The sequence below is a fragment of the Lissotriton vulgaris genome, chromosome 4_1 (genome assembly GCF_964263255.1).
Source record: "Lissotriton vulgaris chromosome 4_1, aLisVul1.2, whole genome shotgun sequence".
NCBI classification, from domain to species: Eukaryota; Metazoa; Chordata; class Amphibia; order Caudata; family Salamandridae; genus Lissotriton; species Lissotriton vulgaris.
The window spans coordinates 1,623,908,488-1,623,980,576 of NC_141691.1; the positions used below are offsets into that span (position 1 = coordinate 1,623,908,488).

At 45.3% G+C, this 72,089-nt stretch overlaps 1 protein-coding gene across 1 annotated transcript; it reads right to left on the reverse strand.

The window, feature by feature from the left end:
• Positions 1-3,078: 3,078 nt before the first annotated feature.
• Positions 3,079-45,015, reverse strand: LOC147724331 (uncharacterized). Its single transcript, XM_086918022.1, has 5 exons — positions 44,979-45,015; positions 19,258-19,359; positions 18,021-18,152; positions 16,564-16,690; positions 3,079-3,082 (listed from the first exon to the last, which is right to left on the reverse strand). Exons 1-5 carry the CDS (start codon positions 45,013-45,015, stop codon positions 3,079-3,081), a joined length of 402 nt encoding a protein of 133 aa, XP_086774148.1.
• Between the last annotated feature and the right edge of the window lie 27,074 nt (positions 45,016-72,089).

The window sequence follows — 72,089 nt, forward strand, 5'->3', positions numbered from 1 at the left end:
ATCACTATCTCAAAGTAGTACACAATCAACGCAGGAGTAAACACAGCAGATAAGTGGTCAACAACAACAGCCACAACCACCGCCCGCAATAGTAGTTGTTGTTCCTCCCGAAGTAGGGGCAGTTCAGGAAATTGAGCCTCATGCAGAGGAAGAAGAAGAGTAAGCCACTCATTCAGGAGATCCATTCTCTTCCAAATCCCCAGCAAGGAAAAGGAGGGTTAGTCCATCGATTTCTTCACCAAGCATCCCTTCTGATAATCTAGATGTCACTTGAGAGCCACAACAACCTGAGCATGAGAGGGAGACACATCCCAAGACCAGGCTAGGGAAAAGGAAAGTTCCAGAAAGCCTTACACTTATGGAGATCTATGTAGAACAGCAGTATAATGATAATGAGCCAGTCATCACGAACATCAATTCTGGCCCGAGGAGATGGAGACCAACATTATTACCCTATCCAAAATGACTGCCAGGGATGTAGCACGCATACCTCCAACACAGGTAACACCAACACAAACACCAGCTTCCATATTTACATTAGCAAAGGCCCGGCAGTGCCCTACATCCAGCACAAGCAACGCCTCAGTAGAAGTAGTAATGGTACTGCACAGTGTCAAATTCAACACACACCCTCCAGTTCATCCGGCATTGGAAGTGGCACCTCCAGCAGGAGACACAAGTTGACCTCCCCAGTGGGCGACTTTACGGTTAGCGAAAAAGAGGAGAACATTGCTATATGCTCCATTTGTAATACCTCTGTTAGTCGGGGTAAGCTTGGTGCGAACTATGGTACCAGAGGTCAAATGACCCTTCTGAAAAACACCACTTGATCAACCGGGAGGACCACCTTCGCTGCATAAAAACTGGAACCATTGTTGTTGGTGGCGCTAAACGAGTAGAATGTCAGATCTCACAGCGGAGGTTAGGCGCGAACCCTGCCTTGAGACGCGATCTAATACCAAAAACAAACTACATTTCCCATGATTCCAGGTACTGCGCGCGCGACGCCCGTGTGATGACGTCACACGCGCAGAGAACATTACCGGCGAGGAAACAGAAGGCGCCGCCGTTGATTCTGGTTCCGATCCTGAACTTGGTGAGATCGTGAGTTTCCAGCGTATCCTTTACGAGTGTACTATACCGGCTGGTGAGTACAATAGAAGCATTCCGCTTCTGTCTAGGGGTAGCGTCTGCTGGCGCTTCCCATTTCAGAAGAGTTCCTGCGTATCCTTTACGAGTGCACTGTACCGGCTGGTGAGTGCAATAGAAGCCTTCCGCTTCTTTCGAAGGGTGGCGTCGGCTGGCGCTTCCTTTTTTCAGTGGAGTTCTCGGCTGAGGCTCTAGCGTTTCACTGGCTAGTGAGACGCCGGTTTCCAGGCAGTGTGTACAGTGTTAGAGGGTTCAAGGATATTCTTGGGAACACTGTTTTCTGTGAACTGCCATTCCGTGCTCTGGGTTCAACCGGAATTCAGACTTACAGGGCCATTGATCTTTCATACATCCCCCATGCATTTGCTTTGTGCTTAAAGGGCACAACGGACTTACCTGCATAAGAGACATTGTATTCCAAAGGTGCATATTCTGTGGTTCACCAGCCAAACGGATGACATTATTGGTTTAGCTTTGTTGGTGTATCTCTATCACTTCAGGACCCAGGACTTTGGTATTACTCCTTGTGTACTACAGAGTGTATTGTCAGGTGAATTAACCGGGCAATGCAACTTAGAGAGTGTAGACAATAACTGTTGTCTCCTTTTTTCTTCTTTCTGACAACAGGGGCTTATGAGCTTCGCCTGGCAGGCTAACTTACATACTGACCCCTGTTGAAGCCCCATTTCACATTTTCGTTGGTATGTAGTACTGTGTAATGTGTAATGTATTATGAATCTTGCTGAGTTAAGATACTAACCATAGGTTCTTGTATTCTAGACCTATTATCTATTCAACCTTTTATGATTGCCAGGCAAAGCCTCCCACTTATTCCTACCAGGTATAACTCAGTCAATTCACACAAGGGAGGGGTAACAGGTTTTTGCAAATTGCATTGCATATTTAGTCTGTGCTTGTCTCATGGTGCCTTGTTCTCGTTTCAGCTTCCCTTCCCCGCTGTTCCCACCCTTACCTTCCTGTTAATCCCTCGCTCGATCATTCCTGTGCGTCTGTTCCCATTCGGACCCAGGGGCTGTCGAGAGGTGGACCCTATATAGCATCGTGAGATCCTGAGGACCGTTGGACCTGACAGAATCAACGGCCCAAGACATATTGTCCTCCCGATTTCACGATACCATGTCCACAAACGAGGATATTTTAGCAGCCCTAGCGCTGGTCCAAACAGAGTTACAGGCATCAAGGGCTGAGACTGCTGCTTTGCAGGCTCAAGTGGATAGGTTGAGTCGTAACCCATTTAGTGCGGGTACTCAGCAGGCCTCCTCTGTCGTAGTGGAAGTTCCCACTCCGATCCCCCTAGCCCCTCCAGAACGTTTCCATGGGGACAGCGGCAAAGTGCAGGTGTTTCTTACACAGGTGCTATTGCACTTTTCCTGCAAACCCAAAGTATTCAACACCAATCACGCCAGAGTAGCTTATCTACTCTCATATTTAGCAGGGGATGCTGCACAATGGGCTGTGCCGCTGGTGAAAAAGGATGATCCTTTGTTAAGGGACTGGGAGGCTTTTAAGGCGGAGTTTGAAAAAACTTTCAATCGCAGGTCAGCCACACTAACAGCAGATAGGGAGTTGTTAGGACTTAAACAAGGTAATAGAGATCTGATAACCTATCTCAACGATTTTAGAAGGCTTATTGCGGAAACGGATTGGCCGGAAGAAAAAAGACATGCAATATTTTATAATGGTCTCACTGACGAAATGAAGGATGTACTTGCCCAGATTGATCCTCAGCCTACCACATGTGAAGACATGATCAGCCTAGTCCTGAGATTAGATCATCGTCTGAGTGACCGTAAGGGTGACAATCGTAGAAAGGATCGGTTAACCCCAAGATACGAAAGTCCCAGGGGGTCAGAAGGGGCAAGCCAGTCTACACCTGAACCCATGGAAATAGGAGCAGTGAGGTCACCGTTAACTACGGAAGAAAGAGAATACAGAAGAAAGAAAGGCTTATGCCTGTATTGCGGTAGAAAGGGACACTTCATTAGGGAATGCCCTAACAGAAACAAGACAAGAACCACTTACAAAAAGGTGTCGGTGGTGGCAGCTGAAAAGGAGTCGGGAAACGAGAATGCTTGAAGGTGGAGGAAGGGAGACCTTCAAGTACATTCATCATCCCTTCATTGGACGGAACGGAGAGACAGGATGGTCTGCAATTTTTTGTGGATGTGAGGCTGGAAGTACAAAAGAAGACACTAAACATAAAAGCCATGTTGGATTCGGGAGCCACCGGGTGCTTCATGGATCATGCCAAGGCCATAGGGTTAGGCTTAGCCTAAGCGTGGGCGGAAAATCCGTTCCGCTCGCGGATTTTGCAGATTTTCGGGAAATCCGCAATCCGCGAGATTTGCGGATTTCCCGCAAAATCCGCAAATTCGCACGCAGCGGATTTTTTTGGCGGCGCGCGGCGTTGGTGATACAATTTTTGCGGCGCGCGGCGTTTATCATCGTTTGCCGAGTTGTTTTTTTCGATAGTTTGCGAGTGCTGCGCCATTTTGGATCTTGCTGTGTGATCCCGCGGGAATTGGCGAGCGCGATTACGTCATCGCGGCTTGCCAGCGATAGCTTGTCAACGCGAGTACGGCGAGATCACGTCTCGCGGTACTTCGCAATTGCGAGATTTGAGATGCGGCGAGCGAAAATATAAATTTGCAATTCTGCGCAAGAAATCCACCAGCAAGCAGCATAAACCTTCTAGAAATGATGATTTTTATGTGAATAACTCCTTAGTTTGACATTTGCCTGCACTTTTTTAGCGAGGAGTCCATTTTGGGGAGGGGGGCAGGGGGGTGGGAGGAAGGAAGTGCCCCATAGTCTTCAACTTCCTGTTCCTGTTCAGCAGGCTCCTCCCAGTGCTTTGTCCATCTCCTGGTCACTTTTCATTTGGATGTGGACCTGGAAGGATTACTTTTTGTGGATGCTGCTGGATCTTTGGATTTGAGGCCTTTTTGACTTTCTTTGGATCACTGTTGGATTAGAAATTTTACAAGTAAGTTTGTTTGGGGCATTACAGTTGCTGCAACTAAAATTTTGGGATTTTCGATTTTTGGGCTGTTTTGGGGCCTTTTGCCCAGTGGTGGGTGGACTGATTCTTTCTGTGGGTTGTCTTGAACTTAAACATCATGGAGGCCATAGATGAATTGGGATTGTGCTGATTTTTCTGTGTTTTTCGATTTTTTTTGTTGTTGTAAAATTTTGTGTTTTTCGATTTTTGACCTGTTGTTGGGGCCTTGACCAGGGGTAGTGAGTGGTGCATGGGCCTAGTCTTTCTGTGGGCTGTCTTGAATTTAAACATCATGGAGGCCATGGATGGAATGGGATTGTGCTGATTTTGCAGTGTTTTTCGATTTTTGGGCCTGTACTTGTGGCCTTTTCACCAGGGGTATTTGAGTCTAGCATGGGCCTAGTCTTTCTGTGGGCTGTCTTGAATTTAAACATCATGGAGGCCATGGATGGAATGGGATTGTGCTGATTTTGCAGTGTTTTTCGATTTTTGGGGGTGTTCATGGGGAGGGACATGCCATGTGGCTGGTGGCCATTTTGAGTGCAGCTACAGGCACTGGCCATGTGCTGGCAGGCAAGTGGCCATTTTGAATGCAGGCTTTGTTGTTAGGCCTCCAACCATTTTGCCTACTTTTCAACCTTTATTTATGCCCAGGGGTAGTGAGTCTTGCATGGGCCTAGTATTTCTGTGGGTTGTCTTGAATTTAAACATCATGGAGGCCATGGATTGAATGGGATTGTGCTGATTTTGCAGTGTTTTTCGATTTTTGGGCCTGTACTTGTGGCCTTTTCACCAGGGGTATTTGAGTCTAGCATGGGCCTAGTCTTTCTGTGGGCTGTCTTGAATTTAAACATCATGGAGGCCATGGATGGAATGGGATTGTGCTGATTTTGCAGTGTTTTTCGATTTTTGGGGGTGTTCATGGGGAGGGACATGCCATGTGGCTGGTGGCCATTTTGAGTGCAGCTACAGGCACTGGCCATGTGCTGGCAGGCAAGTGGCCATTTTGAATGCAGGCTTTGTTGTTAGGCCTCCAACCATTTTGCCTACTTTTCAACCTTTATTTATGCCCAGGGGTAGTGAGTCTTGCATGGGCCTAGTATTTCTGTGGGTTGTCTTGAATTTAAACATCATGGAGGCCATGGATTGAATGGGATTGTGCTGATTTTGCAGTGTTTTTCGATTTTTGGGCCTGTACTTGTGGCCTTTTCACCAGGGGTATTTGAGTCTAGCATGGGCCTAGTCTTTCTGTGGGCTGTCTTGAATTTAAACATCATGGAGGCCATGGATGGAATGGGATTGTGCTGATTTTGCAGTGTTTTTCGATTTTTGGGCCTGTACTTGTGGCCTTTTCACCAGGGGTATTTGAGTCTAGCATGGGCCTAGTCTTTCTGTGGGCTGTCTTGAATTTAAACATCATGGAGGCCATGGATGGAATGGGATTGTGCTGATTTTGCAGTGTTTTTCGATTTTTGGGCCTGTACTTGTGGCCTTTTCACCAGGGGTATTTGAGTCTAGCATGGGCCTAGTCTTTCTGTGGGCTGTCTTGAATTTAAACATCATGGAGGCCATGGATTGAATGGGATTGTGCTGATTTTGCAGTGTTTTTCGATTTTTAGGTGTGTTCATGGGGAGGGACATGCCATGTGGCTGGTGGCCATTTTGAGTGCAGCTACAGGCACTGGCCATGTGCTGGCAGGCAAGTGGCCATTTTGAATGCAGGCTTTGTTGTTAGGCCTCCAACCATTTTGCCTACTTTTCAACCTTTATTTATGCCCAGGGGTAGTGAGTCTTGCATGGGCCTAGTATTTCTGTGGGTTGTCTTGAATTTAAACATCATGGAGGCCATGGATTGAATGGGATTGTGCTGATTTTGCAGTGTTTTTCGATTTTTGGGCCTGTACTTGTGGCCTTTTCACCAGGGGTATTTGAGTCTAGCATGGGCCTAGTCTTTCTGTGGGCTGTCTTGAATTTAAACATCATGGAGGCCATGGATGGAATGGGATTGTGCTGATTTTGCAGTGTTTTTCGATTTTTGGGCCTGTACTTGTGGCCTTTTCACCAGGGGTATTTGAGTCTAGCATGGGCCTAGTCTTTCTGTGGGCTGTCTTGAATTTAAACATCATGGAGGCCATTGATGGAATGGGATTGTGCTGATTTTGCAGTGTTTTTCGATTTTTGGGGGTGTTCATGGGGAGGGACATGCCATGTGGCTGGTGGCCATTTTGAGTGCAGCTACAGGCACTGGCCATGTGCTGGCAGGCAAGTGGCCATTTTGAATGCAGGCTTTGTTGTTAGGCCTCCAACCATTTTGCCTACTTTTCAACCTTTATTTATGCCCAGGGGTACTAGTGAGTCTTGCATGGGCCTAGTCTTTCTGTGGGTTGTCTTGAATTTAAACATTATGGAGGGCATGGATGGATTGGGATTGTGCTGATTTTGCAGTGTTTTTCGATTTTTTTTTTGTGCTCTATAACTGAACTGATGTTCCTCTGTCTTCCATTTTTTTTAGGTGCACAAGACTCAAGAGAACCACCAGTGCCAGGAAGAAGTCCTGCAGCGGTGTGTGTGTGCAGCATAACGTCACGCGACGTCACGTCTGGCCTCAGACAACTCTACAATTCGTGCAACTGCGGCCTGCTCTCTGACCTGCTCTGAAGAAGATGGCCCCGCCCCCAAAGAAAGTTCTCCGTAGCTCCTCTAGCAAGAAAGTTGCTAGTAAGGAGCAGAAGAAGCAAGGTACCAAGGAGGCTGGTGTGCCACCCGCCACGTTTTTTGGGAGCAAAAAAAAAAGTACGCCTGCTGCAGCAGGTTCTGCTGGGGACCAAGCTGGGAGCAGCACCCCTGCTCCATTGGGTTCAGTGCCTCCACCACCACGCCAACTTAAGTCAAAGCCCTTGAGTGCTTCAGAGGCAGTCAGTGTACTTCTCCAATCACCATCGACCAGTGATGTTGGCTCATCGCAAGAAAGTAGCAGCAATGTCCCTGAATCAACACAGCCGCAACAACAACACCATGTGCAAGTACACGCCCAAGTACATGTGGAAGGAGAGGCAGCAAAAGGAGATGCGCAAGCAAAGGTGCATGGAGGTTCACAAGTGCCCACAATAGTTGTTCCTCCCGAAGTAGGGGCACATCAGGAAATCGACAATGAAGCCGAGGTATCATTGGAAGCCACTCCTCCTGATGATCATTCATTGTCTTCCACATCCCTAGCAAGGAAAAGATCAAGGGGGGTGTCTACATCTTCTTCAAGCCCACCTCCTTCTGATGATACAGATCCAGCTTGGGAACCACAACTGCGGTCTGACAGTGAGGCACACCATGATCTGACACCGGAACCTAAGCGTAAAAGGAAGGTCGTCCAAAAACTCAAACCTATGGAGTGTGATGAGGCTCAACAAGAAGTGACAGATACTGCTGGTGATGAAGCCTCTCACGATGACGACGAGCCAGTCATCACAAAGGTCACTGCAGCCCCACCGGGCATGCAGCAAAGAGACATTTTGACCCTATCCCGAGAAGCTGCTGAGCGTGATGATGATGTCGGCGAGGAGGCAATGGAAATGGAATCATTAGATTTGGAGTTAAGTAGTACACCAAAACCTACCGCTTCCATATTTCTTCGCAAGAAGGTACCCACCTCGTCCTCGACCTCAATTCGTGGTGGTGAAAGTGCAAAACGTACTGAAGTTCGGCAATCCACATCCTCCACTTCATCTGTCATTAGCAGCAGGACCACCACCACCACCAGTATCGCCGCCTCCTCCGGCCCCCGAAGACATTTCAAGTCTCCAGTTTGGGACTTCTTTAGTGTTTGCCCAAAAAAGGAAAACGTAGCCATTTGTAGCCTTTGTAAGCTTCGATTTAGTCGTGGTAAGCTTGGTTCTAACTATGGTACCGGAGGCCAGAGAGGTCATCTTGAGAGAAGGCACGCTGTCGAATGGTTTCCGCACCTAGAGGCGGTCAAGAAAGCCGGAATTGCACGTAATGAAAACGTTGATTTGTCATCTGCTGATGACGAGGAGGTAGAAGAAGACGATTCAAACACTTCACTTACACCCAGTTCCCATGTCAGCAGCACACCCCATGGGAGCCACACTAAGAGTGTGGGAGAGAGTGAGACATCAATGCGGAAAAGTTCATCAGCGAGCGTAACTGGGTCGAAGAGATCATCATCATCCCGTAAATCATTGGTCCAGGGCAACATTAAAAAGATGTTGTTTACAGAAGCGCAATATGAACGCAACCACCCAATGACCCGTCTGTATAACACTAAGCTGGCTAAAATGCTAGCTCTGGACCTTCTCCCTTTTTCTTTTGTAGAAGGGGTTGGTTTTCTAGAATTAGTGACAGCGCTCTGCCCTAAATGGAAGGTTCCTAGCCGGTTCTATTTTGCCCGAGTTGCGGTTCCAGCACTACATGAAGATGTTCTGAAGGTGATTGGGGCAGCTTTGCAGAAGAGTGCTGTTCACACTATACATCTGACAACAGACATGTGGACCAGTGGCGCAGGCGCTGATTACATGTGCATCACTGCACACTGGGTCTCTTTTTCAGGGGCTAAAGCAAAGCTAAACTCAGGTGTTGACACTAACATTGTTTTTAAAGGTGCTCGGAAACATGCAACACTAGCCATGTTTGGTTTGGAGAAACGTCACACAGCAGAAAACATTTTGGATGTCTTTAACACAAAGGTCCTTAACTGTCTGTCCCCACTAAAACGCAAGGTTGGTTATGTTTCCACGGACAATGGCTCCAATATAGTTAAGGCCATGAGGGACGGTTACTATTTCAGAGTGCCGTGTTTGGCGCACTGTATAAACCTGGTTGTCCAAAAATTCTTGGGTAATAAACGCAGTGCAGCGTACAGTGTATTGGAGAACTGCCGAAAAATTTGCAAGCATTTCAGGCATTCTTTTAAGGCCCGCAAGCAGCTGAGGAGCATGCTATATCAATGTCAAATGCCAGTGAAAGCACTCATCCAGGAGGTGGTAACACGTTGGAACTCAACCTTCTACATGCTTGAGCGTCTGTATGAGCAGTATACGCAACTCGATCAATATTTCTTGAAAGAGGGTATAGAGGAGCTGAGGATGGGTGGGCCGCAATGGAACATAGTTGAAAGCCTAACACGCATGCTTCGTCCTTTTGAGGTCTTCACGCGTGCAGTCAGCAAGGAGGACTCTAATTTGGGAAAAGCTATCCCATTGTTGTACATGCTGGAGGACCAACTGAAGGAGGTGTGTTCTGTGTTTGGAAAAGATGACAAAAAGAAAGACTCTTTGCTTCTGGCTGAGCAATTATTAGAGCTCCTACAAGGTGATGAACGTCTTAAAAAGATCCACTCAGAACAGCATTACATTTGTGCTACTATTCTGGATCCACGCTACAAAAAGGCGCTGGCAGGCAGAGCATTCTTTCCTTTTGGTGATGAAGATGTTACAAAGTACAAACGTTGGCTAGCCTTGTCAGCCAAGAAGTTTGAAACAGAACGGCTGGAAATTGAAGGAAATGGCAGTACATCAGCAGGCCATCCCCAGTCAAAACAATCCACTTCTGCACCTGTGGCTGTGGCACAAGTGACCTCTCAGCCGTTAAAGACACCGGTAACCGGATCATCTGCACGAAAGACAACAGAAACATTGGAGGCTGAAGAGGATTGGCTAGCTCTGCGTGGGTTTGGTTCTCAAAAGGTCAGAGGCACAGCAAGAGCTACGCAAAGTGGAGGAACCTTGGAGGAGGACCTTGAGTCGATGGTGAAGGACTATCTGAATGACTCCACAGAGGTCTATGTTAATTCTGACCCATTGGCGTATTGGCATGGGAAAAAAGAATTGTGGCCACAGCTCACCAACCTGGCTTTAAACTACTTGTCTTGCCCACTCGCAAGTGTGTCTTCTGAACGGGTTTTCAGTGCGGCTGGTGGGATTGTAACTCCCAAACGGAGCCGCCTCTCGCCCAAAAATGTGGAGAGGTTAACAATGATCAAGATGAATCAGCACCTCATACCACCAGATATAAGAGTACGAGAGAGCGTGCCGGATGAAGAGGAGGTGGCCAGCACCATAGATGAGGGAATTTCTACTCTGTCAGGTGGCACTGACCTCACCCAGGCTGAATTCGCAGAGTATGATGACGAAGCCTTATTCTTATTCCTGGACCGTGATACCGACTTCGAGCCCTGAAAATTAGACAACGAATCAATAACTTTCTTTTTCATCCTTATTCACTTTTATTCCTGTGTGTCTGTCTTTCTTTGTTGTGCACAGTTAATATAATTCAAACTTTAATCAGATAATCACAAAAACAAGCCCATCAGCAGAACTGTCTTCACTTGTTTGCTAATTTATTTGAAGGTGCCGCAGTCTGCATTCCTCAGGTTCACAAGTTCAGAAGAACATGCTCCTCTATCCTCCTCCTCCAGACTCCTATTTCCATCAAAGCAGAGGGCTGGTTTACGCCCAATGAAGAAAGACTCAGCACTTGTGGGGGTGTTGTTCTACCTCTTTGCAGGTGAGTTGACGGGTCTGGGGCCATTGCTGGGAAGCACTAAAAGTGGTTTGTGCCAAATCCGAGACGGAAATTTTTTTGTGTTTTTGATGACTTGCTTGCCTTTGAGGTGCTCTTAGGGGGGGTTCCGTCTGTTTGTGGGTACGTTTCGTGGTCTGAGAGCATTGCTGGGACACTCTAATCTTGATTGCATTTGCTTTTCAGGAAATCCGTCGTGCCAACCCCGACTTATGGCCTAGCTACGCAGCGCGTTTGGACCGAAGGCCCAGAAATATTGCAAGTATGAGATTTTGCTTTTGGCCTGTTTGGGGGTGTTATGCTTCTTGGCGGGTGGGTTGGCGGGTCTTGGGGCATTCCTGGGAAGGTCTAATACCGGGTAGAAGTGGTTGGGACAGAATCCAGGCCGATTTTTTTTTGGGCTATTTCTGACATTTTGCTCTATGTAGCGTTTTCGGGGGCCTGTTTGGGGGGCTTCCTGGTGTTTGTGGGTGAGTTTCGTGGTCTGGGAGCACTGCTGGGACACTCTAATCTTGATTGCATTTGCTTTTCAGGAAATCCGTCGTGCCAACCCCGACTTATGGCCTAGCTACGCAGCGCGTTTGGACCGAAGGCCCAGAAATGTTGCAAGTATGAGATTTTGCTTTTGGCCTGTTTGGGGGTGTTATGCTTCTTGGCGGGTGGGTTGGCGGGTCTTGGGGCATTCCTGGGAAGGTCTAATACCGGGTAGAAGTGGTTGGGACAGAATCCAGGCCGATTTTTTTTTGGGCTATTTCTGACATTTTGCTCTATGTAGCGTTTTCGGGGGCCTGTTTGGGGGGCTTCCTGGTGTTTGTGGGTGAGTTTCGTGGTCTGGGAGCACTGCTGGGACACTCTAATCTTGATTGCATTTGCTTTTCAGGAAATCCGTCGTGCCAACCCCGACTTATGGCCTAGCTACGCAGCGCGTTTGGACCGAAGGCCCAGAAATGTTGCAAGTATGAGATTTTGCTTTTGGCCTGTTTGGGGGTGTTATGCTTCTTGGCGGGTGGGTTGACGGGTCTTGGGGCATTCCTGGGAAGGTCTAATACCGGGTAGAAGTGGTTGGGACAAAATCCAGGCCGATTTTTTTTTTGGCTATTTCTGACATTTTGCTCTATGTAGCGTTTTCGGGGGCCTGTTTGGGGGGCTTCCTGGTGTTTGTGGGTGAGTTTCGTGCTCTGGGAGCACTGCTGGCTATATATACTTTACTTTGCAAGAGGTTTGAAGCAAATCCATGGTGGCAGAGGGGACTTAGGGCCTAGCTGCAGAGCGCGCGCGGAGTGATTTGGGAAATTTGTGAAAAATTGACTAAGTCCCCATTTTTGTACTTTTGCTCTTTGGCTGTTTGGGGGTCTTCTACTCGTCTTCTCCTGGGTTGACGGCTCTGGGGCCATTGCTGGGAAGCTCTAATACCGGATAAAAGTGTTTTGGACCAAATCCCAGGCGGAATTTTTGTGTGTTTTTGATGACTTGCTTGCCTTTGAGGTGCTCTTAGGGGGGCTTCCTGGTGTTTGCGGGTGAGTTTCGTGGTCTGGGAGCACTGCTGGGACACTCTAATCTTGATTGCATTTGCTTTTCAGGAAATCCGTCGTGCCAACCCCGACTTATGGCCTAGCTACGCAGCGCGTTTGGACCGAAGGCCCAGAAATGTTGCAAGTATGAGATTTTGCTTTTGGCCTGTTTGGGGGTGTTATGCTTCTTGGCGGGTGGGTTGACGGGTCTTGGGGCATTCCTGGGAAGGTCTAATACCGGGTAGAAGTGGTTGGGACAAAATCCAGGCCGATTTTTTTTTTGGCTATTTCTGACATTTTGCTCTATGTAGCGTTTTCGGGGGCCTGTTTGGGGGGCTTCCTGGTGTTTGTGGGTGAGTTTCGTGCTCTGGGAGCACTGCTGGCTATATATACTTTACTTTGCAAGAGGTTTGAAGCAAATCCATGGTGGCAGAGGGGACTTAGGGCCTAGCTGCAGAGCGCGCGCGGAGTGATTTGGGAAATTTGTGAAAAATTGACTAAGTCCCCATTTTTGTACTTTTGCTCTTTGGCTGTTTGGGGGTCTTCTACTCGTCTTCTCCTGGGTTGACGGCTCTGGGGCCATTGCTGGGAAGCTCTAATACCGGATAAAAGTGTTTTGGACCAAATCCCAGGCGGAATTTTTTGTGTGTTTTTGATGACTTGCTTGCCTTTGAGGTGCTCTTAGGGGGGCTTCCTGGTGTTTGCGGGTGAGTTTCGTGGTCTGGGAGCACTGCTGGGACACTCTAATCTTGATTGCATTTGCTTTTCAGGAAATCCGTCGTGCCAACCCCGACTTATGGCCTAGCTACGCAGCGCGTTTGGACCGAAGGCCCAGAAATATTGCAAGTATGAGATTTTGCTTTTGGCCTGTTTGGGGGTGTTATGCTTCTTGGCGGGTGGGTTGACGGGTCTTGGGGCATTCCTGGGAAGGTCTAATACCGGGTAGAAGTGGTTGGGACAAAATCCAGGCCGATTTTTTTTTTGGCTATTTCTGACATTTTGCTCTATGTAGCGTTTTCGGGGGCCTGTTTGGGGGGCTTCCTGGTGTTTGCGGGTGAGTTTTGTGGTCTGGGAGCACTGCTGGGACACTCTAATCATGATTGCATTTGCTTTTCAGGAAATCCGTCGTGCCAACCCCGACTTATGGCCTAGCTACGCAGCGCGTTTGGACCGAAGGCCCAGAAATATTGCAAGTATGAGATTTTGCTTTTGGCCTGTTTGGGGGTGTTACGCTTCTTGGCGGGTGGGTTGCCGGGTCTTGGGGCATTCCTGGGAAGGTCTAATACCGGGTAGAAGTGGTTGGGACAAAATCCGCGCGGAAAAGCCTTTAGTTTTGGCACTTTTTGTAACTTAGGGTTCGTTAGGGTTAGCCCTAGCAGCAGGATTGCATGTGTTTCGGGGTGTTCTAGATTTTTCAAACTGAGTTCTGGGGTCTTAGAGCACTCGTGAGAATGTGTAATTTTGGTTGCAAGTCATTTGAAGAAAATCCATGGTGGGAAAGGGGGGATTTGGCATAGTTAAAGAAAGCCTTTGCCACTATTCTTAACTTAGGGTTCGTTAGGGTTAGCAGTATTTCTATTGCATGTGTTTGAGTGGGGGGGATTTCGAGTCTTGGAGCGATGCTGGCTATGGCTACTTTTGCTTGGTTGCTTGCAAGTGGTTTGAATGCAATCCACGGTGGGTAATGGGTAATTAGGGTACTTCGGCCTACTTTTACTTTCAAAGTAAGTTTTGTCACCAGTTTTCTGCTAGGCCTCGTTTTTTGAGATTTGATTGGGGGTCTTCTACATTTTTGCGACTGGCTTTAGTAAGGGTCTGGGTGGGAGCACTGCTAGGAAGATCTAATTTTGTTCTAAAACACAGTTTACAGTACACCTAGCTTGAGGGGCAAGATCCGCTACATTAATTTGCCCATACTTATTTATCCTTCAAAAGGTGACTCAGAGTACGCACTTTCAAAAACATTGTACTGTCTACTAGGAAAAACAAATTGTGACTTTTTGCACTCCACAGCCTACATACCTTATATTTATTTATCAGTGGTGTTGTAATATTATATCACTTCCTGTTTTTCGTTGAATAATTACAGGCCGGGTTTCAGTCTCTGCAATGGGGAAAAAAGGATGGAGTCAGGCTTCACAGTAGCGAGCCACAATTCAGCATCAGGCAGGCAGTGGACAGGGTGTCTTCTGGTGACCAACATCGATGGACGAAGCGTCGGCTGCAATGGAGGAGTGCCGCTAATAGGAGGATTTTTTTTCTGCGGGCAACTTACTTACCACTTCCAACAGGACCACTACAACCACATAGATACAGTATCCCTTGCCTTTTTCTCTGACTGTGACTGCATTTCTTGCCTCTCTCTCGGCTTCTACATTGATCCCTTAACACATCACTTAGTCCACTCCACTATCACATCTGCACCACACATAGTCATTTGTAAGTGCTCCTACGTAATTCGCAAGTCGCAGCACGCCCCAGCCCGTAGAGGACTGGGATGGCCCCAATGATGAAGCATGTCACCAAGGGGCAACCCTGGTGAGTGAGGGGACACCTAGAAAAAAAGCAATTTCTCCTTTTCTATCTACTATACCTTCTGTCAGGTTACGCAGCCCCTAAGCGCCTACCGTACTATGAAACTACATTTCCCATGAGTAGGCGGGAGACTTGCAGACTATTTAGTGAGACTATATGAGAGTACCCTTGTATGTTAGGACAGCACTTCACTGATGCCTGTCTTGTCTTCTGTTACAGGTATCCTTTCCCTGCTGACCCTACCTTTACCCATCCCACATTTTTTATTTTAGTTTGTTATTTTTCTCCCCCGCCTAATGCCTCGAACACCCTGTGTTTACACTTCTGGGTGTTGGTGACATTTGGAGGTGGAACCATATTTGCATCGACTGGATCACGGGGAGTAAACCTGACACCTTCCAGACCAACCCCATTGAGTGTTGTTGTGAATGGATTTATAGTGACCAGCAAGGCTCTCGGGTATCTGGCTACAGAGACCTTATGTTGAATATAGTTATCAATATTTCCACCCACGCCCTGTACTGTCGCAGTCTTTCTTCCACAGTTGTCGAAAGTACTACTTACTTTTAACTGACATGCATGCAGTAGTGTATGCACTTTCAAAGATTGATGGATAGGTTTGTACCCAAAGATTTGTTTATGTTCACAATTGTTCGTCCATGCTGTGCTACTTTTTCTTGTCTCCCAAAACCTTTCCCAAAAACCCCCGTACCCATCCATTTTTCAAACCCTAACCCTCTTCCCCCGGGCTGTGTGGTTTTGATTGATGTGTGACTAAATTACAGCAATAAATCCACACACTTGCTGGGGAGGATAAGGTGATAGCAACAGGCTGGTGAAGAAATCCGAGGATATATTCTTACTCTGCTTGACAAAGACCCATGGCTAATGTCAAAGAACTTCAACCGAATTAGTTATACTTTAACATTTGTTAGGCTACAACGTGGCACTGTTCTAGTGTACTTCTGTCACCTGCTATATTCTGTATTGTACCTTTGTATTGCTCAGGAGGACAAACCAGATTTCATTTTCTTTTTTTTCATAGGCAAGCAACTGCCACTGTGTCACACCACTAGTACCACCGCTATGAGGAAATTTTATCCGCCCAGGATTGCCAACCTTATTTGCTGTTTCCCGTGGAGCCAGCCCTGGGCCTAGCCCTACTTGCAAACAGAAATTACAGGTAAGATAGGCGTTTGGTTGGAGGTAGTATAATGGAGTATTAGGAGAGACGAGAGATTTGATTGACGGTAGTACTACTAAAGTCCTAGGACTATTCAGGAAAACAAACTTACTGTTATGTTAAACCCCCACCCACCAGACTCAAAAGCAGTAAAAAACAGGTATGGTCAGATAAAGTTTCAAAAAGTATATTTTTATAGCCCTAACAAAAGAATCTCCTGCAAGACCCTCCCTAACCCCAACGATTGTCCTTCAAAAGTCCCCAAAAATCACAACTCCCAATTCCCACCCCCCAAAAGTCTCTAAAAAAGGGGCAAGGGACACTATGGCAGGGTGCTGTTGGAATTAGCAGCCAGGGCATCATGCTCCTTGCGGAGGGTGGCAAGTTCGAAGCGGAGGCCCTCCACCACGTTCTTATAATTATGGACCTCCTGCTCCAGGTAGGACAGTCTGAGGGATAAGCGGCGCCGGTGTGCCTTGCAAATCCTGTGAGGGGCAGCTGCTTTCTTTGCTGCTGGGCGGTGGTGTTTGGCTTTGGTAGCCCGGCTCCGTACCGCTGGAGCACTGCGCTGGCTGGCAGCCCGCACGGAGGAGGATGCAGCTGTCCCAGTGGACGTTGTTGTTGTTCCAGACTGTGTCTCCTCCTCCTCCAGGGTCACCAGCCGCCGATATTCAGCAACAGTGGCATCCAGCCTCCGTTGCCGGGCCATTCGAGCCAGCTCCTTCCTCCTTGATGGTGTCTTGGATTTGGAAGGAGCAACTACATGAAAAAAGAAAGACATAGTCTGTAACCAATGCTCCTTAAGATTAACACAAAATGATTGAGCAGAAAGTTGTCACAGTACAAGTAGCAAATTGAAAGCACAGTGCATAACTATTGAGGACAGTATCTATGTAACCTCCGACTTCTTCATCCTTGCTCTAACATTAGTGGGAGTTTAAGGAACAAATTCTACGAGCACTATGGACTTCTATTACAGTCGACTATGACAGTACACCACTCTTATTCTTCTTCTTCTCTCTTGTTTAGGAAAATTGGTACGTTATCTTATGCAAGCCGGCATAATGCCAGCGCAGTGAACTTGCACCCGAGAAAAACAGACGCACACCATGGTGAGTGAGACAGACTTGCGTTACTGTACCGGTCCAGTACATGCAGGTGGTGAAGCTCTTACTTTTCTATTACGGGTGGCACTGAGAATACTCTGTTAAAAGGGCTACTGCTTAATTAATTTAGCTTTCACCCTACAGTGCAAATGAGTATTAGAAAAGGAAAATGAAGAAGCTAAATTATCTGATTATCTATCACTTCACATGGGATGTATTTGATGACATATGGGATGACTTTAGGTGCTTTGCTTATTATTGAGTGAACAGTGATACCCCCACACATGAATGACGTACTACTACTAAACTAAAGTTATTAAGGGAGGTAGGGAGTGTCCACCGTAATAACTGGATATATGCTGTGCTTGCAGTTGCAATACAAACTACTGCTACTATTCATGGTAGTCTTTGGACAACGTTACAACTTCTTTTCCTTGCCTTTCCTACACTGGAACGGACGTGCGGGTGCGGTGTTACATGCTCTTCAAAGTAACACTTAGTTCATCCAGTGACCGTCTACTCTCTCTAGATTCACATATGCTATCTAAGAGTCAGATAGTACCATGAATGATCCAGGCATCCATCCATTCAAAGTATATTGCACACATACAGTTTCTGTCTCACCCACCCAGGCTGTTCTCCTTCCACCCATCCTTGCTTCATCATTCACCCAGCCATGCACCATACCATTTTCTTACCTTCCCAGCCACCTCGGGGACCAAGCAAACACATATCATTCTTCTTTGCCAGTCATCATTACATTTCTCGTGCTTCCACACTTACTTACACCCTTCTTTCGCTTTTCGTTCATCCCATCCATCAAGTTCACCTCAGATCTGATTGGGATTCTTCTCGCCAAAAACTTCACAGCTAAGTCGAAGTACATTTAGAGGAGGCTACTACCTGCTTTTTTTATAATACACCCGTGCAGAAAGCACACTCTGCAGTCTTCAATCTCAATGACTAAGGAATGTATAGCTTACCTCTGCCCGCCACCACCGTTTGAACCCTCACAGGCATGTCCTTTTCCGGCACTTGCACCGCCTCCTCCCCAGAGTTGTCCTCCTCGTCCAATGCCACCACCTCCGCGCTGGCCCCGTCTCCAGATGTTCCACCTACAAAGTACATTTAATAATGTTAGAATACACCACTCACTACTATATAATATTTGGTCTAGGAGGAAGAAAGAAATGTGAAAAAAAGTGTACAATTTAATAATTTTTGACTGTGTACTCTAGAGTAAAAATGTCCCTTTTTCCAGGGAAGGCTGTTGTCTTGCTGCACTTTTTGGCACAACTGATGAATGTTTGCTTTTTACTTTTTAACACGCACCACTTTTTCTCCTAACAGACAGAACCTTGACTTCTAAGAACACGAGCAGGATCAAGTTCAAACCAGGTGAGAGCTCGGCTCGACCACAAGAAATGTGTCCAATTAATCGTCAGCACTAAGCACTTTTCCATTTTCAGTTACACGTTCACTTTTATGACAAACTTGAATTTAATAAATGTGTTTACTTTTAATAAAGCTTTTAAACTTAAATAGACTCTGTGGTTTTTGGTCCTCCAGACTAGAGTGGATGAGCTAAAGGTTTTCGAATTTTTGCAAGCATGAGTCCGTGCCTCTGCCATCGGTGACTTTGGGAGCTAAATGACTCTGCCACACTATCTAGTCAGTAAGGAGATTGGGGGTTCAACTACAAAGTCTGTTATCACTGAGGTATGTGGAAAGTCTAACAGTTACAGCACCTATTTTAATTGATAAGCTAAGCGATGCATTATTTAGTGTCCATAGTTCTGTTTGTGCAGATTTGTCCCTGCAACAGAAGTCGAATGGATTGTCCTCCTATCCAAACCAAAAGTAAAGTAGTATCTTATTATTTCTTGGTGGTGGTCATTCACCTTTTTATTGTTGGCAATGGTCAAAGCATAAACATTTAGAATACTTGAAAAGACATTATGGACAATCCCAGAGGACTACACTCAGTGCATAGAGCTATTGCTGACTAGAATGGGAGTCCAATGGAAATGCCAAATGTGCAATCTTAGTTAGCTACACAGACAGACTAATAAGAATAATCTAGTAATACCACACGGAGTCATAGTCGAGGCAGGATAAGAATTTAGATCCTGTCTACAAGAAGATCAAAGACGATTTAGAAAAAATCGAATGAGGAACGCTAGGAAAAAATAAGTACTCTATATTAAAATTAAAACTTACTGGGGCCAGCAAAGGAGCCCTCGACTGCCCGGTCCTGGCCTGCATCGACAACAGCACCCTCCTCCTCCTCCTCCTGTGTCCTCCTCTTGCCCCTGGGGGAAGCTGATGTACAACATGAAAGAAAGAAAAACAGAAAACATGGATGATATTTCTCAACCAAATCAAACATTTAAAAAAGAACTAACAAAGTAACAAAATATTTTTGCGAAATAGCAAATAGGGAACGACTCCACGGGATATATTATTGACCAATCTCATGTGGTCGACTACGTCATTACTTTAGTATTGCTTGATTTGCGGACCGTCGAATTGGAAACTACCCTATGTAACTCACTAAACAAAGTACTAAAAAGGTTTGCCTAGGATTGGCAGGCAGCAGTCCGCAGCACGCAAAGTGACAGCCAAAGTCCATCGTGATTGAAGATCAGCGACAACACTAAAGTTTCCTACTACATTCACCAGTCATTAAAATACTCAAACTATTAATCCACCACCACTATTTCTTCTTATCGCCATGTGTACAAAGGAAGGACTGGACTTGAGTCTGTAGGGGCTGATTTATAAGGCCCTTGCGGCTCTTTTGCTCCATTGTTGCGTGACTTTTGTGACGCAGCGACAGCACAAAAGAGGCGCAATGGTGCGGCGTATATTAACAACGTGACGCATCTGGGAGATGCATCACGTTGTAAAGCCCTGCGCCAATAGGGGTGTTCCGGCGCAAGGGAGGGCGTTCCTGCGCAGGAACGCATCCTAAAAGTGGCTGAGGGAAATCTACAAGATTTCAATCAGTCACTTTGAGGACAATGATGCGTGACTCAAACCCTGCGCCTGCTTGAAGCAGACGTACGGCTTGACGCAGCATTGGGGAGATAGGGCACCCCAGAGAATTGATGGAGCTGCACCATCGTTGCGACGCAACTCCAGCAATGCGCCACCTTTACGGCACAGATGCGTAACGCTTTGGTGACGTTTTGGGCCCATGGCGCGCCGCATTGTAAATACGGCGCACCATGGGTGATGGTGGCGTGACGCACAATTACTGGCGCATCCCTGCAACTTTGCAGGGATGCGCCGGTAATTAAAAATCTGAACCTTAGTGTGTAGCATTGCGCAGTTCTTTCAACTACACTCATACATAATTTCACAGGCCAATGAAATGAACACAAAATCTAAAACAAATAAGCATAGTAGCAACACTACTGAGAAGGAGAGCAGTGTACCTGAAATGCACAGAAGATTTTGAAATAAAATGTACCTACAATGTAATGAGCAGCATTATTGCTCTTGGTAAAAAACAAAAATTTGCAATATAATAACACAGCAGGAGAAAACATAGTAGTAAAGACATAGCTACTACTACTCACCAAGCCCGGGGATCTCAAGGCCAAGGAGGTCGAGCAGATCTCGCTCACGGGTCAGGACATCCGTCCAGCGGTGGGTGGCCTGGTTGTAGGTGCGCCAGACCCGAGAGTGGTGGTAAATGGCCTGGCACACCTTCTCCCACCGCTTCCGGCGCTCCCGGGCCCCGTACCCGGCACTGATCTTGCCGCCTCCCATGATGGTCCTGGGGAGGCGGCGCTGAACATAAAAAATGAGTTGGGCCACCTCCTCCGGGGTAAAGATCTCCCGTGGCATCACTAGCTCCCCCCTCAAACGCCCGCACGGGAGCCGGACACGGGGTGCGGGACCCTTCCCCTTCTCGGGATGCTTCCCGGCTCCCTTCACCATGGTCTGGGCGGAAAGGAATAAAGAAAATAGAATAGGGAAGAGAAGAAAAGAAAAGAGTTTACAAAAGTAGTTTAAAATTAACCAAAAGTAGCAGTAAACACAAAAATATAGGGCTAGAAAAATAGAGGGATAGATAATAAGTAAAATAGATAAAAAAAAACTTCAAACAAGCAAAGGATGGCAGAGATTGACAGAGGATACAAAGACCATGCCCAGAACCATAGCAATGAATGAGAAACAAGATGGCCGCGCCCGTTCACGACCGCGCGGGTAAGTTCGCGCGAGATTTTCCTTGCGAACACGCGCGAGACTGTACTGGCAAGCCGCAAACTTTGCGAGATTACACTTCGCGCCCGGAAACGGAAATACGTCAGGCAAACAAGATGGCTGCGCCCTTGAACGACCGCGAGGGTAACTTCGCGTCTTGCGCTACGAGCGGCTCGCAAAAACGCACAAAACCTTGCCAACTAACACGCCGCAAAAAAAACAAATAGCATATTCGCACGAATTTGCGGCTTCCGAATCCGATCTTGCGAGTGTTCGCACCCCGCGAACCCCGCGAAATTGCAGAAAAACGAGTTTTTCAAAAGTGAAAGCACTCGGCAGGGGCAAGAGTTCAAACTCATCATTAGTAACAATTCCCGGTAGTGCTTCCTGACTGGGGCCCCTCCAGAATTCAGTTGCTAGTTGCAACAATTGTATGACCCTGCTCTGACCCTCACAGCAGGCTCATACAATAGCTACAAGTAGGCCACAAAGAAGGTCCTGGGGAAAAAAAATGCACTGCAACAGAAAGCAAAATTACAGATAAGGAAGCAGGTGCCAGACAGTGACACATTAATAAACTAACCCCAAATTAATTCATCTCAGTTGAAGCAGGGCTGGTGTGCTTGCTTTTCCCCCCCATAATCTACAGTAATGATGAACCAGAGGGTGGCATTGATGTAACAGAGGGTTGCAGTGGTGAAACAGAGGGTGCTGGGAACCTGTGATGATGAACCAGACGTAGAAACAACATAATTCGCGACCGTTGCGCGACGAAATGTAAGTTCGCAATTGCGAACTGGTACGAAACCCTCGCGAACTGGCAGAAATCCTTGCGAACACAAAAAAAAAAATCCGCAAATTCGCAAGAATTCGCGGATTTTGCGGATTGCGAGTTCGCAAATCCGCAAATTCGCGAACGCGAGATTCGCAAAATTCGCCCATGCTTAGCTTAGCCCTTGTAGACAAAGAGATTCCTGAAGCAGTGTATGCAGTGGATGGCAGAAAGTTGGATTCAGGTCCTATTCGACTGCAAACCCGAGAGCTTAGCATGACAATGGGTGCTGAGCATCAGGAAGAATTATGCTTTAACATCATTCATGCACCTCAGTATGGAATGATTCTGGGTCTTCCATGGTTGCGTAAACACAACCCCACCATAGACTGGGAAAACCAAACCATACATTTCACGTCAGAGTATTGTCATCAAAACTGTTTCTCTGTGAAATCAGGACCTGCTTATGGTTTAGCTGGTATACATCACATCGCTACCGCGGCTGAACAAAATGTAGAGTTACCATTCGAGTATCGCGAATTGGCGGAGGTATTCAGCGAAAGGAAGGCGGAATCATTGCCACCACATCGGTCGTACGACTGCCAAATAGAACTGATTCCAGGCGCTAAGATCCCAGCAGGGCGTGTGTATGCACTTACTGAGCCGGAAACCCTACATCTCCGTGACTACTTAGATAAGCTCCTGAAGATCGGTTTTATCCGAGAATCCAAATCCCCAGCAGCCTCCCCGTTGTTCTTCATCCCGAAGGCTAATGGAGAACTTCGCGCTTGTGCGGACTATAGGGCTCTAAATGCCATTACAGTCAAAAATAAATATCCCCTGCCGCTCATCAATGTATTATTAGAACAAGTTAAAAATGCGGTGATTTTCACGAGACTGGATCTCAAGGGGGCTTATCACCTGGTTCGGATGCGTTCAGGCGATGAGTGGAAGACGGCCATCAAGACCCGCTTTGGCCTTTACGAGTATCTGGTGATGCCCTTCGGGCTCTGCAATGCGCCAGCCGCCTTCCAATTTTTCCTAGACGATGTACTCAAAAGATATATAGATCATTTCGTTGTGGTTTACATAGACGACATCCTGATTTACTCCGACAGCACAGAACAACATGTGGAACATGTAAAGACAGTATTGAAAACTCTATTGGAACACCAACTCTACTGTAAACTCAGCAAGTGCGAATTTCATTCTACATCAGTGGAGTTTCTAGGGGTGGTGCTCACTCCACATGGGCAGGAAATGTCTGAAAGAAAGATCCTAGCAGTAAAGAACTGGCCCATACCCAAGTCCGTAAGGGACATTCAATGTTTTATCGGATTCGCGAATTTCTATCGCAGGTTCATTGAAAATTTCTCAGCAATGGCCTCCCCAATGACAAGGTTATTAAGAAAGAAGGTGCCATTCGAATGGACGGAGGAGGCCCAGAAAGGGTTCGATGACCTTAAGAAAGCTTTTGTTTCTGCTCCAGTGCTGGTGCACGCGGATCCTGGCAAACCTTTTATCGTTGAAGCGGATGCTTCTGACACGGCGGTAGGAGCAGTATTGTCCCAACGTCACTCTGAAACTGGCCAGTTACATCCTGTTGCTTACCTCTCTCGTACCCTGAATTCAGCGGAGCAGAATTATGTGATTGCTGAAAAGGAACTATTGGCAATAAGAACTGCCTTCCTGGAATGGAGACATCATTTAATGGGAGCAAGACATGTAGTGACTGTGTTTACCGACCATCGTAACTTGCAATACATGACTGCTGCCCGTCATTTAACACCTAGACAGATGCGTTGGATGATGCATTTTGCAGACTTCGACTTCATCGTCACATTCCGACCAGGAAAAGATAACAGAAAGGCGGACGCTTTATCAAGACAGTTCACCAAAACAGAGCAAAGCAACGCAAAGGAGGAGTCCATAATCGACCCAAAAAAGGTGATCGGAGTCACCTGTACCCAGATGTTCCTCAGAAGCGTAAATAGAAACATTCAGAATGATGCATGGAAGAAATGGTTGAGTGAACACAACGAGTGGAAGATGGTTCAGGGTCTTCCGATGAGACAGAGACAGTTGCTTTTGCCCATCCAATCCTTAAGAAAACAGGTGTTCCAGTGGTGCCATAGTACGCCGTGCGCTGGCCATAATGGTTTCGGTAAAACCTTGGAGAGGATTTTAAGACAGTTTTGGTGGCCTAATATTCGGAAGGATGTGGCTGAGTGGGTGGCTGAATGTCCTATCTGCAGTCAAATGAAGGCGCAACACTCTAGACAGGCTGGTTTGCTACAACCCCTTCCCACTCCCGAGTTACCTTGGGAAAACATTTCCATGGATTTTGTAGTGGGCATGCCTAAAGATCAGGGGTGTACTGCAATTTTGGTGGTAGTTGACTATTTAACTAAGATGGCTCATTTCATCGCTTGTAAACAGGTTCCTTCAGCTAGCGGCTTAGCCAGACTTATTCTTACTAACATAGTGCGTCTACATGGGTTACCCCGAGTGATAATATCAGATAGAGGCAGCCAGTTCACAGCACGATTTTGGAAGACCTGGTGTAAAGCCTTAGGAATTGCATCTAGTACCTCCACCAGTTTCCACCCCCAGACAGATGGGCAGACCGAAAGGGTTAATCAAACTCTGAAGCAGTATCTGAGATGCTATGTTGAGGTCACCAAGGAAGACTGGGTGGATAGATTATGGCTAGCTGAAATAGCGTATAACAGCGCGGTACATGGCTCCACCAAGACCGCTCCGTTTTACTGCACATATGGTTTCCATCCTAATTTCTTGCCATTTCACCATCCTGCACCAAACACCCATGTCCCAGAGGTACAAGATAGGCTACGGAGTATTCATACGACATGGCAGCATGTCAAGAGCCAGTTAAGGCAGTCCAAAGCGAGGTACAAGGCCTATGAGGATAAGCACAGACGAGTGGGGCCCGTATACACAGTGGGTGATTACGTCTGGTTGTCCACCAAAAACATACGCTTTAAGCGTTATAGTGTGTTCAATCCCAAATATATAGGCCCGTACAAGATCATTAAGCTCATTAATCCTGTGGTGGTTAAACTGGCTCTGCCATCCTCCTTACGCATTCATCCTGCCTTTCATGTGTCTTTGGTGAAACCCTCGAGAATGCACAGAAAACTGGTGCAGGCTGAGATCGCTGTGGATAACGACGAAGACTATGAGGTGAGAGGAATTGTGGACTCTAAGATATACCGCACCAGATTGTGGTATTTGGTAGCTTGGAAGGGTTATGGTAATGAAGAAAACTCCTGGGAGCCTGCATCCAATGTCCATGCACCCAGATTTGTGAGAATGTTCCATCAACGCTTTCCGACCAAACCTTGTCTCTGTCAGTGTTCTTCGGGAGAGGGATGTACTGTCAGATCTCACAGCGGAGGTTAGGCGCGAACCCTGCCTTGAGACGCGATCTAATACCAAAAACAAACTACATTTCCCATGATTCCAGGTACTGCGCGCGCGACGCCCGTGTGATGACGTCACACGCGCAGAGAACATTACCGGCGAGGAAACAGAAGGCGCCGCCGTTGATTCTGGTTCCGATCCTGAACTTGGTGAGATCGTGAGTTTCCAGCGTATCCTTTACGAGTGTACTATACCGGCTGGTGAGTACAATAGAAGCATTCCGCTTCTGTCTAGGGGTAGCGTCGGCTGGCGCTTCCCATTTCAGAAGAGTTCCTGCGTATCCTTTACGAGTGCACTGTACCGGCTGGTGAGTGCAATAGAAGCCTTCCGCTTCTTTCGAAGGGTGGCGTCGGCTGGCGCTTCCTTTTTTCAGTGGAGTTCTCGGCTGAGGCTCTAGCGTTTCACTGGCTAGTGAGACGCCGGTTTCCAGGCAGTGTGTACAGTGTTAGAGGGTTCAAGGATATTCTTGGGAACACTGTTTTCTGTGAACTGCCATTCCGTGCTCTGGGTTCAACCGGAATTCAGACTTACAGGGCCATTGATCTTTCATACATCCCCCATGCATTTGCTTTGTGCTTAAAGGGCACAACAGACTTACCTGCATAAGAGACATTGTATTCCAAAGGTGCATATTCTGTGGTTCACCAGCCAAACGGATGACATTATTGGTTTAGCTTTGTTGGTGTATCTCTATCACTTCAGGACCCAGGACTTTGGTATTACTCCTTGTGTACTACAGAGTGTATTGTCAGGTGAATTAACTGATCAATGCAACTTAGAGAGTGTAGACAATAACTGTTGTCTCCTTTTTTCTTCTTTCTGACAACAGGGGCTTATGAGCTTCGCCTGGCAGGCTAACTTACATACTGACCCCTGTTGAAGCCCCATTTCACATTTTCGTTGGTATGTAGTACTGTGTAATGTGTAATGTATTATGAATCTTGCTGAGTTAAGATACTAACCATAGGTTCTTGTATTCTAGACCTATTATCTATTCAACCTTTTATGATTGCCAGGCAAAGCCTCCCACTTATTCCTACCAGGTATAACTCAGTCAATTCACACAAGGGAGGGGTAACAGGTTTTTGCAAATTGCATTGCATATTTAGTCTGTGCTTGTCTCATGGTGCCTTGTTCTCGTTTCAGCTTCCCTTCCCCGCTGTTCCCACCCTTACCTTCCTGTTAATCCCTCGCTCGATCATTCCTGTGCGTCTGTTCCCATTCAGACCCAGGGGCTGTAGAGAGGTGGACCCTATATAGCATCGTGAGATCCTGAGGACCGTTGGACCTGACATAGAAGGTCCGATCAGGATGGAACAGGAAGAAGAGGGAGACATTCTCTCTGGTAGTGGTACACAAAGCAGCTCTGTCCCTAGCACTGCAGTGGTACCACCCACGTCCTTAGCAACATCTCAGTGGCACAAGAGTAAGAGTTAGCCTGAGACACCAAGGAGTACAGCAATGAAAAAAAGTGTGGCTTTGAGCCTAACAGAAAGGAATACCACGCAGCCTACCATTATTAGCATGTTTACTAGACCGGAGGGGCAGTACGAACGCAATCACCCAATTACACGTATGTACAATGCGAAGCTGGCTAAAATGTTAGCACTGGTCTTTCTCCCTTATTCTTCTGTTTAAGGGGTGGGTTTTCTGGAATTTGCGACAACCATCTGCCCAAAATGGAAGGTTCCCAGCCGCTACTATTTCGCCAGAGTTGCTGTTCCAGCACTGCATCACGACGTGCTGGAATTGCTTCGAAAGCCGTAAAACAGAGTGCTGTTCAGAGTATCCACCTGACAACAGACATGTGGACCAGTTGCCAAGCCCCTGATTACATGTGCATCACTGCACACTGGATCTCTTTTTCGGGTGTTAGAGAAAAGATATCTGCAAGTATTGACACTGCTGAGATTTTTAACAACACTTGCAAACATGCAACTGTAGCCATGTTTGCTATGGAGAAATCTCATACTGCTGCAAACATTTTTGATGAGTTCAACAGCAAGGTCTTTGAAGGTGACCCTTGACCCGGTCACTCCAGTACCACACGGCCCCCGTGTGCCCGGATTCTGCTGCCGCTGCCTGCTTGGCCCTCTTGCTGCCGCCTCTCCTTAGGGCCCCTGCTCTCCAGGCTTGCCCTCGCTCTACAGGCTTGCCCAGGCTTGCCCCGATGTCCAGGCTTGCCCTCGCTCTCCCCCGCTCCGCTTTCCTGCTCTTTCCCCCCCTCTGTTCCCCGCCGCTGCTCTCCTGCAGCCCACCCCCTCTCCTGTCTCCCGCTCCCCCTTTGCCGCCCCACCTCCCAGCTGCTCCTCCCTCCCACTTTGCCATAAATGGCTGGGACCGCGCAGCAGTGAACTGTGACCCATGACCCGGTCACTCCACTACCGCACGGCCCCGTGTGCCCGGATTCTGCTACCGCTGCCTGCTTGGCCCTCTTGCTGCCGCCTCTCCTTAGGGCCCCTGCACTCCAGGCTTGCCCTCGCTCTCCAGGCTTGCCCAGGCTTGCCCCGATCTCCAGGTTTGCCCTTGCTCTCCCCTACTCCGCTTTCCCGCTCTTTCCCCCCTCTGCTCCCTGCCGCTGCTCTCCTGTGGCCCCGCCCCCCTCTCCTGTGTCCCGCTCCCCATTCGCCACCCCGCTCCTGCCTCCCACCTGCTCCTCCCTCCCACTTCGCCATAAATGGCGGGGACCGCGTGTACGCACAGCAGCCACGTGCAGCGGGCGCGACGGTTGCGCGCTGAAGGTGTGCCAAAGGCAAGCTCGTCTACGCCCATCCACGCCTGGACCACGCCCAGCACCAGAACCCCTGGACCCTGCCAGAACCAGCCAACCCAACTGAGATACGATGCCGCCACCCTCCACACACTCAACACCGACCGACATCCAGCCTGCTACCAAGCCACCCTGAAACGCACCCACGGAGCCATCTCCTGCCACGCCTGCTACTTCACCTGCACTCGGTCCTGCACCGCGCCAGCCAAAACAGCCACCAACAACAACCACCTCAAGTGCATCCTGCTGAACACCAGCTCCATCCAGAGGTACGCCGTCGAACTATGGGACCTCCTGGACAAAACGTCACCAGACGTTGCCTTCTTCACGGAAACCTGGATGAACGCCTCCTCAGCCCCCGACATCGTCATTGCCATCCCGGACGGCTACAAGATCATCCGGAAGGACCACGTCAACCAGACCAGAAGAGGCATTGCCATCGCGCACAGAAACACTATCCGCATCACGATCAACACCAATGACACCCTCGCCATCGCAGAGCACCTGCATTTCCAGATTCACACCGACCCCAAGACCACCCTCAGAGAAACCCTCATCTACAGACCCCCGGGACCATGCTTACACTTTAGCGAGGCCATCGAAGACTTCATCAACCCGCTCGCCCTCACCTCCCCCGACTACATCCTCCTAGGAGACCTCAACTTCCACCTGGAGAACGACCAGGACAACAACACACCCGCCCTACTAGACAACCTCACCAACCTCAGATTCAAGCAACTGGTCAACACCCCCACCCATGAAGCCAGCCACACCTTCGACCCTGTCTTCTCCTCCAGCAACCACATCTCCTTCAGCCACACCACCGAGCTCCACTGGACCGACCACAGCTGCGTACACTTCAACTTCAGGAAAACAACGACCCACCACCGCCCTCAACAAATCCCCCGAAGATGCTGGAGAAAGATCACCACCGACCAACTCACCACCTCCTTGCGCCTAAACCCTCCCACCAACACCACGGACCTCAACGAAGGAACCCACAACCTCACACAGTGGATCACCGGCTGCGCCGACACCCTTGCTCCACTGAAAAACCCTCCCAGCAACCTCAACAGCAAGAAAGCCGCGTGGTGACCTCGAGAAAGCCTTGCGCCACAACCAGTCAACGGATAACATGACAGCCCTTAAGAACGCCACCTGCAAACACCACCAGCTGATCCGCACCACCAAAAGGTCATTCTTCAGAGAAGGACTGGACAACAACACCCACAACAGCAAGGAACTCTTCAATGTCGTGAAAGAGCTCTCCAACTCCAACGCCAGCGACAACAACATCATGCCGTCTCAAGACCTCTGCAACTCTCTGGCCACCTTTTTTCACCGTAAGATCATCGGCATACATGACAGCTTCGGCGCTCAGAACACGTACTCCACCACCGAACCTACACCCCACCATGTGCGCCTGGACCCAGGTCAGCACGGAAGACACCACCCACACGAAGAACACCATCCACTCGGGCTCCCCAGACGATCCCTGCCCACACCCATCTTCAACAAAGCCAACTCCATCATCGCACCCATACTTCCGGACATCATAAACAACTCCTTCATATCCGCCACCTTCCCGGACAGATGGAAGCACGCAGAGATCAGCGCCCTCCTGTAGAAACCCACCGCAGACCCCTCAGACCTCAAGAACTTCTGCCCCATCTCGCTCCTCCCCTTCCCTGCAAAAGTCATCGAGAAAACCGTCAACAAACAGCTGACAGCCTTCCTGGAGACAAACGGCTCCCTCGACCCATCACAGTCTGGATTCCGAGCAAACCACAGCACCGAGACCGCACTCATCGTGGCCACCGACGACATCCGGACCCTGCTGGACAACGGAGAAACCGCCGCCCTCATCCTGCTTGACCTTTCGGCTGCGTTCGACACGGTCTGCCACTGCACCCTGACAACCCGCCTCCGCCATGCCGGGATTCAAGGAATGGATCACCTCCTTCCTCTCTGACAGAACCCAAAGAGTCCGTCTCCCGCCTTTCCTCGTGGAAAGCCACCAAGGTCATCTGCGGCGTGCCTCAAGGCTCCTCTCTCAGCCCCACCCTTTTCAATGTCTACATGAGCCCCCTCACAGCCATTGCACGCAAGCACAACCTCAACATCATCTCCTATGCCGACGATACCCAAATGATCCTCTCCCTCACCAATGACCCCACCTCCACCAGAGCCAGCTTCCAGGACAGAATTAAAGACATTGCAGACTGGATGAAGCTCAGCCGCCTGAAACTGAACTCAGACAAGATGAAAGTCCTCATCCTCGGCCCATCCATCTCCGCCTGGGATGACTCCTGGTGGCCCCCTGGTCTGGGCCCCCCACCCAAGACCACGGACCACGCACGCAACCTGGGCTTCATCCTTGACTCCTCCCTCATGATGGCCAGGCAAGTTAACGCTGTTACCTCCTCCTGCTTCAACACACTCTGCATGCTCTGTAAGATCTTCCGCTGGATCCCCACTGGAACCAGCAAAACGGTCACCCAGGCCCTCGTCACCAGCCGTCTGGACTACGGGACGCCCTCTACGCTGGGACAACCGCAAACCTACAGAAAAGACTCCAGCGTATTCAGAACGCCTCAGCATGACTCGTCTTGGACATCCCCTGACACAGCCACATCTCCGCCCACCTGAGGGACCTGCACTGGCTCCCCGTCAGCAAAAGACTCCTCACCCACGCACACAAGGCTCTCCACGACTTGGGCCCCGAATACCTCAACAACCGCCTCACGTTCTACACGCCAACCCGCCAGCTCCGCTCCGCCAGCCTCGCCCTCGCCACCGTCCCACAGATCCGCAGAACCACCACGGAGGGAAGATCCTTCACCTACCTGGCGGCCAAGACCTGGAACACCCTCCCCACCCACCTATGACTCACCCAGGACCATCTCTCCTTCAGGAAGCAACACAAGACCTGGCTTTTCAAGCAGTAGCAGCCCCCCCCAGCGCCTTGAGACCCAAGCGGGTGAGTAGCGCGCTTTACAAATACTCTTGATTGATTGATTGATTAAGTGGCTGCGTCCAATAGGGCTTAACTTTGGTCTTGTTGCCACGGACAATGGCAGTAATGTAGTTAGGGCCATGAAAGATGGTGGCTATTTCAGGGTCCCGTTTTTGGCACACTGCATTAATATTATTGTGCAAGACTTTCTGAAAAATTAAAGCAAAGTCAGCAACTTACTGACCACCCTCAGAAGAATATCCACACATTTCAACCATTCTTTTAAAGCCAAGAAGCAGCTGAGGGTCATTCAATGTGAGCATAAAATGCCAGTCAAAGCACTCATCCAGGAGGTGCCAACACATTGGAACTCAACCTATTACATGCTTGATCATCTGCTTGAGCAGTACATACCACTCGATGCATATGTCATGAAAAGATTAGGGGAATCCTACTATGAAAGGCATGACAGTTGAAATGCGCCAATGGGACCTTGTTAAAATGCCTGACAGAGATGCTACTTCCTTTTGAGGTCTTCAACCGTGAAGTCAGCAGGGAGGACTGTACTATGGGCCAATCTATCCCATTGTTGCACATGCTAGAGCAAGAGCTAAAGGAGGTGTCTGAAACGCACGCAGGTGTTGATGACAAAGTAGACGCATATTATTTGGCAGACACCTTAGCCATTCGCTTATCTGAAAATACAAGGATTCAAAACAACATTGTGTCACATCCACATTATATTACTGCCACAATTTTGGATCCATGGTACAAAGTATTTCTAAACAGTAATGCAGTAATTCCTTTTTCAGAAGTGGATGTTGCCTTATACAAAACTTTGAGAGCTGAGGAAGCCACTGACTTAGAAAATGAACGGCTCTTAATTAGAGGCCTGCCATCCCAGGCCAGAACAAGTACTACAGGGCGTCCAGAGTCAAGTTCTACTTCAGAGCCTGAGAGCAGTGCGTTTGGCTCCCGCAGTCACCAACACTACCAATAAGATCAACAACAGCAGCAACAAGATCATCAGCCATTTAAAAAAACGGCAACTGATTGGTTTCTACAGAAAGGGTATGGTAAGTCCATTGCTGATGCAAAAGCAAAAGAGGCCAAGCAAATCGGAGCTTCCCTGAACATTGAGCGGATGGTCCAGGCCATCTGGATGACACAACAGAGGTCTTCATGGACAAAAGTCCATTGGTATATTGGTATGGGAAAAGAAGCCAATGGCCAGTGCTCAGCAGGCTGGAGATAAAGTATCTAGCTTGCCCTGTCGCAAGTGTCTCTTCTGAGCGTGTTTTCAGTGCTGCTGGTGTCATTGTAACTGAGAAAAGGACCAGCCTCTCTCCTAAAATCGTGGAGAGGTTAACCATGATCAAAATGAATAAGCACTTTATACCACTTGATTACAAAATACTTGAATCACAGCATGAAGAGGAGAGCGACTTAAGTGACTTAAGTAGTGTGTTACTGTTAGATGACCTGCTACTTCAAGTTGAATAACCAGAGTTTGATGATGAGCTCCTCTTCCCTGACAGCTAGACTTTCAAATTGTTACTTTCTTCCTTACTTTATTTGTGTGTGTCTCTGTCTTTATGGTTCGAACCAAAACAAACCCATCACCACTGTCTTTGCTTGTTATTTGATTTCCATATCGGAGTTGCGCCTCTGTGTATTTCACTGTCCACTCTTCAAAGTCCTGCTCCATCTTCCTGACTCGCCCTAAATAAATGTTTTCCCTCAAGCCAGACATTGGATGGAGAACAGTACACAAATTGTTGCCTCTAACAGTCCCTCCAGAACAAGTGGAATGCGACTATAGCTATCTGTCTTTTGATTCCGAGCCGAAACTCATCACTGTCAGAACTAGGCTACCGCCTCGGAGTCGGCAGGCATTCAAAAGCTCATCAATGTCAAAACAGATGGTACTTGGCAGAGAAAGACAAGACTCTTCAAAGAACTTGCTGACACTTGACATGTCACAAGTCTGCAAACTCAACTGACCAATGACCGCTTCCAAGGCTGCAGCCCATCTCACAGCACTGACCATCTGAACCAACTTCAACAACGACAACATGCCACAGATGGATACAAAAACCAAAACAATGACTAACACTCAAAATGTATGTGGAGTAATAATTACGCCACTGCCTATGAAAAAAAACATACACCTGTCAGAAGAACTATGCAGGCATCTGTCGGCCAAAGCAAAGAGCAAGACAGGTAATGATGGCATGCATTGTATGCAGACTGAGTGATTGCTGTTTTTAGTGTTTATGGCGCATTGTGCATGAATGAAGTCGTACTGTACTAGTAATTGATCTACCAACTCAAAGTGACTCAAGTGACAGTCAATGTTATGTTTCCCTTCTTGTTTAATAATCGAATTGTACTCCTACTACTGCAGGCCAATATCCGTAGCATTTTTTAATATGGAATGTGGACTTAGTCAGAGTTGTACTCGGTACACTACAGACTGAGTTGGACGTGGACAACAACACACGTACAACACTATGATGATGACCATACTATCTTTGCAGTCAGTCAGTAGGATTAGAGATGATTGATGGAATAACTGCATTTCATGAAGTGGCATAAAAGGTAAACACAACAATTCAATCAGAACCACAGCAGACCTACATGTCTGTGTAGTGGTGGAGTCGAGTGTAGTGGTATGACTGACAGCGGCGCATTGATTTAGTCACTTTATATTGAAAATGCAAGGTTGCTGTATAAAAATGTAAGCTAAATGGAGGTTGGGTCACGGCCCAGTGCCATGTGGGCCTGCTCTGTCCTGTTGTTGTAGCTTAAGGCTGTGAAAGAGTAGACACCATGTAGACACCATGTATCCAAGCCACCTCAGTCTGAAAGTGTTCTCTCTTCTCTTCTTGCACTCCACCCTAATTGATGCATTTCTTTTATTCATTGATTTTTCAATACCCCTTTTGCTTTTCCACCTACACTTACATGCCGGCCATTACCCTGTGCTATACTGGGAGAAACAACTCACACTTGCCTTACCAATCCGCATCAGTCATGCAGTGGCACCCAACCAAGATTGTTCTGCGGAGCATCCATGGAAGGGAGGACCAAGAGGAATGACAAGATTCAACTCCACAATTTGATAAGGATAATACAGTAACTTTAGTATCATTCATCATTCGTCTTTTAATTCATTTATTCCTGTTTTCTCTTCAATCATTATGACTGTGTGTTTTGTTGTTTGTTTGCTAACTGACTAACTATTTTAAAATTTTCTTTGCTATCTTTAAAATAAGCCTGATACAACATTTAATTTTGGTCTCTCTGAGGGCATACACCCAGGCAAGGCAAAATTAATACTAATATACGGCTGCCCTGTACTGTCTAGTAGTAGTAGTTAGTAAGTACTACTCAATATCATAAACCATCAAGTTTTCTTCATCATCATCATGCATGCATTTCCTTTTTCTCCCTTACAGATTTATTGGATAAGATCATGCGCATCTAGCAAGATTGTGTTTTGCTTTTGTTGGTTCCATGCATACAGTTTTTCTTTTTCAAACCTTTTCCCAACCCCCCTTCCCATCCATTCATCAAACCCTAACCCTCTTCGCCCGGGCCTTGTGATTTTTATTGAGGTGTGATGTGACTACATTAAATGTACACCAACAATTGATCACACGCTTGACAGGGCATATGTGGTGAAACAAATTTTAACAGGAGGGGGGAGAGAGAGAGTCAGTGGATTCAGTCTCCCTAGTCATACGAATAAACAAAGTGGAATCCACTCAAAGTGATAGTGATCCCTAGAGTGATGGGGAACACACAGTGTTGTTTAAATGCCCCTCACACACCAACAGGCCCCTTGGTGTCATGCTTCATCATCGGGGCCTTCGCACCCCTCTACGGGATGCGGCGTGCTACGACTCGCGGATACGCAGGAGCACTTGAAGTGAACTATGTGTGGGGGTGTGTGTTTATTACAAAAGTGTGAGTGAGGTGAGGTGAAAAAGTGAGTGGTTAAAAAATACCTGGCACGTGGGAGAAAAAAACTTTATTAAATCCCCGGCTGGTATTATTAAAATGAAAGTGCAGGGCGTGGTTTTGATAGATACGTATTAGGGTATCAGACCACTATCTTAAAAGTCAACATGTTTCGGAGGTCAAAGCCCCCTTCTTCAGGACAAGGGTTAATGCACTTACCCTCCCCTTACTCACATGTAAAATGTAAAAGTGTAAATAAAAATTACCACAATGTGTAATGTTCCTAACAATGTTAAATGTTAGTGAGTGTCGTTGCGCCCAATTGGCGTAAGAACCTGTGGAGACAAAATCATAGATAAACATACAGATCTATATTTCACAGGTTAAAGGAGAAGAATCATGCTTCTCTGAAAAAACATCAGGTAGAACCAAAAATAATGGGACCCTGGAAAGGAAAAAGAAAAAGAAAAAGGACACTACAAACATACACACACACAACACCAAAATTACTCTCTGCTCAGATGGAAGGAGAGCAAAACAGAAAGGAATAAAAATCTTACTTAAAGTTCCCAAATACAGGACTTCATGAGCCTTTAGCGTATATTGGGGAATCCTTCCTTTCTAATCAGAAAACCTAAGAAATCAATATCAGGGGTTCAGTAGGAAGACTTTGTCATCAATGCGCCAAAGGTACAGTGAACAACTGGTTCTCTCAGTGGTCTATAACTCACGGTTACTGCAACAGCTAATCGCCTGCCTTCCCTCAACGCGGCTCCGATGAAGTGAGCTACGAAGGAATCGAGGCCCTTATATATATTGTGCCTGTAGGTAATTAATGCTGATTAATTGAATAATGCAACCCGGGGGAATGCCCAAATACGGAGATAACAACCTCCGAGCGTCCGGTAATGCGCTAGCGCCTTTCACTACTCTGTCGCGCATGCGCATTACCGCTCCAGAGGTACGCATGCGCGGCAAGCGAGGCTGCCGCACATGCGTCGACGGAGACGCTTCGTTTAGACACGGAGCAGTCGGCTTTACAGGTAAATGCCTGTTGGTGAATGGCGCTTAAACTATAAATGCACAAGGACATGCATTTGGATGATAAAATAAAGTATGCGCATATAAGGCAGTGCATTAAGGCAATTTTACAGCTAGAGGCCAAACAAAATATAATAAGAAACAAGGACAGCAGTGATGAATTAAACTACTTTTTAGAAGTGTATTTGGATCAGCAATTAGTTAAATTGCCTTCAAGTTTGGACTCAACAGACGGTGATTCTTTTATAGAACTTAGTTGTGAAGAGGGGAAACTCATGAAACATGGTCCCTACCAAAAGGGATACATCCTCAATCACAACTCGGTAGTACCTCGTTGTACTGGTGTATTAACCCAGATGAACCCCGCAGATACATTTGTTGAATGTAACCACACGTGTACATCAACAAATTGTGATGGGTAGTCAGATTGAGTTTTATCTGAGAAGGTTCCATGGAATGGAATCGTTCAGCCCAGTGGTGTCGGTTCCCAACCGAAACACCCACCGTTGCTCTTTTTCTAGGAGACCTATCTCTGAGGGCAGTTGTTCAATTATTGTCCACTGTAGCTCGTTCACACAGTGTTGATGTTCAATATAATGGGTTGACATCTTAGTCGTTAGTTTCTTACACCTGATGTTGCTTTTGTGTTCATTTAACCTGACCCTTACAGGTCTGGTGGTCATCCCCACATATTCCTTTCCACATGGGCAGGTAATTAGGTAAACAACATTTTTGCTGTTGCAGTTCGTAAATGCACGTTGTTCCCATGTTGTCCCATTGGTAAAGGTTAGATTCTGGCTCTTTTTTGTAAGGTGGCAGTTATTACAGTTGCCACACGGGTAGTGCCCATGTACGCCTTGCAACCTCGTCTGATCCTTGGCAGGAGGGGTCGGTCTTGTATGAACGAGTATATCTCTTAGGTTCCTACCCCTTCTGTGTGCAAAGAGAGGTTTCTCCAGAGTCAAGCCACCACTCGTTAAAGTGCGCCAATGTTTGTGGACCAATTTTGTCACTTGGTTGCTGACCGGACTGTATGTGGTAACACAAACCGTCCTGTTTGCGGCATCCTCCCTACGTGGATTGTCCTCCAGAAGGGCGTCACGGTTATTATTTCGTGCTCTTGTAAAAGCTTTCTTGATCACAGTTTCCGGATATTTCCTCTGTCTTAGTTTTGCACTAAGATCCTTGGCCTGAGTTTTGTATCTAGCCACATCACTACAGTTCCGCCGAAGGCGTAGGAACTGTCCATAGGGAAGGTTCTCTCTCAGATGACGAGGGTGAAAGCTGTCAAATCTGAGGAGACAGTTCCTCGCCGTTGGTTTAAAATGTGTTTCCGTTTTTAACATGCCGGCTTCATGGTAGATATTCAAATCTAAGAAAACCATGTTGGTATTAGATGCCTGGTGAGTGAATTTCAAAAAAGCATTTTGATTGTTCAGCCAGTCGATGAATTCAGTTATCATGGTTACATCTCCTTCCCAGATGACCAGGATATCATCAATGTACCTCCGCCAGGTGCGAATCCTCGCCCTGTAAGGATTGTCTGGGTGCAGGATTTTCGTAGATTCCAAATGGTGGACATACAGTCCAGCCAGACTCGGGGCAAATGTGCTGCCCATACTGGTCCCATGCTTCTGCCAGAAAAGAGTGCCCTCATATTCGAAAAAGTTTTTCGTGAGTGCCAAAGAGATGCACTCCATCACTACATTCCGTGGAGTGTGGTATTCCCAATTCGTAGAATGCAGTACCTCCTCAATGATTTGGATGGTCTCATCGTGGGGGAGACTCGTATGGAGGCTCTCCACATCCAGACTTAGCAGCATCTGTGAAGTTGGATCAAAAGTTTGATTATTCAACAGTTGTAGTACTGCTTTGGTATCACGTAGATAGGTGTCAGTAGCCTGTACAAGTGGCCTCAAGAAAGCATCCGCAAACTTGGATAATGGTTCCAGGATGGATGGGAGTATTTGAGAAACAAGATGGCCCCGCAAGGTTTATTGGTCAAAACTGAACCGTTTATTTTCCAGGACGACCTTGTTTTTAAAAATGCATGGTCACTTATCTCTTGGCACTGTACCAGGGATTGGCTGGTACTTATAGTCCAGACTGCAGCTAGGAAGTCAGTAGAGCTGAAAGTAGAGATCCAAAGACTTGAAGTACAGCTAAAGGCCTTCATTTCACCAGCGGATCTTAAAAAGGGCTTAGAGGAACTAAACCAACAAATGAAAGAATTTGAGGCTGGCTTGAAACAAAGCAAATTTAATAAACTGAAAAAAGACAAAGACCGCTTTACTCCTGAAAGAGCCTACCCTTACACTCGAGCAGATTATGTCATGAAAGATAACATGAGTGATACAGATAGTGTTAACTCAGATGGCAGTAACTCAAGTAACAAATCGTGAGGTTTCCAGCAAAAAAAGCAAAGAGGCGGCTTTCGTCAACAAAGAGCCCAATTTCCACGTCAAAGAGGTTGGCGTGGTTTTCAAGGTCCTCAATTTAACCCTTATCAACCTCCTTTTCAATTCCCGCAATATCAGTTTGTCCCACCTCAAATGGGACAAATGTACCCCCAGTGGGTTCCAGACCAAACTAATGTACCCCAAAATCAACAACCTTTTTTATCTTGGGGCCAGGGATCCCGCAGAGGGCGGAACAAGAAGGGCAACAACGTGAATTGGCAACCCACAGAGGAGTCAGACCCACGTGTAGTAACGAGGAGCATGGCAGCCAATCAGGCGTCAACAAGCCACAGGGGGACCTAGTTATCAATATAACCCCCTGGCCCCTCACGGATCTGCAAAAGGAGGTACTGAATAAAGGCCTGGGTTATGTCCCTACCAATAGACCAGACATTTTCCTACTACATAAGGAAATGCAGGAGTTTATAAGGACTATAAAGTTGCGGGCATTCTTTAAAGACAAGGATCTACCCACAGAGACTTCTGACACTGGCTTAAAACCCAAGTCAACATTTACACCATTAGACAACCAGCTTCCTGTTGAAGTACTGGCCTTTGAAAAAGCCATGATGCAGGAATTGAAAGGTCTAGAAACCAGACAAAAGGTCTTTCAGAACATGAGCAGAACAGAAAATGAGGCCATTAAGGAATTGAGGATGAACAAAAACCTTGTTATAAAACCCGCAGACAAGGGTGGTGCAGTGGTTATCCAAACAACCACAGCCTATGACAAGGAATGCAGACGGCTTCTTTCTGATAACAGGAACTACCAAATACTTACGGAAGATCCCACTGAATCTTTAAGAGTCCAGATAGGTGGTATGGTGGAAGAGGCACTTGCCCATGACTGGATTACTAAAAAGGAGTCTGAGTTCCTGACACAGAGGATCCCTCGCATCCCTTACTTCTATACTATTCCTAAGGTGCACAAGAACCTGGAGAACCCCCCTGGTCGCCCCATAGTTTCCGGAATCTCATCCATCCTGGAACCATTATCCAAGTTTGCGGATGCTTTCTTGAGGCCACTTGTACAGGCTACTGACACCTATCTACGTGATACCAAAGCAGTACTACAACTGTTGAATAATCAAACTTTTGATCCAACTTCACAGATGCTGCTAAGTCTGGATGTGGAGAGCCTCTATACGAGTCTCCCCCACGATGAGACCATCCAAATCATTGAGGAGGTACTGCATTCTACGAATTGGGAATACCACACTCCACGGAATGTAGTGATGGAGTGCATCTCTTTGGCACTCACGAAAAACTTTTTCGAATATGAGGGCACTCTTTTCTGGCAGAAGCATGGGACCAGTATGGGCAGCACATTTGCCCCGAGTCTGGCTGGACTGTATGTCCACCATTTGGAATCTACGAAAATCCTGCACCCAGACAATCCTTACAGGGCGAGGATTCGCACCTGGCGGAGGTACATTGATGATATCCTGGTCATCTGGGAAGGAGATGTAACCATGATAACTGAATTCATCGACTGGCTGAACAATCAAAATGCTTTTTTGAAATTCACTCACCAGGCATCTAATACCAACATGGTTTTCTTAGATTTGAATATCTACCATGAAGCCGGCATGTTAAAAACGGAAACACATTTTAAACCAACGGCGAGGAACTGTCTCCTCAGATTTGACAGCTTTCACCCTCGTCATCTGAGAGAGAACCTTCCCTATGGACAGTTCCTACGCCTTCGGCGGAACTGTAGTGATGTGGCTAGATACAAAACTCAGGCCAAGGATCTTAGTGCAAAACTAAGACAGAGGAAATATCCGGAAACTGTGATCAAGAAAGCTTTTACAAGAGCACGAAATAATAACCGTGACGCCCTTCTGGAGGACAATCCACGTAGGGAGGATGCCGCAAACAGGACGGTTTGTGTTACCACATACAGTCCGGTCAGCAACCAAGTGACAAAATTGGTCCACAAACATTGGCGCACTTTAACGAGTGGTGGCTTGACTCTGGAGAAACCTCTCTTTGCACACAGAAGGGGTAGGAACCTAAGAGATATACTCGTTCATACAAGACCGACCCCTCCTGCCAAGGATCAGACGAGGTTGCAAGGCGTACATGGGCCCTACCCGTGTGGCAACTGTAATAACTGCCACCTTACAAAAAAGAGCCAGAATCTAACCTTTACCAATGGGACAACATGGGAACAACGTGCATTTACGAACTGCAACAGCAAAAATGTTGTTTACCTAATTACCTGCCCATGTGGAAAGGAATATGTGGGGATGACCACCAGACCTGTAAGGGTCAGGTTAAATGAACACAAAAGCAACATCAGGTGTAAGAAACTAACGACTAAGATGTCAACCCATTATATTGAACATCAACACTGTGTGAACGAGCTACAGTGGACAATAATTGAACAACTGCCCTCAGAGATAGGTCTCCTAGAAAAAGAGCAACGGTGGGTGTTTCGGTTGGGAACCGACACCACTGGGCTGAACGATTCCATTCCATGGAACCTTCTCAGATAAAACTCAATCTGACTACCCATCACAATTTGTTGATGTACACGTGTGGTTACATTCAACAAATGTATCTGCGGGGTTCATCTGGGTTAATACACCAGTACAACGAGGTACTACCGAGTTGTGATTGAGGATGTATCCCTTTTGGTAGGGACCATGTTTCATGAGTTTCCCCTCTTCACAACTAAGTTCTATAAAAGAATCACCGTCTGTTGAGTCCAAACTTGAAGGCAATTTAACTAATTGCTGATCCAAATACACTTCTAAAAAGTAGTTTAATTCATCACTGCTGTCCTTGTTTCTTATTATATTTTGTTTGGCCTCTAGCTGTAAAATTGCCTTAATGCACTGCCTTATATGCGCATACTTTATTTTATCATCCAAATGCATGTCCTTGTGCATTTATAGTTTAAGCGCCATTCACCAACAGGCATTTACCTGTAAAGCCGACTGCTCCGTGTCTAAACGAAGCGTCTCCGTCGACGCATGCGCGGCAGCCTCGCTTGCCGCGCATGCGTACCTCTGGAGCGGTAATGCGCATGCGCGACAGAGTAGTGAAAGGCGCTAGCGCATTACCGGACGCTCGGAGGTTGTTATCTCCGTATTTGGGCATTCCCCCGGGTTGCATTATTCAATTAATCAGCATTAATTACCTACAGGCACAATATATATAAGGGCCTCGATTCCTTCGTAGCTCACTTCATCGGAGCCGCGTTGAGGGAAGGCAGGCGATTAGCTGTTGCAGTAACCGTGAGTTATAGACCACTGAGAGAACCAGTTGTTCACTGTACCTTTGGCGCATTGATGACAAAGTCTTCCAACTGAACCCCTGATATTGATTTCTTAGGTTTTCTGATTAGAAAGGAAGGATTCCCCAATATACGCTAAAGGCTCATGAAGTCCTGTATTTGGGAACTTTAAGTAAGATTTTTATTCCTTTCTGTTTTGCTCTCCTTCCATCTGAGCAGAGAGTAATTTTGGTGTTGTGTGTGTGTGTATGTTTGTAGTGTCCTTTTTCTTTTTCTTTTTCCTTTCCAGGGTCCCATTATTTTTGGTTCTACCTGATGTTTTTTCAGAGAAGCATGATTCTTCTCCTTTAACCTGTGAAATATAGATCTGTATGTTTATCTATGATTTTGTCTCCACAGGTTCTTACGCCAATTGGGCGCAACGACACTCACTAACATTTAACATTGTTAGGAACATTACACATTGTGGTAATTTTTATTTACACTTTTACATTTTACATGTGTGTAAGGGGAGGGTAAGTGCATTAACCCTTGTCCTGAAGAAGGGGGCTTTGACCTCCGAAACATGTTGACTTTTAAGATAGTGGTCTGATACCCTAATACGTATCTATCAAAACCACGCCCTGCACTTTCATTTTAATAATACCAGCCGGGGATTTAATAAAGTTTTTTTCTCCCACGTGCCAGGTATTTTTTAACCACTCACTTTTTCACCTCACCTCACTCACACTTTTGTAATAAACACACACCCCCACACATAGTTCACTTCAAGTGCTCCTGCGTATCCGCGAGTCGTAGCACGCCGCATCCCGTAGAGGGGTGCGAAGGCCCCGATGATGAAGCATGACACCAAGGGGCCTGTTGGTGTGTGAGGGGCATTTAAACAACACTGTGTGTTCCCCATCACTCTAGGGATCACTATCACTTTGAGTGGATTCCACTTTGTTTATTCATATGTGGTGAAAGCAACACTAATTCAATTTGAAGGCAAGGTGAGGATCTTCTTCTACTTGCCCACCCATGCTCAGTCTATGTGCAAGCCAGTTTTTTTTCCAAAGGGACCTAATACATCATAATTAATTGCCGGCATTGATTTCATCATCATCATTATCATCATCCTACCACACAGCAGCAAAGGTTACAAATTGTGTTAAGTGACTCTCTCGACACAACTACAGTTTGTAACCTCTTTGTACTAGGCTGTCCCCACCTACATTATGTTTTATTTTACCTTAGCAGTTGCAATATTGTTTGTTTGACAGTCTTCTTCTGTACAGCACTTTACTTCAGTTCTAATACTCATCCCACCATCTCTCTCAGGCAAGCGACTGTCTCTTTTTGCAAATGCTACTGCCAGTGTCTACTACTACCACCACAACCATGGCATCTTCTTCATTCTCTTGGGAAACCATGCAGCCATCACTGTGCCAAACTTAATCATCATCAATCACAGGTAAGATAAGTTTGGTTGGAGGTATAATGGACTAGGAGGAAAGACGGACAGTACTAGTAGGATAAATAACTCAGTGAGGGGTACCGCATCTATCTGTTTGTGTGTTACAAAATTGGCAGATTATTTAAATCCAACAATGGCTGCTGCCCTGCAGCAGCAAGGAAATCATGTACCATAAATTTGAAAAAACAGTAACCCACCCACAAAACATTAACATCGTATGTTTAAGCATAAATAAATATAATTTATTACCCTAACAAAAAATAAACTATTCCAAACCTGACCCACCCATCTCCCTAGCCCAGGGGTCTCCAAACCGGTCCTGGAGGGCCGGATCCATGCCAGATTTGTAAAATTACTACATGTTGAATCTCAATGGGGATATCCAAAAAATCTGGCATGGATCCGGCCCTCCAGGACCGGTTTGGAGACCCCTGCCCTAGCCCAACCAATGTCCAAAACGAAAAAGTCCAACCAATGTCCATAAACCCCAACACCCAATTCCCACCCACCAACAAAAGTAATAAAAAAGGGGCAATGCAAAGGGATCCTAGAAAGTTATAGATTTGGCTGGCTTTAAGGTGTTTGTCCACCAGGATATTAACCCGCTCCTCTAGCTGCTCCTCTAGGCAAGACATCCGGAGGAGCATCTGGCGGTGAAATGCCCTGCAGTTGCATCCAGGGTGGGAGGTAGCAGTGCTTGACAAAGTGCAGTTGCGGGCAGCTGCCTGACTGCGGCACTGTATAACTGGAGGCGGGTCCTGGCTGGGGCCCGGGGCATTGGAGGAGTCTGCAGCTGCTGCCGCCTCCTCCTCCTCTGCCTGAGCCACAGGCTGAGGCAGAGGAGGACGCCGGAAACTGGAGGCAGATGGTCTCCAGTTTCCGGCATCGGGCCCTGGCTGCCAACTTCTTCTGTGTGGGTTATTCTTTGGAAGGAAGATCTATATCAAGAAAGAAAAATAATTGTAACCAATATTCTTAGCAAAACAGTAGTGGTAAGTGTCTATCCACCCACTTCCTCGGCTTCTAACATTTGTTGGAGTTTCAGGCATTATACTAGCCCTATGGACTCCAGTAGACAGAACACCAGTCTTTTTCTTATCTCTAGTTTAGCTAGATTACATAACCTTGGTGTAGCCGGCATGCCAGCTCATTCAGCTAAGCTTGCACCCACGACAAACATACGAGTCATGACACGGACTCCCGTTAGTTTTATTTACTACTGTCTGCAAGTGGGAAAGCTTGTATTTTTCTATTACGGGTGGTACTGGCAATACTCTCTCTGATATATGAAGGGCAATTGCTCAATTTCACTTTAACTCTGCCCTGGCTACTACAAAAAGGCAGATTATTATAATATATCTGATCCAATGTTCATTGTTTATATATGGAACAAGGACATAAGGTCAGTACAGTAGCGGTCAGCGGTGGGAGTGCTCACGGGCGGTGACATGGGGTGGGGGAGGGGCAGGGTGAGGAGTAGTAAACTATGGATTATGGCCAATTACAGGTAAGTAAACATATAAATAAATAAAACAAATGTTGTTGCGTGCACTGCATCGCATTTGGCGGTGCAGTGCGCACAATGAAATTCATCTTTTTAATATTTATGTTAACTTACCTGTATTTGGCTGTAATCCATAGTTTTCTACCCCCATCTGGCCCCTCCCCTCCCCACATCACTGCCCGCCAGCACTCCCACCACTGACTGCTACTGCATAAGGTACTTTGTTTTCATTGATTGTGTAACCAACAGATAGGCCACCCTTTGCAGGCTGGCTGACACAATCGAAAATAAATTAACATAGGTAGGGAGTGGTCCTCGGAGTCGGAGGAAGGTGCTTGATAATATATATATATATATATATGATGTGCTTGCAAACTACTGTGAGTCAACTGTATTCTGAAAATACTACTTATATTTCCCCTCCGCTTTGCTACTCTGGCGCAGTTTCTTTTACATTCCCTTCAAAGTAAGACTCTGCATACAGTGACAGTTTCCACCTATGCTGTCTATGATGAATACATCCAGGCATCCATCCATTAAAAGTAAATGTCTATCATTCTTTTTTATATGTCTCTTAACAAACCTTAGTTTATTTTACCAACAACCACTCCTTCCTTGCTTGCCTTGGCTTTGAGTTTGACCCAAACACCTCTGATGATTCTTGCTATCTAGTATCGACCCATACTGTGTCGCCCACCCAGGCAGGCATCTTCTTTCACCTTCCACCCATTCTTCAACAACGCATGCATCTGATCTCTTCCTATCAGCCACCTATGCATGCTTCCAAAGGATTCTTCTCTGCCAGTCATATTACATCTCGCCCGTCCTTCCTACTACCCTTCTTTCCCTTTTTGTTCAACACATCCATCAAAGTCATCTGATCTGACTTTTAGTCTTCTCCATAAAACTTTCACAGCTGAGTTGGAGTCAGATAGAAGAGGCCATTGGTTACTCAACTCACACTGCTAATGCTATTGCTAATGTTAAGTAAAGTGGGTCTTCTTCAACCGTTGTATAATGTTCACTACAACTTCATACTTAATAAGTCTCAACAGTACAGTGAGTTAAGTGAATACCCTTCCAGCTAGTTTTAATGTCAATACGTAATAATATAACTTACCACCACCTGCCACTGCTGCTGGCTCTCCCCCTGTAGCTTCTGCAGGTGCTGTCCCTTCTCCTGCCCCCTCTGGAATGGCCACATAGCCATCGCCGCATGCCCCGCAGGCACTGGTTGGTGGTAGTATGCCTAGAAAAACCATTACTCATTTTTAGATGCCTGTACATCTCCCCCTATTTATTTGTTTTCACTAGGATGATTGAAAAAAAAGTGAATACATACATATATAACATACATCATCACTAGTCCAAATCGGGTACTAGAGTAGAGTCAGTAGACACTATTAGTGTTATGGTCCCTGGAGTCATATAGTCCTACTCTACTCTTTGGAAAGTTAGCCTGAGCCATGTAACCATTTTAGATTCATGTCTTTTGCGCATGTTACCTCTCAGCTTCTTATGCAGTAAGACGCCTTTGAGCCCACATGAGTGTTGCATACAAGTGAAGAGGTAAAAAAAACGAGCCACTTTGTTATAGATTTCGGTTAATCCGTATTGTTTAGCCATAACATGTTACACTTTTTGTCATGACTGTGAAATGCTTGCATAATTGCATTATACTATCTAACATGCACCATTTTTCTCTTAATAGGCGGAAGATTCCCTTCTACAAACCAGAGATTTGCAGAGCTTATGATGCATGTGACCAGTATTTCTACGTTCTACGGCGAGGGGCTCCCAGAATTCCCACCGATCTTTTGTCTTCTATCATGCACTTGTAACAAATGTTTACTGTTTTAATCTTATGCATTTTGCTGTTGGAGCTGGATATAGTAATTTCATAGAACAACCTACAGAGCTTGGTATTTGAAAAGAAACCTTTTGAACTTACACATGGACTCTGTGGTATTTGGTGTGGTAGGGTGTACTTATACGAATGAGTGAGCGAAAGGGTGTTTTGTTCTGGATTGTGTATTTATTGGGTATCTTCGTGTGAGGGTTCAGGACCTAATGAGACACTATAGCTAGTCCGTCAGGGGATTGTAGGCTCTGACTGAGGTGTGAGTACGTTCCAACCTCCCATCACCACATCCGATTTTTTTTGTGCATAGTTCTGTATGTGGCTGTGCAGAATCCCCACAGCAGTAGTAGTATGTACTATCCTATCAAAAATACTAGTCAAATATCTGGTTGGGCATTTTGTTGGTGGGAATTGTCAAAGTTTCAAAATTAATAAGACTAGAAGTGGACAACCCAAAGGACAAGACCCAGTGGCTAGAGCTATTGGTCAATCTGAGTTTTATTCAAAAGAAAACCTTAAATAAAGAGTGGCCAACTGGGGAAGCTTAGCTACAGACAGACTAATAGTAGTAGTATAGAGAGTCATAGCAGAGGCAGTTAGAAGTAACTTAGAGGCAGGGATAACCAGAATTTGGAACGAGATAGTCAAGATCAAAGAAGCTTTTGTGAAAAATAGAATTAGGAAGTGGAACCAAAATTAATAGCTCAGAAAAAATAAGGTGCAGTAAAAGTTAGGGAAATATAATTGTTAATATTAACCACTGGAGGACTTACTGGGGCCAGCAGCAGGGCCCTCAATAGAGGAGCAGAAGTCTGGTTGTTCCGCCTACTTGAACCCCGTCTTCTTGCCCCTGGGTGCTGCTGATCATGTAAGATATAATAAAGAAAGCGGCAAACATTAATGAGTGCTGTGAAACAAATACATTATTTAAAAAAACGCTCAAAAAACATTTTGGGAAACAACAATTGCAATAAAATTGACCTATCTAATCAGATCGACTACTTGCTTGAGGGATTCACAGACCGTCTACTTATTTATGAACACTAATCCAGTGTTCCATAATCATTTGGATTCCAGAATACTAACGAAGCCTAAGTACCACCTGACCTAGCCCACCTATTCCAGACGTGCCAATTGTTCACTAATTCTGCATTTCGATTTTTGTTAGCCTTCAAAAATGCATAGATGAGATGGAGGACACATGCATAAATGTGTGCATACACCAAATTGTTGGTTGGTTGTGTCTGATGTTGTTCTGCTACTGACTGACACTGCTATGCCTACCACTCACTAAACAAACTACAAAAGGTTCTATGAGGGACTGGGGTAAGCAGCACTCAGTGACAGAGAAGGCGTCAAGCAGACTGCAAATAAATTATGAACGAATACTAACTAAACCTAGTATTAATCCATCCACCACTATTTCACAGGAGGACAATGGAAGGACTAGAGTCTCTCTAGCAATAGCATTACCTAGCTTAAGTTCTCTAAAGTAAACTCATACATAATAATCAACCCAAGCGAGCCAAAAGTTGCAAACAAGTAAGAGTAGCCCCGAGCACCTGTGTCCTACAATCACAGAAGATTTTCAAACTTACTTCACCGGCAATGTAAGCAGCAGTAATCTCGTTACTTGTCAAAAAATTTAATTATACACAATACTTATACTACTATATATCAGCTGCTCACCAAGCCCCACGACCTCGACACCTAGCAAGTCCAACAGGTCCTGCTCCCGCTCCATGATGTCTGACCACCAGTGAGCCAGCTGGTTATGGGTGCACCGGACCCCTGAACAGTGAAACACTGCCCGGTGCACCTTCGCCCACCAACAGTGATGCTCCTGGGTAGAGTACCCGGAGCCTGGCCTGCCGCCTGCTGACAAGGTCAAGGGGAGGTGGAGCTGGACAAAAAAACAAGGGCTGCCACCTTCGCCTAGCAAAAAAGCTGCCAGGCCTTTACCCCTGCAGGGCGTATTCTGCCGCAAGGCAGGCGGCTCTTGGGTGCAGGGACCTTGCCCTTGGAGCCGGTAGTGCTACCCTTCGCCATGGTTCTGGGGTGTGTGGGAGGCAGAAAAAAAAAGTTAGAAGGAAAAAATAAAGTTAGGAGGAAGAAGTAGGAGCTTAAATAAAGAAGTAATATAAAACAGTAGAAAAGTTAAAAAAACACAGTAAAAATAGAAATAAAATGCAAAATATAAACTTAGGGACACAGAGAGATAGATGATAAATAAAAAAAGTCAGAAAAACAGTGTAAAAAACTAAGGATTGCAAAGATTGAGGGAGGATAGAAAAGCAGGCCCAGAACCATAGCATAGAGTGAAAAACTAGATGGCCATGCCCTTTGCGACCGCATTGGTGAGTCCCTGTGATAATTTCCCCAAGCACGCAATATTCGGCGCAAACAAGTAAAACGCGTTCCCGAGCATGACATGCGCATCGCGAACAGGCTATATGGGACCCGGAACAGGAAATAAGGCATCGCGAGCGGGCAGGACAATTTAAAAACAAGATGGCCGTGCCCATAGGCGACCGCATGTGCAAGTGTGCGAGATACTATCCACTGAGCACGCAAACAGCACCCCGAACACGCACAACACATTCCTGAACAAGAAAGTCGCATCACGAACGGGCGCGACAAGCAACTACGCCAGTGTGCGCAGCTACGCGTAGCTCACGTAGTGCAAGGACATCTTCGTGTAGCTATGTGTAGCTCTACTAAGGGTAGTACGCCCAGGGTTACTTCCTTGCAAGTGTATAGTTAGAAATAAATTAGTACTCCTGTTAAAAAAGCAAGTATGTGGCTGGACATTGATTTATTGTTTGTAGTGTTTGCACTATGTGCTATGAGTTCACTGACCTGTATCTACATCCCCCCTGAAGGTACCTTGACTGTTCGACCGCAGATACTAATGAAAATCAATCCAGAAGGGGTACTTGGCCCAGATTTTGCTACGACCGACGCGAGACACCGGCTCTCCGAGCACCCAACGCCGTGAGGGCCATATCCCGCCAATTTTGAAGAAATATCACATACATCACCATACCACAGTATCCATCTGGCCCCCGGTTAGGATAAAGTGTATTTAAACCCAGAACTGCTGCCGACAGTATAGGCTCTATCGGTGTTCCACAAATTTTGTGCCGTTCTCATCTTGGGACAATATCATTTTTCGAGGAGCAAGATGTATTCATCGTCATCATAATTTTAAGGATGCTTATTCTCTATAACGTTTTCGCATAAAAATTCATCGAATGAGTTACTCAACATCATCCATTGGATTATGAAGCTCTGACGAAATATATGTTTTTAAGCCATTTAATCGCATCTTGAGCTATCTATTGCAAAAAGACGGGTCACCTGATCAAGGTTGCCAAGCCGGAACACGCGTAGTGTGTCATCTACCGCTTTGCCTCATTCAATTTTCTTGTCTTGTGCTCATTTATGTGTGTGTTATATGTCTTTTTATGAATTAATCTGTATATATCATCACAAAAATATCAAAACATTTTGTATTTAAAAAAAGTATATCTATACTTAAAAAAAATATATACAATATATATAAAAAAATATGAATTTAAATAATAAAACTGTAACATTGATTTATGGAGTTGGTGAAAAGTGTGTATGTAGTGGGCTATAAAATATAGATGTATGTCCTAAGTTAGGTTTATTTAACTATTTACTCGCTATAGACCTTTACAAACTAGTAAATATTCCCTATGTATAGCTAGTGCATTCTAATATAGGGGTCCCCTACTTCCCAAATAAAGTACTTGGCCCAGTTAAGCAGGATACATAGAAGGTCGGGCACCAAGACATCAGAAGTAAAAGACCTCAATCTCCACGGCTGGGCCCAATAACCCCTGCATGCCCTGTGGCCCTCTGAAAGGTGTTCTGACACTTTTATTGGCTGAGGAAGCCTCAGCACACTTTTGTGACATGCTTTGTCATAGGCAACCTCATTCTACTGTGATAAGATGAATATATTAGGTGGATTCAGCCTCTGTGAGATGCAGTTTAAAATAAGAGCAGCTGGGTAATCTAGGGATGCAGATTTTTACATAAAACAACCTCTTTGTAAACCCAAGGGAATCCCTTTATTAAAGGGTACGCAGGGTAGGATTAAAAACAAAACATTGCAAAACAGATTTGAGTCCTTTGTCTCTATCATCCTTAAAGGTGTTGACATGTTTCAGCCCATAAGGTAGCCCATAAGGTGTCCCAAACTTTGATCAGGGTAATGGGGATGTCTACTATCAGAACTACATGTTCACGCATACATAGGTAAGAAACAGGCGTCAAAGAAGGAACAGGTGTACTACAAGACATAACTTACGAGTGTGTGACTAAAAAGGTTGTCTTTTTCTGCCTCTCCTTTTAAACCAAGACCAGTTAGTTAAATTAACTTCAAGATAGGGTTATAAAATACTCTTCCTATCTCCCAGGTAAAACATATTAGCTTGCACCACAATTGAGCAAGTCACAAGCTCAGAAAATGTGGCCAGGTTTATGCTTGCTGTCAAGTGAGCCAGGACACTCCCCTGACTGCCAGTGATGTTTCTAACTGACTATTTCATATTTTACACCCATACCAGTCACCAATGTCCCCAAGTCCTTTCCACAGCAACATTTTAGAAGCTGTCACTGTTTGATTTCTGCTTCAGCTTACCCCGCCACTGTAATAGCCCTGCTGGCTTTGCCAGTGTACCGGTTAGCAGACCGCTTCAAGACATAGTCCTGACTTTTTGTAGTAACTTCTGTCTTCTATATGTTGAGCCACCGTATTCTATCCTGGAATAATGCTGTGTTCAACTGCTGCTTGAAATGCTGCACTTTAAGTCATTACCAAACACTAACTCAACTCAAAGCCTAGACCTTTTGTTAATCCCTATTCTCAGAGGCACTAGATAAATTATTAGAAATTGCTTGTAGTGGATTACACTTCGTATTTTAAACACACAATAGGTGATGTGAGGAATGCTTTTAGTTAGTTTAACCACTGGCATGTACTCTTAGTTGCATTCCCCTGGTAAATGATTGCCAGCGGTTAGACTGTTTGCAAGGATTCCACCCATCACCTTTTGCGTGTTTGATGTAACGTCCTTAGTGGCCAAGGGTATACCCAAACGTGGGTCCCATGGTGACTGTGCCACTGGAAGCAAGCTTTACCCAACTGAAAAGGCCGAAATAGGCCAAATCTGGTCTTGGGTTGCTTGTGTTCAGGTTCAGAGAGGATCTGGTTTGGCTGTTCAGGCTAGAAGCTTCCCATTTGAGCTGGACCAAAGGTGATTTGCTTCTGGCTGGGTCTGATCTGAAATGGCACAATGGGCAAAAAGGTGAAGAGTTGAAATGCTACCCGAGCGATTGCCAGTGGTAAGATTGACTGCAAGCATGCCTTCCAACACCTTTCGTGTTTGGTACAGTTCTTATTGTCTCACTAGCATGAAAGGTAAAAATTGGTGTTGACTTGAGAGTGACATCTAGTACAGTTTCTAAGGGCCGAAGCCTTGTTAAAGACTTCAAGCTTGTGCTTCTGACTCAAGAAGAATATCTAGTAATAACTTAAGATACTGTAGCTATATGGAAGGTCAGACAGATTGGCTTTGCCAATTCTTTTTTTTTTTATAAACATTTTTATTGAAAACAATACAGGACAATCGGCAATCAGAGGATACAAATTGTGTGTGCAAAAATTGATTATCACTTCAGCACAACATGAAATCTCCATATAGAGCAGGCAGTTAGGTCTATACTTCAAATTATATACTTTTCGGGCCCTTCCCTCCCTTTCTTTATTCTTCAGTTTCGCTTCCCTCGTCCAATGTAAGTGGTTCACACAAATTACCCCTATATTTATTCCATGCCCCCCATACTTTTCCCCACTTCCGAGGGCAACCCCGATGCAGGTACACTGCCCTTTCTGCCATCATTGCTGCATCCACATACAAGCACCAATCCCTCAGTTTCGGCAACCCTCCACCGCCCAACATTTTGCTATATTATGTTTGGCGTACACCATACTCATCGCTGCCCAGTCCTGAGCAGGGTGGGAGAGGTCATTTGGTTCCCATAAATTCAGAAGACAACATCTGGGCTCTGGGATAGGCGTATCCTCGACCACCTGCGACACATTTCGCATAATTTTAACCCAGTACCCTGCTATCTTGGGGCATTGCCATTTAGTGTGATAGAACGTTCCCACCTCCCGACAGCCCCGCAGGCAGAAATGGTGTGTCAACACGAAGAGAATGGAACTCTCACTGCTGGTTAATACAAAAACGTTGTAGGTTGGTAATGTTCTGTAGTGTGCTCGAAAAGGTAACACTGTCTGGCCAAACAGTGAAAGAATCTGTGAGAACTAATACAAGGCTCCCCCACTTGGGGAGGGGCACCTCTGAGCACAACTGTGGGGGACCCAAACGGTCTTATTCCATAAGTCTGTGGATCAACAAAAGTTCATTCAGAAGTACAATGGAGTTCATCCAACATGTGCAGTTTTATTAAACTTATTGAAAGTTCATAGTTTAAATTGCATCACTGAGCAGTTGGTGTTCATAAGATTCTAGATGAATAACACAATTTGACACATAATAGCAAATCCCGATGCATTTCGGGCACCGCCCTTCCTCAGGGGATTACTCTACAAGCAAACAGAAAAGTCCACATATCAGTCGTATAACCTGATCTTCACGTTACAACAAATGAGTCTAACGAATCTCTAAATAGACGGGAAACAATCACCTAGGTAAGGTAAAGAGAAAAGTGAAAAGTGATGCGTGATGCGTGAGGAGGTGAATCGGAGATAAGGACAATGATGCATGAACCATGAAATAAAAAGATCTGTGTTAATAACGGACACCGATAAATCCCAAGCTAACAGGCGGTCACCCAGTGAAAATAACCCCCCAGTGTCTGAAAACAATATAACGTGCTCGTGGTGTGCACAGGTTGCAGACCCAAAAGAATATCATGCGATATCAAGAATAAGACTGTGAAGTCCCGAGGGGGTACTTATGGTGTCAAGACTGCGCTAGAACTCCGCGGAGTTCCGCATCGGAAATGGTGGACAGAGCCCACAACTACGCGGGTTTATCAGCGTGCACAAAGTGATCAACACTAAAGCAGGACTAACAAAACAAGACCTGTTGGTGGTCGCCATATTGTAACGGGCAACATAGTGGTAAACATAACGTGAGGAGAAAAGTGAGACAAATAAAATAAAACGGTAGAATGTGTATCAAAGAACCATCAAGAAATAGAGAGATAATAATAACAAGAGATAATTGAAACATAAGTTACAGATAACATGAAAATTCCATACGATCGTTCAACCCATGGGGTACCATTGTGGACATGAAACGGATCCAAAAGTTCTCTCTATTACGTAAAGTGTTCTTATTATTCTGGGTAACCTTCACTTGGCCTATCCTGACGATGGAACCTGATTTTAATGGACTGTTCTGCCAACCTCCGATGTTTGCTTTCACCAGAGGCAGAAACGTCAAAGAAATCCTGACTAAACCCAATACTTCAGACACTCAAATCACATACAAGGGTTTAAAACCCTGTTACAATTGTAGCAATTGTAATAACTGTATCCAGGGGAACACTACCAACCACCCAATGAAAGGTTATCCAATCAAACTCCGAGTTAATGCCACCTGTAACAGCAGTAACGTCATTTACTTACTAAAATGTCCCCGTGGGAAATGTTACATAGGTCACACTGAAAGAAAGATCCGTGTGAGGATCCTTGAACATAAGAGTAATATTAGAACCCTGAACTTCAAGTCCACAGTGGCGACACATTTTCATGAGAACCGACATAATGCTGCTCAGTTGAAATTCCAAGTGTTGGAACAAGTGAAGGTTACCCAGAATAATAAGAACACTTTACTTAAGAGAGAGAACTTTTGGATCCGTTTCATGTCCACAATGGTACCCCATGGGTTGAACCATCAAATGGAATTTTCATGGTATCTGTAAATTATGTTTCAATTATCTCTTGTTATTATTATCTCTCTATTTCTTGATGGTTCTTTGATACACATTCTACCGTTTTATTTTATTTGTCTCACTTTTCTCCTCACGTTATGTTTACCACTATGTTGCCCGTTACAATATGGCGACCACCAACAGGTCTTGTTTTGTTAGTCCTGCTTTAGTGTTGATCACTTTGTGCACGCTGATACACCCGCGTAGTTGTGGGCTCTGTTCACCATTTCCGATGCGGAACTCCGCGGAGTTCTAGCGCAGTCTTGACACCGTATGTACCCACTCGGGACTTCGCAGTCTTATTCTTGATATCGCATGATATTCTTTTGGGTCTGCAACCTGTGCACACCACGAGCACGTTATATTGTTTTCAGATACTGGGGGGTTATTTTCACTGGGTGACCGCCTGTTACCTTGGGATTTATCGGTGTCCGTTAGTAACACAGAACTTTTTATTTCATGGTTCATGCATCATTGTCCTTATCTCCAATTCACCTCCTCACGCGTCACGTATCACTTTTCACTTTTCCCTTTACCTTACCTAGGTGATTGTTTCCCGTCTATTTAGAGATTCGTTAGACTTATTTGTTGTAACGTGAAGATCAGGTTATACGACTGATATGTGGACTTTTCTGTTTGCTTGTAGAGTAATCCCCCGAGGAAGGGCGGTGCCCGAAATGCATCGGGATTTGCTATTATGTGTCAAATCGTGTTATTGATCTAGAATCTTATGAACACCAACTGCTCAGTGATGCAATTTAAACTATGAACTTTCAATAAGTTTAATAAAACTGCACATGTTGGATGAACTCCATTGTACTTCTGAATGAACTTGTGTTGATCCACAGACTTATGGAATAAGACCGTTTGGGTCCCCCGCAGTTGTGTTCAGAGGTGCCCCACCCCAAGTGGGGGAGCCTTGTATTAGTTCTCACAGAAATGGTGTGTCTCCCGCCCTATTGTATGCAGTGTGACTCTTGTGTAATAAACGCGATGCACTAGTTTCAATTGTACCAAGCGCAATCTGGAGGGTATCGCGACTTCTCGTGGGGAGGACAACGCTGTCCGCCAGTCCGCCTCATCAAAGTCTCCTATGTCAGCGGCCCATTTGAGTTTCAATTTCAGTGTGGGGTCTGGAGTATTGTTGACCAATTTACGATAAGTAAATGACGTCGCCTTCTCGGGCATGAGCTCAGTGAGCAGTCTGTCTTCTAGGGGAGTTGCCTCAGGTATCTCCGTGCCCTGTGGGAGGACCGATTAAAGGGCGTGTTTGATCTGCACGTACCTACATTTCTCAGTTGATGCCAAGACATATTGGGTCTGTAACTGCACAATCACCCCTCCTTTCTTCCATAAGCCGCCCACCGAGGAGATGCCAATTTGGTCCCACACCCCAAAGCCTCTACTCTTACAGAGTTTGCCTAGTCGCCGCATCGACCACAGTGGGGTCATTTGGGTAATATTATCTTTACATTGCAAACGGGACTGTGCCTCATACCAGATACCAACTGTATGTGCCGCTGGCCCTATAAGTGAAGTGGGGTTTCTTTTATCATATAGTGCAGCCGGCTTTGCCAATTCTTGTTATATTTGTAGCTTTTGCTGAATGTTCCAATTGCTACTTCATGGATCAAGGGCTTTAAATTATATGTTAGCATTGTTAAGAATAGAACAGGTCATAACAGTAGAAGTGTTAATGAAAATGAATATACAATTTAAAGAGAGTTATGAATTTACCCCAAAGCTCTTGACGCACACATGTGCTTTCAGTTATATATGATTTATCTTAAATATTGAACATGCCTGATTTCAAGACGTAGTCCTGCTGTAAGGCTTTAGTAGTGTAGTATTCTGAAATGCTGGGCTGTGCATGCGAAGGCTTAAACTGCAGCAGTCAGGCTATAGTGGTAGGCCTGAAGTCATGTTTATCTTCTCACCCTACTAATTGCACAATAAGTGCTGTAGTCCACAGCTGACATTTAACCTTTTATGGCATGCATGTATTTTCTGCATCATACACTATGGCCTTATAAGAAAGTTAAATACCCATTTTAACCATGTTTTCTGGGTCAGAGAGGCATGCAGAAAATGATGATAAGTAAACAAGTAGTTTTCTAACTAGATCTTTGCTTTATTTCAATACTTGAGCACAATGCACATTTGTAAAATGTTTGCACAAGAGAAAAGAATATACTGCAAAAAAATTTGATAAAGTAGCAGATTTTATTTGCCTGCAGCAAACGTGCGACCAGTGTTCTGATAAGTAGCGCAAACATTTGCAAGGCATTGTTTGCAAACAGTTCAAAGTCTGAAAAGTTCACTCCTCATATCCTGAATGGGACGTAGTGGACAGAACTAAAAATACATTCTAACACTGCATAAACAAACGCCCATGTGTAGAAACTAATGTAATATTGCACGTCGTCACTTTTTCTTTAAAAATATTGCACCTGTTTCACAAAGGTAAATGTACACTTTTGCGTAATTTTGTGAACTTTTTCTATTCACAAAGGGATTTATGAGTAGTAGCTTTACAAGTGTGGAGTCTCTGCACATAAAAATATAAGCCTTTTTATCTTTGCAGAATCCGTACTTGTAAAGATACTACTCGGAAATTCCTTTGTGAATAGCAAACAATCATAAACCTAACAGAAGTGTAAGTTTACCTTTCTAAATAAGGACCATTGCTTCTAATTTAATTATTTCACTTACATAAATACCCTTTGTGTGAGAGGTTATGCAAATGTGGGCTTTTAGGGCCTCCCCATAATTTAGAGCAAGATATGAAGGCACAGTAAATGCAGAAAAGGATGGGGCAAGCCAGTTGGAAGAAAAGAAGACATATACAGGCGTCATGAGAGAAAGAAGAGGCAATGAGATAGAAGAGAAGGAGAACTCACATTTCTCGACAAGATTAGGGAGAATGGTAAGACTGAGAAGAGAGGAAATATTTAGGGCCATATTTATCAAGGGGTTGCATCGCTTTTACACCACGCAATGTGGTGAAAAAGTACAAGTTGTGTTACTCTGCCGCAGGGAGGTGTTCCATGAGTGGTGCGTATGTGTGTTTACACACACCACCCATGGATTTAGAGGCATTCCCATATTTACCATTGGTGGTAGACCTGGGAACCTGCCAAAATGCTACGCCATCCCAAGGGAGGCATAATGAGGAGAAATATTTTTCAGCATTCTGCAGGACACATAGAAAGAGAAAAATAAATCAAAGGATTGTTTTGCACAAAAACAATCCAGCTTACAGCTTACAGCACAGGCACCCTTGCACCATGGTGCAAGAGTGCCTGCATTGGTGCTAGGCAGCACTTTGTGCACCAGCACTGAGAAAAAGCAAGAATACTCTGTATTGTGTCAAATAAGGCACATTCCTGCACTTTCCCTGTCACACGGCGCAGCAAGGTGACTTGCTACGCTGCGCTTCATCACTGCTACATAAATATGACACAGGATGTTGAAGCAAGAGGAATAGTAGCTCACACATGTATAGAAGGAGGAGACAAAGAAGAGAATGCAAATGAAAGAAAAAGATACAGATAGAGATTATTATCACTAGCTTGATCAGTGTAAGGAAGAAACAAGAGCTCCGGCAGAAAGAAAGATCAGTTGGAGCAGTAATTGATGGATGAAAAAAAGAGAGCAAGGAGTAGAAAGACGTGAGCCAAAAGTGCTCCAAAGAGTTGTTACCAGAGAATGTATGGAAGATTGGTTTGTATCAATTTAAATTGCAGTTTCAGAACAGGTGGATACTGCATTGGTCAGAATGCAGCGTAGGTTGATGGGATGTTGCTGCAAAATGTTAATACTTCCCAATATTTGCCCTTTTTACAAAGCTCAGGGAGGTGAACACTGGCACAGTATGGGAGCATATTGCTGGATCTGGAGAACAGTCCTGGGGTGGAACAGCTGAGAGATATGGCAGCTGGAGTTCAGCATCAGCTATCACAACACATACCGGGTTACTTAGAGTTCTTGGCACCACAACCTTTTCCAATCCTACCCATCTTTCAATGTAATACAGAGAGGCATGCTAAGATCCAGGTAGATGGCATTCTAACAATCAATGATATTGGTAGTCCAAGTCTCTTGTTGCATTTTGCTCCTTTTTGTAGCCTTTATATTAGCCCTGGGCGGAGTTGGCGGAGTGGGGCTTCGCGGAGCTACGCGAAGTGGGCGAGAAACTACGCCCACCTCCGCACTCCGCGTAGCCCCACTCCGCAAAACCACTGGCCGTCAGCCCCGCCACCCGCCTCCCTCCCGCCCTCCCTAAATACTTTAAAATAAAGGAATGCAATAATTTAAAAAGCACTTACCTTGCCGCCGCTGCCCGCCGCGTCCCCGGGGCTAGCTATCTTCCGTCTTCTTTAGTAATGCGCATGCGCGGGCGGCCGCGCATGCGCATTTTCTCGTGAAAATGCGCATGCGCGGCCGCCCGCGCTTGCGCATTACTGAAGAAGATGGAAGACGGAAGATAACGAGCCCCGGGGACGCGGCGGGCAGCGGCGGCAAGGTAAGTGCTTTTTAAATTATTGCATTCCTTTATTTTAAAGTATTTAGGGAGGGCGGGAGGGAGGCGGGTGGCGGCCAGCTATGCTCCATCTGCGGAGCGTGCGTAGTGCCGCCTGGCTCCGCCAGCTCCGCAAAATGCGGAGTGGGCGGCACTACGCACACTCCGTGCACGGAGCGTAGCTGGCCGCCCACCCCTACTTTATATCATCAACCACTATGTTTTACTTGAAACTTGTCATTAGGATGGGCATCAGAACATCTTCTTAAATTGGTTCTTCTAATATCTCACTAGAAGAAATCGGTTTTGTAAAGCTGAAATCCCATAGCTTTCCACCACTTCTTGTTACCTTCCAGATTCCCCAGTTCTCTATACTAACCTCTATGACGTTTAACCTGCACACAGAAACACTAGGAGTGCAACTTAGTCCATTGATTGATTCCATTGATATCAACCAATAAATAGGTGATTCCCAACTATTCCTCAAAGTGTCACCACCAAACACCATTTTTTAACTCAGACCCTTGCTTTTCATCACTTAAATCTGGATGTTTTCTCTCTACTACAAATTCAAACTAACATAGTTGAGAGTGTCCTCATTACCGCACAAAATTAGCATTTTCTCTAACCGACAAACATCTGCCGGTCCATGGGACAACTCCTCATATTGCTGGGGAAACTTTTTCTGATGTGTAATTATTGTTTGTGCGAAGTAGTATTTTAATGTAGCATATGAACGTAACTGATTAATTATTTTGGACTTAAAACGAGCATAGGAACTACCGTAAACCAGGTCATCCTTAATCATATTAGAACTACCTTAAACAAGGTCATCCCTATTAAAGAACTAAGAGTACAGAGACTATCTGCTTCTTGGTATAGTGCCAAACTGAAAGACTTAAAATTGAGCTGCTAAAAGGGCATTAGAGAAAATGGTTCAGGTTTTATGGAGAAGAGGAAAGATCTGATTTAAAACCCGCCTTACAGAAATATAAGACAGCAATCGTGAGAGTGAAAGTGGAACAATACTCTGGCGCTATCTTGCCCGCACCCAACAGTGCAAGAGAAGTTTTTTAAATCAAGCGCAAATTGTCTAATCCAGAATGTTTAAAGCAGAATGTGCCTGCATCTCGGGATCTCTGCGACAAACACTTTTGAGGAGAAAATTGTTAATATTATTGATGGGATCGGCCTTAGTGACCCAGGCTCCTACGAGTTCCCCTCAATATAATGCCATAGATGCTTAGTCCCCTTCTGATAGGGATTTTTAAAGCAGAAGAGCAAGTTAGAACACGTTGAATATTACAGAAGAACATTTTAGAGATTTATCAATGGCCACTTCCTTTGGATCCCTACTGGATATTTTTCCTCATAGAGTCTGGAAGGAACTGGCAGATGAAGTTCTTCCTTACCTGTGGTCAATCTTTGCTTAGGCATGAGGTTGCAGAAAACTGGAAAATAGCTGTGATTACACAATTACTAAAGAAGGCATCTTTGGACCCCTCAATTTCAAGCAATTACATGCACATCTCTCTTCTCCCCATCCCATAAACTCCTGGAATGTTGCAGGAGCAATACCTTATCTCAGTTCATGAAGTCAACCAAATTTCAGAGGAGGAGACATTTAGGTTCCGCCCAGAAACAGCTCTGTTTACTGCCATTGACGAATTTAGAATGCCTGTAGATAATAGCCATTCAGGGGTATTGATTCTACTTGACCTTTCTTCTGCATTCGATATTGTTAACCAAAATATCCTTCTGACCAGGCTATCCTCAATTGGTATCAAGGGTTTAGTGATGAGTTGGTTGCAGTCATATCTCTTTAACAGACAACAGGCAGTTTCTCTCCCTCCTTTCTGTTCCGAGTTTAGGACCGTTAAAGACAGTGTTCCATAAGGGCCATTGATTAGTCCTATACTTTTTAATATCTACTTGAGCCCTCTAATTTCACTTATTAAATATCATAAGATCAGCCTAGTAAACTACGATGATGACACTCAGTTGATCCTTAGAAGGAGACCTTTCAGCAACACTGGACACTTTCCATAACTGTATGAACGATATCACCAACTGGTTTAAAATGTATTCTTTGAAGTTCAACAGAGATAAAACAGAGTTTCTGTGCTGTCTGGTGAATACGTTTCCAGCCTCTCTTCCATCTGATTTTGACCAGTGCCCTCTGTTAAGACCCCCTTACTATCGGAGGCCATCAGCAATTTGGAAATCACCTTTGACAGGGGGCTTAGCTTGGAGCCCCACGTTAATCTGACAGCAACGACCTGTTTTGATCTAATTAAAGTACTGTATCAGATTCTCCCTCTACTTCTCAACTCTTCTAGAGCACTGGTAATTGGCAGTTTGATTTTAAGTCATTTCGATTACTACAACGCCCTACAACTTGCTGTGAGTCTTCTTTCCCCACAGGGTCTGCGGAACACAGAGCACTATCACACAAATAGATTGTAATGTTAGAAAACCTGCATTATGAATGAAATTTTCCATTGTGTACCTGATGTATCATTTTGAAAGATTTCCACTAGTTCTGTTGTAGGAGTGCTGAGGAACATAATTCTATGAGCTATTTCTAATATTTCATATTGTGTTGTACATCTCCGGCGAGCAGTTGCTAAGGAAGAAAGCAAAAGATTTCTCTTAACTTAAGAAATGGGTTAGTGCTAAGAAACTTTTAAATTTATGAAAATGCTTTTTATTTGCCAATGCAACCCAACCATGATTGTGCCATGCTAAATTTACAGATTTTTTATTTAATATGCATAAATTGTGTATCAAAATAAAACCCTTGGTCTTGAAAGATCAGGGATGGTTTTCCATTTTCTTTCCGAAACTTTAACTGATAATTTTGAGATTTTTCCTCTTTTAGATTGCTGTCAGTACTCTTTATGAGTTTGACAATGAAATTAGCTAACTAGGGCTTTTTTCATGAATTGTGATACTGCTTTTTGTATCGAAGACTTCATGGCAAATTATGTCTTTTCTCTGAACTGATTTTCTTAACGATCTTGAATTAAACTTTTAAAATGTACTTTTGATCTAGAACTCAGTATGCATTTTACTGCATCCTCTCATGCCGACTTTGTATCTTGATGACATTCACAGCACTCTGCTTCACATTGAGACCAGGTTTGTGCTTCAAAACGTCCCCTATAAAATAATAAAAAAGAAAACTATGCTATTATGACAATGTACTCAGGAGGCACAAGGAAAAGCATAATTCATTTTTCTAGACCAAGGGTGGTAACAGTTATTATGCAGATTAGAGGGACTGTACATCCATGTGGAAGAGAAGAGACCCTTCAGACGGTAGGACTAACAAATAATGCAGACAAAAACTGTTTTGCAGGAAAGACCTCAGCCTGGCAGATCGGGATGGACAGTTCCTGTGTAGTACAGAGGCTGATTTGCTTGTTTGTCATCTCATTGAGTAGAATATGATGTAATGGAATGCAGCTCTGAGAAATCAGTGGCTCAGATTCATACTAGCCCTCCACCCATAAATAGTTGTTTTTTTGACAATTCAAAATGGGGAAAATAATCGAAGGAGCATCATCCATGTCCAAAAGAAACAAAATAAGGAAGAACACACTAAAGTTGATAATATATTATGTCATAGAAGGAATGGTGCCTCAGAGTCACACATGGGGTGAATCAGGCAGATCGACCTCCTGCCATATAATAGGCAAATTGAGATTATCACCTGAAAGGTATTGAAAGAGTATCCTAAGTTCCTTATAGAATGTGTTCTAGGGGCTTCCAGATTAATTTTATGGGGCTGAGGGAAGCATACCTGACAGGTATCTTAAAACCGTTATGCTGCTTGACAACATTTTGTAAGAAATAAAGTTGGAGTGGGAACCAGTCACTTCTATCAGTCATATAGTGCCTCCTCTTAGAGTAGTGCCTAAGAAGAAAGTAAGGGAGATCTGCACAAGCCACCATTTATATATCCTGGATTGCATTTCAACTATTAATGTTTAGATGAGGAGGTTGGCTCAGCATTGGATGCTCTTTTTTGGTTCAGTAGTATGACTGGTGCTGAAGAGGAAGCTAGCTTTGTTGTATTTCGTGGCAGGTGCTACAATCTTCGGCTATAGGTGTCTCTCATTGGGTTGATCAATTTCTTGCACATTTAGGAAATAATTAGTTTGTCATGGCAGTGCAGGACTAAGGGCCTGATTTAGATGTTAGCAGGACAACCATCGACCTCTCCATGGCAGTGTTTACAGATACTCCATAAAGCTGATGGATTCCACCTGCCCTATTTTGATGTGGGCTGGTTGATCCTCCATCCACGTTGACAGATTGTTTTCCGTTGTGTAAGTAGCTCACCGCCGAGGACGTGACGAACTCCTCTGCTGGCTAACATTACTCAGTCACCGTCAGGGTGGCAGGATTGCTCTGACCCTTTTTAAATTCCTAAGTTATGTTGGCGTTGTCCCAGGGACAATGCCAACACAACGGCGGGATTCCATCGTGGGACGCGTTTAACTAAGTATCATTCCTGTGGCTTTTGGATGGATGCTAGCATCACACACCTCATGCGTTTTGACTAATTGTTTTCACCTGCGCACCACACTATAAATCACACTTTCCGGGTTCCTGGCAGCTCTATCGATCTGAATTGAGGCAAGACTCACCACGCTTTCTGGCTGCTTGTTGCTGTTTGCTGGCCGGACCCTTTGGCTTGTTTCTTTGGTTTCCCCCCGCCGCTGCAGAACACCGCGAGCGTCCGCCGAGCAGGGGAAACTACAGCCCCCAGAAGCCCCGTGGACCACGCCCACCACAGCACACGCCCAGTGGGGCACAAAAGACCGTGAGCACTGCAGCAGAGCGGGTTCCTGGCAGCTCTATCGATCTGAATTGAGGCAAGACTCACCACGCTTTCTGGCTGCTTGTTGCTGTTTGCTGGCGGACCCTTTGGCTTGTTTCTTTGGTTTCCCCCCGCCGCCGCCGCTGCAGAACACCGCGAGCGGCCGCCGAGCGGGGGAAACTACAGCCCCCAGAAGCCCCGTGGACCACGCCCACCGCAGCACGCACCCAGTGGGGCACAAAAGACCGCGAGCACTGCGGCAGAGCGGGTTCCTGGCAGCTCTATCGATCTGAATTGAGGCAAGACTCACCACGCTTTCTGGCTGCTTGTTGCTGTTTGCTGGCCGGACCCTTTGGCTTGTTTCTTTGGTTTCCCCCCGCCGCCGCCGCTGCAGAACACCGCGAGCGGCCGCCGAGCGGGGGAAACTACAGCCCCCAGAAGCCCCGTGGACCACGCCCACCGCAGCACGCGCCCAGTGGGGCACAAAAGACCGCGAGCACTCCCGCGTCGCGGGACGCACGCGGGTAGCGCCGGGTGCAGCCCGGGGCCCTTTTGAGGCCGTTCGGAGGCCGAAGGAGGCTGGGCTGGGCCACCCCCCTTTTTGGCCCATTCACAAGAAAATTCCTGGATTATCAAACTTTTTCAAAGTAAGACCGATTGCTTGTCATTGTTATCCCCTATTGTTATATCTAAGGGTGTTACTGTGGACACAGAGTGCAACATCTACTGAAAATGTCAAAAGCCAAAACACCCCACACTGTAAATACACTTGACAACTTTCTCGTACAAGTTGTCACTAAGATAAATAACGATAGGAGATCTTCCTTGGGCCTGAGCTCGACCCCTAAAACACCACCTATAGAAATTATGCCTCAGGTCACATCTGATCTTAACACTAGCAGCACAGTACTCCAGCAGTCAGCTCAGGAGAATAATTTACAAATACAGCTAGTGGAATATGCTGAAGTAATACCAGATTACAAAATCATATCACTAGATAATGAGCCCCCAGCACCGGTTCCAGCCCCTAGAGGTACTAAGGGGGGGGATAAATATCTGCCAAAGAGGGGCGGCCTCCGTTCAGGCAAAAAACGTCCTGACAACTCCCCAGGCAAAAAGGGTAGAGAAGATGAAAGGAACATAATGGATGGGAAGATAACGATGGATGATGATCAATTCAAAAGGCTGTTAGGTGCCTTTGAAAAGCAAAATTAAGAACATAACAAAACCCCTCCTGATTAAAATTGATTACCTAACTGAAGAGGTAATTAGACTAGGGGGTCTCCTGGATAAAGTAATCCAGGAAAAGGAAAACCCATTCAGACAGGAGATCCTGAGAGTTGAGACTAAAGAAACCCAGACAACCCACAGGCTAGAACCCCTGGTTAACATTCCCCTTATCTCTACGCTGGGTAATACTCTTGATGGGGGAGACCCGGGAGAGCAGGGTGAAAGTGGGGCCCCAGATGGGATGGGGAGAAGGGATAGACCCGAAGAATGTAATGTTGAAAAAGGCCCAGTAGAATTGATCGTCGAGGCCTCACCATTAGTATTGGTCCTTGCCAAGGTCCCTAATTTGGAACCAGGGCACATAGAGAATACATCATCTCTGATAAATAAATCACTGCACTGGCTTTCGCGAAATATGGCTTTTTCTCCGGGGGGTATGGATCAACTGGCCCAAGAGGTGGTAAAAGCTAGAAGGGTAGAGTGGATCGGGGGAAGCAAGAAAAAATTTAGAGGGGACTGTGTGGTACTTCACTTCTCAGACCCAGAGGTGCTGCCAAATGTCCTAGCAAATGTATATCACCCACAGCGTAGATCGACAGAGATAGTCCCTCTAACACTGGACATTTTTTATGCAAGGAGAGGTGATAAACTTAATCCCACTGTGCTGAGAACAAAATGGAACACGGTGGTATGGAGAGGAAAGCCTTTTGATGCTAAAAGTAGTTGGAGCATGCCCTTGGAGAATAGATTCTCAGCCCTATCGGGCCTCAATGACTGTGACTGACTGCTTGAGAGGGAGAGTGAATTGATGGATCGTGCAGCCACCATTCCATATGAAGAGGTTGTCATCGTAGAGAGGTGCGCACTTAAACCTACTCCCCTTCTTGCTATTAAATCTGTAGAAGGGAGTAAATACTCTAGGAGGAAGATGGTGCATGACTCACCTAGGTATTTAGCCCCTGCCGCTATTGGTCCAATCGACCGTAGGGCATGTAGCCCTCCACTTAACCCACAAAATCCTCTATGTAGGCAAAATTTGTCGTCACCAGAAATGAGGGTTGGTGTAGCTAAAGAGGCCCTCCAGCTCTTATCATGGAACTTAGCGGGAATCTCAAGCAAAATTGAGTCCCCAGAATGGGGGGGAGTTTATCCAGCTGTATGATGTCATTATGCTACAGGAAACCTGGGCAGTGCTTCCTGTTCACCAGCAAGGGTTCCTAAATTTCTTTATTCCTGCAAAAAAGAACCCCAAGGGGCGCCCATCAGGGGGATTAATTATATGGGTACGTCAATCTCTGCAATGTACCGTAAGTGTGAGGCCCGTGAATAACTGTGATATACTATCAGTTGTGATTACCTGGGTGGATAGCTCTGAGATGGCCCTTTTTAACATTTATGCCAGGGGAGTTCCTGGGGGTAAAGGCTCAGATGTGATAACAGTACTAGAGAACAACATGGAAGCCCTGCCACAGCATACTACAATCATGGTGGGGGGTGATGTGAATACCACTTTTGAACCCCTGGGTCCGGAAGATAGCGAACTTTCCCAAGAAGAGGATGTCAAATGGGGAATACCGCAGCTAGACTTACCCCCGATAAAAAAGTGGACTGAGGCAGCTGTTCAATTGAAGAGCTTGTGTTTAGCCTGGGGGTTGAGGGCTGCAAATGGACGCACTCTCTCAGACCTACATGGTGCTGCTACTTTTGACAATCTCAGGGCAAGTAGTAGGATTGATTATATCCTTGTAGATGTCAGAGACTGGCATAGGGTTAGGGATATGAGGGTCACCCCTAGAGTGGAGAGCGACCATAACCCGTTGTGTTTGCTCTTCCAATTAAATCATGGGGTAACAGTGCCAGGCTTGGGCATGGGATTCCAGCCCTTGGATCTAATTCCCACTAACAATCAACGTCATATGAAGTGGGCTGTATTGTTAGATAGACCTGAAAAATTGCAAGACCTAAAAGTGGTGGTGGCAAATGAAGTGAGAGGTTTACAGAATCGATGCAATTACATTGATTTTGCTAAACTAATTGAAGAGACACATCCCAAATTCTTCTCAAAAAATACAGGGGTTCTTTTTAAAAGAAGTTAAGCAGAAAAAGGGTGTGTATCCTTTGAAAACGGCAGGATGGTATGATCAAATTTGCAGAAGGGCGAGACAGAATCTAAGCGTAGTATTAAAAAGTAAAAATAGAGAAGAAGTCCGGAAGGCTAGGGACGAGTATAGAAAAGCCCAGACTAGGGCGAAACGATCGTGGGACGAAAGCCAGTGGCAGAAATTAAAAAATGCTTGTGCAGCTAAACAACAAAAAGAATTCTGGGCAATTATAAAATGGGATAGGGGCGGAATAGCTGAATGCCCAAAAAATCATGGGGCGAAAGAATGTTGGGTCGACTTCTTTAAGCCACAATACTCCTGCCAAATGTCCCTTGAGTGCCAACCCCCACCGCCCATAGTACTATACAAAGAGGAAGTATTCACCAAAAATGATGTAAGTGTTGCAATGGACGGGGTGACTAGTGGGAGGGCACCGGGCATTGATGGCATACTGGCCGATGTATTTCTATCGGACCGGGATAATTGGTGCCTGTATTTTGCATGGCTCGGAAATTCTATAGCACAAGGAGCAGCAATACCTGCCTCTTGGAAAGGCGCAGAGATCATTCCGGTCTTTAAAAAAGGAGATAAGGCCATACCATCTAATTATAGACCCATCAGCCTTATCGATTCAGCGCAAAAACTGATGGGTAGAATGATCCAAAATAAAATACAAGACTGGATAGACAAAAATGGAGTTCTCTCGCCATACCAAGCTGGATTCCGCCCCCTAACTAGCTCCATTGACCAGGTTTTCCACTTTTTAACTCTATATTGGAAAAATGTTACCCTGGCAGATGGTCCATTGTATGCTGTCTTTGTAGACCTAAAACAGGCATTTGACTTGGTTCCCCGGCAAAAATTATGGAGCGTGCTAGGCGAACTTGGAATGTGCCCCGAATTATTGTCATTACTAGTGCGTATGCATGAGGGCAACTACACCAAGATTAGATGGGGGATACAGGGCGAAGTCACTGATTCCTTCCCCGTAGAGCGTGGGGTGAGGCAGGGGTGCGTCCTGGCCCCCACCTTATTTTCTCTCTATATCAATGGAGTAGTCGACCATCTCAGGAAATCACCTACTGATGCCCCTATCTTAGATGGGGTGCGGGTCCCGGTACTTATGTTCGCGGACGAAACTCTATTGATATCGCAAACGCCTAGTGGGCTACAAAAGACAATTAATGCCTTTGGGGACTTTTGTAAGGTTCGGGGCTTGGAATTAAATACTGCAAAAACCAAGTTTATGAATATGAACCCTGCTAAGTCGTTTAAGGGGGCAATGTACTTTAACGGGGCCGTTCTGGAAGAGGTGGATGCATTTACATACTTGGGTATTAATTTGCAGGGGAATATGCAATGGAAAGCACATATTGCTTCCGCGGTTGTAAAGTTTCATCAGCTGTCAGGGGCTATAGCTTTGAAGCATAAATCTTCATTGACAAAACCTATCCAACCTGTTATGGAGATTTAGAGCATGAAAGTTCTTGGTGCATGTCTTTATGGAGCAGAACTATGGGGGTTTGCCAACATCAGTGGGTTGACGGTTGCAGAGAACACATTTCTACGTAAGCTGATTGGAGTCCCGCAGAGTACCCCATCCATCCCTCTCCTTTATGATCTAGGGAGGAAAAAAATCGAGGACCAGGCAAGACTGCGCCCACTACTATTTTGGAGGCGCATAAAGACCACGCCTGAACTGGCCCACTACGCTGCCGCACTCATGGACATCGTCAACTCTGATCGGTTCCATAAAATTACGTGGCTAAAAGAAATCAGGAACTTACTTAATAAGCTGCATCTTGACCACCTATGGACAATTACTGATCCTGCAGCTTTTCCCTCCAAGGATCGGCTAAAGAAAATGTACTTGGACATGATACATGGCTTGGTTTTGTCATCTAATCAGCCTTCGGTGCTAACAACCCAGTATTTGGAACACAAATTAGTCCCAACCTGTGAACATTATTGGGACTTGATCTCAAAACCATTGGACAGAAAGCTGTACTTTCAGTTTAGGTGGGCTGTTTACCGCTTAATGCATTTACATTAAAATGGTCCCCTGATAATGTTAACACCTGTGCTTACTGTAAGGACCTTGTCGAGGATATACCTCATTTCCTGTTCTCTTGCCACCTTTATGCAGCTCTTTGGCAAAGATGGTTAAAACCCGCATGTAGAAATCTAGGGACTAGATTACATCAAGAAGCGCTTAGAATCTTAAGAACAAATTGCTCGCCTTGTCTCGCCATTGCACTAGCCAAATATTTGGGCTGGGCATGGATTATACGCTCCCGCACTTTATCTTAATGAATTGTGTTCAACACCTGCAAAATGCTTTTAGATTATATTTTACTCACTTTTGCATCTGTTCTCTAATTTTTTTAAAAAGGTTGTATGTTTTAAAATTGCTTTCGACAGCACTTTATGTTTAATGTGTATTTTAATTGTTGTCAATTAGATATAGTATAGATATAGTATTTATTATGTATAGAGTAGGGAGAAAATGCTTTTATGACAATGCTGTCGAATAAAGCTTTGAAACTTGAACTTGAAAACTTGAATAAATCACACTCTATTTCAGGCCATGATCCTTTGCCATTCCATGGCAGCAGAACATGGTTGATGAGAACTTTTTCAGTGAAGTCAGTTTTTTTTTACTTTAATCTGTTTCTTGTTTATATTATCCATTTTTATTTTAGTGCTTGTTGGTTATCCAATGTATTTAAGTGTATTATTTGATAGTGGCATGGAGTAGAAACCCCTGTTTTACTGATGGAGAATTGTCAATCATGGTTGAGTAGAGACACAATTTTTTGGAGCCCAAGTACAAAATACAATTTTAGTTCAGAAAGGCAAATGCGGGCCAGAATAGTTAACATGGTGGATGCTGAAGCAAGCAACCTGCACACACAGGAGGAAATTAGGAAGAGCTGGAATGACCTGTGCGGTATAGTTTATTGCCTGGCATCCAAGCATCACCTGGTGTCCTAGAGGACCGGTGGTGCTTCTCCCTGCCCCCCCTTATAACTATTTCACTGGGAGGATAAGCTCTTGCAGATCCTACATCCTTTTGGCTTGTCAGGAATCCATAGTTGAGTGGAGACTGGTAAGTTATGCTTTTGAATGCGCCACTAAACCTAATTGTCACTTTTGCTTTTACTTTAGCTGTTGCTAATATGTTTTGCACCTTTTTTAAACATATAAACCTATATATAATTAGTTTTTTATGCTGTTGTTTGGAAACTTGTAGCATTATTGTTGTTTCTCTTGTTTTACTAATTGTTAATATGTTATGTCATTATGTGTGTTTTTCTCCATGTTTTTTCTTTTTTTGTCTTGTTTGTTTGCTTGTATTATTTTTAATTTAAGATTGCAGGTTTCAATCTCCATTAAATATCACATTATGTTATGGTGCTTGTAAGTGTTTTTTACCTAATAACATAATTCATTTTTGTGTTTTATATTGTAAAAGTCTGTTTATTTGAACCGCATTTTTTACCAAGTATTGTTTAAATGTCTATTTTGCAAGTGTGTGTAATGTATAACTGAAATAACTACCATAATGTTGTTTTTGTTTGTTAAAATAATATTGCATTGTTCTTTTGGTCATTCTCTCTTTTTTTCATATTTTCACGTATGTTAAAGTGTTATGTATTTATCAATCTCTATTTTATACTATGTTTAGAAATGTTTTTGTTGAATGTTGCATGTTTTAATGTTCCTGGTATTTTATTGAATTAATGTTATTTGTTTAACAAATCAAAGTTTGTTCACTTCAACATATTAATGCATGTTAATTTGTATGCAGAATATAAGTTGTTTTTTAATAAATGTACTATGCACTGTTTATGTGATGACATGCTATGTATTCTAAGTTGTTTATTTTTGTGACTTACCCTGCTAGGCTTTGGACTTGTTTCTTTCACATTTCTACCCTCTACTGTGTTGTGTTAAATATTTGGTGTATACTTTCGAATTTTTTGCATCATATCAGGGCATCATTTTACCTGCATTTTTGAAGTAGTTTTGAGTGTACATTAAACTGTTTTTGTAATTAATTATAATACTACTGAAAGGTAGAATAATTTATTAATTTCATTTTTTCATTTATTTACCTTTATAGTTTGCTTCAAACTAATTTGATGTATATTCTCCAGTGAGCCTCACTAAGACCACACCTACATATCCCACCTCAGCGGCTACCTCACCTCATCTACTGGATTCCTCCAATTCCTGTGTCCAAAGGAACATCACACCAATCTCGCAACCCCCAGTTCTGGCTGCTGTTGATTCAATAACACCACCACCTCCAGTTCAAACAGGAAGCAGTGGGATGGGGCACACTGGGTCATGGGCACAGAGTAGTAGGGTAGGGTTTGTGGGAGGGAATATGTGGGCCAGCAAAGTGAGACCATGGAGTTCATTGACGCCCAGGCAACCATTGACCAAGTCTTATGATCCCGCAATCAGTACCAAGAAATGGTGGGCCAGGTCTTTACTGAGCTCAGGGAGATGAAGCAGTTACAGAGGGAGCACAATGTTCAGATGAAAGATCTCAAATCGAATTTGGGCTTCCTGGCTGGGGTGCTGCATGATTGTTTCACCCATATGTGCAGGGCTTTTCCAGCAACATCTTCCCCTTTCTTTGGTACAACAACATCTGGGGCTACTACATCTGACT

Coding starts and splice junctions, on each gene's coding strand:
- LOC147724331 (XM_086918022.1), bottom strand. CDS start 45,015: ATGGGGGTAGAAAACTATGGATTACAGCCAAATACAG. Junction 19,360..44,978: donor TGGATTACAGCCAAATACAG/GTAAGTTAACAT, acceptor GTTGTACATCAG/CTTCCCCCAGGGGCAAGAGG. Junction 18,153..19,257: donor GGGCTCCTTTGCTGGCCCCA/GTAAGTTTTAAT, acceptor TGTACTTTGTAG/GTGGAACATCTGGAGACGGG.